Here is a 72,089-nt window from a genome sequence, read left to right on the forward strand (position 1 = left end):
GAGCAGAGCGTCTTAATGTCAGTTTAGAATCTGACACAGACCTCGAAGTCGTGGCAGGAAACGAAATGTTTGGCAATGTACAAAAGCGTATTAGAAAACAGTGTTTGAATTAGGACCAGAGGGAGCGTCTCATACGATAATTCGCTTAGAGTATGGTGATAAAAGTTTAAAGTGGTCTCTGTGGTGTTTGTATATTTAATATAATCGTCTCCACATAGGCAGCTGCGGTTTGAAGTGTCGGGCTTGGTGAACTGTTAGGAATGTCTGGATAGCTGCACGCTACGCTATTCTGGGGAAGTATTGTGAAATGTCTTTCTTCGCGCTGGAGGCCCACAGTAGCTATAAGTCATTGCGCCCGCATCGACATCTAGGTGATTTGTAAATAGGATGAGCTTTTATAGTTCGTAATTTTTCTATGTTGGGGTGGATATAGAATAACGAAGATAGCATGTTCGGGGTCTGTATTACTTGTATCTGGTTTGGGTACGCACCACATTGCGCGCATTTACACCGAATGCTGAAAACACGGTCCTGTTGCAGTAACTCAGCTGGATCTGTTTCTACACGGGTTGCAGAAGGTGTTGGATATGTCTTTCTCCGACTTAAATTGGAAGTAGCACTTGTGGAAAGCTGTAGAAATGTGTGCGACTGAAAGATTTGTAGGGTGTGATTAAAAGGAGGTTGTAATTTTACTGTAGTAGACAGATTCGTGGAAGGTGACTCTGTTAGATATATCAGAGTGTGTGAAATACAATTGACTTATGGGTGTGAGCCTATGCAAGTATGTGTTTGAATGGACGTAATTTCTAATATATAGCCTAAGGACAGAATCTGAGAATTTAGTTTATATTTTTCTTCTTAGGACCTCAATCAGCACCTCATCTACTACTACTGTCTGTCATCGTCTATAACTCAGTGGATATATCGCGGAACGTCTGATATGGTCTCGAGACAGAATGTGATGGAAAAACTAATCAATTATGTAGTTGTGTGCGGTGTGATGGAGTCACAAATAGCGCTTGCATACCACGTTCCTTAGCTGAATGACTTTCAAAGTTCATTGAGCTTATCGCGAGGTTGCATAGTTGGCTCTTAATACACACATTTCTACGATCACCGTCACGGTATTTGTCCGGAAAACACCACCTCATTCGTATCTCGATTCGTAAAGCGGTTATAGGTTTTAACATGGATACTTGGGTGCAGCTGTAGAACGAAGAGCACTTGTGAGAGTAACATGCAGTAGAAGTTGGGGTCGGTATTTTTTCTTTAACATGTGCTCGATTACGTCTATGACACGGTGGTATGACTCGCAGGAAGAACTTAAGATACATGAACATATTGTTGATTTTCGGTCAGTATTATTTGGTGCCGTATGCATCCAGTTATTGAGGAGGTAATATTATAGTTAGTACTAGTGCTGGGTGTGTGATATGTTCGCATTTGAGCATCAGGTTTATAAAGTAAAGGAAATGTCTATGTGCTGTTGCAGGGTGGGTATGGATTTGAATTGGAGTACTGTGATAGCGAAGAGAAGAGTATGTCTAGTGGTAAGGAAGGTATAGGTATTTCCAGAGCCACAGTGGTCAACAGAGTGTATTTCCGATACTTCGCTCATTGCTGAATACCGTTCAGTTGAGTCCGCAGTCGTAAGATTTAATTGTAAGTATAATGATATAAGATATATGTGGGGGGGTTTCTACAATGTGTCCGTGTATGAAAAGTCTGTGGTGGTATTGATTCGCCTTCCCATGATAATGGTAGCAGTCTTCCGAATGCAGAGGCCTGTTGGAGTGCAAGAATGTATCACAGTTAACATTACCATCTTCTAGACGACCGAATAGCGAACTAATACTTAATATGTGCTGGGCGGCTTTCATGATCAAGTGTTACTTTGAGAAGATGGTGCGTTTGCAGTGGAGCATTATTCCCTCCCATATAAATTGTTCGGTCGACTGCTTCTGCACATTTGGTGCCTTTATTTAGTTGAGTGCAGATCGGTTGTGGTGTGTGGGACACACGTTTGCCTGTTCTCTAGACGTGGGAAAGACCCTAGTTCGTTTGTAAAGAATATTGATCATCTGGAATCTGTTACAGCACCAGCTTCGGTAGTCGAGAGTGAAAATATCACTTTAGTCTATTTGTTTCTGGTTAGTCAATCGTTTACAGCACGCTGCACCTCGCTAAAGTTTGGTGTTTATGGAGAAATAATTTACAATCTATATCTTGTGCATTATGTTGGGAGGCTACTGCTGTGTGCTTGATATTGAGAAGTGCGTCGAAAATTGTATAATATTATGGCGAAAATATGGTTGTTCTTGTAATCGATGAGTCTGGAGATGTCTGTAGAAATGCGAGCAAGAAATCGGAAACAATAACACGTTTGTGCCAACGGGAAACGTGTCTGCCTTTGCACATCAGTTCTGAGAGAGTGACTTCGGTTCACTGATGTAAAGGGGATGATTTGGTATGGTGGGGGGTATGAATTGCATGTTTACTAGATCGAGACAGTGCTCGGAGATATATTCCTGGTTTTCCTGGTTGGAGATGGGTTTGACGCTCCAATATTCTTGCGAGTAACGTATGTATTTGATTACCCGTAGACAATTTTGTGATGTTTAGTTGTCGGTGGAAAATTGCGATCAGTGTAAAATAGTTTGTTGGCGTTGAGTGTAACGTCTGTAGAACAGGATGATAGTGCTTCCCTAGGACTGGGGAAACATCGTGACATAAAGGCAGTGTGAGTGTGGGCAGACAATAATTTTTTCGGGTGCTATACAGATATAAAAGATAACTGCGCTGTTTGTGTAAAATGTGCATATATTGTTTTTTAAAGTTAGTGTGGCTTACACTGTGTAAACTGTGTATATATTGCATTGTAAAGTTACTATTGTTTATGTTATGGGATGATTAGAGAGGATGACTGTGTGTCCTGTCGTGAGGAACGTGTAGACTGATTTTTTACATGGAAAATTATATGCGCTATAGATACTGAGGTGCAGTCATCAGAATGTAGCAGCAATCGTAATATTTAATTGTAGTTAGACTGGTAAATATATGCCCGGCTTCCAACATTCTTGTGAGTTTCGTATGTATTTGATAACGTGTAGGCAAGTTTGGGGGTTTAACTGTCAATGCAGTTTAGCGATCTGTCCAAAATAACCACAGAAAGCCTCGGAAAGAAAAAGTGGATCGTGCTTCGATACCAGCTGCATCACTAATTCGTCAGGTGAATTCGGTAAGAGCCAATCAGAATTCTCTATTGATTGTGGTGGGATATAGGAGGGAACGTTTGTGTTTGTTGAGAGCTGGCAGGTTACCACGTTAGGAGCGTTGGGAAGAGCGCATTCGATGTTATTTTCGTAAACAGGTTCTGTTATAGGAAGAATTTCCGTGCACACAAGCTGAGACATGTAGAAAGCGAGTGTTAACTATTTCTGGGACAGTATAGAATTTCAGAGATTTTGACTTGGGTGTTATTTTCTTACAGAGCCTTGTGACGTATGAATAACGTTGAGAACGTTTTAGATGGCGAGTCGTCATGCAGACGTTTCGCAGCGAGGCGAGAGCCATGCTGGGTATTTAAGTACAGGTAAACTTTTGTGTGTGTGTGTGTGTGTGTGTGTGTGTGTGGTGTGTGGTGTGTGGTGTGTGGTGTGTGTGTGTGTGTGTGTGTGTGTGTGTCAACACGCCCTGTGTTGTTATGCCTTCAATGGCAGAGAGAAGTGGCACCTGGAGATGCCTGCCATATGAGACAGGCGTAAGTGCTGCTAGGAATGCAACTTTCACCAGTGCTCCACGATGCCGGCTCAGGGACTGTGACGGAGCGTGCGGGACCCGAGCTGTGGCCGCCTCACTTTGCGAGGGTTGTGGCGTGTGCGTACCACCTTCGCTCGCGTCATCATCGGCGTCTTGGTGAACCCGTATTTGGACAGGAATTTCACGGGCGTGAAGTATGAATGCGGCTGTCGCCACCTCATGTTTGTGTGTGTGTGTTGGGGCTTATGGGCGCTCAACCTCATGTTTGTGGAAGCCGAGTAGGGACCTGTGGCGGTTTGACAGCTGATGGGCGTGTGACTTCGCGGGGGACAGAGTGTGGTGTAGGGTGCTTGCACACGTCTGTTGCGTTATTTTGCGAGCGGCCCTGTAGTATGTGCTATGTGTCATTTGGACAGTTTACGAGTACTGAGCGTGTTTGCAGATATGTGTACTGCATCATTTAGGAGCGGTTTGCTATTGTGTACTGAAATTAGGAGTTGTTTGCGCGTCTTTGGGCTGTGCAACATGACCCCAGGCACATCTGGGTGGGTGTTTTGTGATAGTGTGATAAATATAATCCATGCCTAAGTGAAATGTTCGAAAATAAAGAGAGTGCAGTCAATCCTTACTCCCCCCAGCAGCCAGAGCAGGCTGAGTCGTTTTGCCGCCATTTTCCCTAACCATCTTGGTTTACGTCAGGAAACGGACGACAGCGTCCTCTGCTGGTGGTACTGAGTCCTAGACCTCATGGAGAACATACTGTTTGGCGCCAGCATTGATAACTGTACTTGCGTAATCAGCTGATGTCACAGTGGCGTCCTCTGCCGGCGACGAAATGTACTAAACCAGTTGGGGTCTGGAGCTCGTGGTGAACCCACAAGATGGCACCATCTTAGATTACGGTACTTGCATCTTCACCTGACGTCACTACAGCGTCCTCTAGTGGCATTGATATGAACTAAGTCAGTTGGGCTATGGACTCAGTGGCGAATACACTTGGTGGGGGTGCTGCCTCTAATTGTTTAAATAAAGACTGATGTAAGATTTCGACGATTAACAAGCATGTTTGCAGGGTCTTTTACATTTATTAAAATGTAGAGAATTTAAGAGTTGTTTGGCTCTCTCTTCGTAAATGTATTGCATTATTTACGAGTGGTTCGCATGTCTGTAGGCTGTGCAGTGCGTTATTTTTGACGGTTTACAATTAGCAAGCGTGTGTGCAGATCCTTATACACGAGTTATGTAGGAGTAGTTTGCAGGTCTGTGTGCTGTGGGGCATGTCAGAGCGTGTGTTCTATGATAAATATACTGCATCCCTACATAAATTGTTCCAAAATAAATAAAGTACACTCCATCTCACCATCATCCTAGTGCAGGCTGAGTCCTTTTATCACCTGCCCCTAGGAAGAGGTGGCGGCCTGGTGACTTCGGTTAGTGGTGGTGGTGAGCTTCGTTTGCAACAATTTTCTGAAGTTGGTATTGAAAGCCCAAGTGACCTTTCTTTACTGCCAGAATTCAAACTTGACACCTGTTCCTAGGAGGAGGTGGCGGTCGGGTGGCTGTGGTTAGTACAAGTGTCCTTCCTTTCCCTCAATTTTCTTAGGTTGGTAGCGAAAGCGCAAGTGACCTATCTTCCCGCCATTAGCAGTCACTAATATGTGTCTGGATACTTTTGATCAGATATTGTATATATTCTCTCTGAATCCTTCAGGTTGCTCTAGGTCTCTTCCATGTCTGTCACCCATATTTGTGAACAAATAAATGTCTAGATTACGTATTTGTTTACTGTAATGATCTTTCATTACATTCAAAAATACAGCTTCTATGAAGGGTAGCTGTAAATTGTATCGTGTCTAAAAATAAAGCTGGGACTATGAATCTTGGTGAAGGTGTTAACCCTTCTCTAGACATTAACCATTTTATGCAAAACACGTTTCTCAATGGCGGATGACTTCATGCAGACCACTGCTATAGAAGTCTACGTTTGGCTATTCAGGATAATCACCTCGCCCTCGCTTTGCAAAATCTTCCATTCGATGGTTTCTTCATCAGAGAAAAGAGCAAGAAGTCTGTGGGTGAAACGCTAGGAGAATATGGGCTAAGGTAACAGGAGGTAACTGAGTAAAAATTTGATAGTCCAAGGAAGCAGCACGTGTGACTATGTTCTGTGCAGAACGAGCTGAGGCGTTGGGGCGTTATCGTGAAGCACAAACACCCAAATGGACAGCTTCTGATGACCCTTTGCCTTTAGAGCTCCCTGTGACCTCTTCAGGAAATTCCCTTTGTATGTTCTAGTGACGGTTTATCCCTTACATGTACCTGTCCAGTCACATTAATGTGATCACCTGTGAAAAGCCTGTACAGCCACATTTAGCACCACGGACGTGCAGGAAGAGAGTCAGTGGGGTTTTGGAAGGCACCGACGTGGATGTGAAGAAATTCTGACAGGAGTACCATGACCAGCTGCACTGTGTTCCTCTGTTGAGGATCCACGGGTCGAACAGCCTGATGGATGCCGTCCCACAGACTAGGTTTAAACACGGGGAGTCTGGTAGCTACGGGAGTACGCTAAACTCAGTGTGGTGTTCTACGACCCACGCACGTACACTACGAGATGTGTGACACATTGCATTGTCCTGTTGGTAGATGCCATCGTGCTGAGGAAAAAAACCTGTATGTAGGGATAGCATGGATGCATACTAGTGCTGATTCACTGTTCCTTCCAGAACGATCAGATCACCCAGGGAATGCCACGAAAATGATCTCTCATCTCGACTGGACCATTTCGACGATTGTTGCAGTACCGTATACGCCAACGGGTATCTGTCCGATGGAGCATAAAACGTAATTCATCTGAAAAGGCTACCTGCCACCGCTCAGTGGACTTCCAGTTTCGGTACTGTTGTTCAAATTACAGCCTTCGTCACCGATGAATAGAAGTTAGCATGAGTGCATGAACCAGGGCTTGCTGCAGAGGCCTATACACAGTTAATGGTCACTGAAACGACAGTGTTGTTAGCCCATTGGTTCATCTGGGCTGTCAGTTGTTCAACATTTGCACACCTGTTCGTCTGTACAGCTCTCCATAGCCATTTTTCACCCCAGCATTCTATGGCCCGTGGTGCTCCACACTTTTGGATAGCGCCATTTTGCCATTCGCGGTACACCTTAACCCCCGAAATATCAAGGGGGGAATGAGGAGCTACTTTACGCCCAGCTTTTGAAAATATTGTAATTTCAGTTAATGGTCACTGAAACGACAGTGTTGTTAGCCCATTGGTTCATCTGGGCTGTCAGTTGTTCAACATTTTCAAATTCTGAGAAAAATTATTGATTGTTTTTAATGAATTCTGCCAGATCCCATACATGTCTTAAATTTTTCTGTCAAACTTCACACAAAACTTTAAGTCTCAGTAGTAGATGTCACTTTATCCATTATACAGGGTGTTACAAAAAGGTACGGCCAAACTTTTAGGAAACATTCCTCACACACAAAGAAAGAAAATATGTTATTGGACATGTGTCCGGAAACGCTTACTTTCCATGTTAGAGCTCATTTTATTACTTCTCTTCAAATCACATTAATAATGGAAGGGAAACACACAGCAACAGAACGTACCAGCGTGACTTCAAACACTTTGTTACAGGAAATGTTCAAAATGTCCTCGATTAGCGAGGGTAGATGCATCCACCCTGCGTCGCGTGGAATCCCTGATGCGCTGATGCAGCCCTGGAGAATAGCGTATTGTAACACAGCCGTCCACAATACGAGCACGAAGAGTCTCTACATTTGGTACCGGGGTTGCGTAGACAAGAGCTTTCAAATGCCCCCATAAATGAAAGTCACGAGGGTTGATGCCAGGAGAGCGTGGAGGCCATGGAATTGGTCCGCTTCTACCAATCCATCGGTCACCGAATCTGTTGTTGAGAAGCGTACGAACACTTCGACTGAAATGTGCAGGAGCTCCATCGTGCATGAACCACATGTTGTGTCGTACTTGTAAAGGCACATGTTCTAGCAGCACAGGTAGAGTATCCTGTATGAAATCATGATAACGTGCTCCATTGAACGTAGGTTTAAGAACATGTGCTTGATGCTAGTACTGAAGAGCAATGAGACGCATGTCAACACAAGCACCGAACTCACCATTACCTTCCTTCAATTGGGCCAACTGGCGGTGAATCGAGGAAGTACAGTACATACCGACGAAACTAAAATGAGCTCTAACGCGGAAATTAAGCGTTTCCGGACACATGTCCACATAACATCTTTTCTTTATTTGTGTGTGAGGAATGTTTCCTGAAAGTTTGGCCGTATCTTTTTGTAACACCCTGTATAAGGTTAACCATAGAGGCAAGAGAACAGTTTTCAGACAGACTTAGCCGTTTCTGAAATGCTTGTCCCGAAAGCCAATCATCACGCCCTTTTGGACATCAGACAAATCGCTCCGCTTCCGCATTACGACAGCGACTGCACTGCTTTCCGTGTTGCCCCCCATTGTGCTTCGTATACCCTCAACTGGAACTGCAGCCACCTGCCGTCTGTGAGTGGTTATTGCACGTTGACGTCGAACATGGTGGTGGTCACATTAATGTGACTGGACAATGTATACTCTGTAAGCACCGCACCATCACTGCAGCAGTGTGGCACGATGACGGTTGGGTCTCCGACTTTTTTTGGCAGTCGTGGATCCACAGCTTGATTTACTCTATTGTTTCGGGGCCTTTAGGAGCCACAGAGATTCACCAAGCACTCGTCCACCTTTATTAGGCAGCTAAAATGTCGTCTGGGCTCTTCGGATCAAGTTGCATTTCCGGAGCTGCCTCGGTGGAGTGAGCTTCACAGAGAGATTGTCTGTCACTTCGTTGTTCGTCATTCAGATTTGTTTGACCATACTGCAATCGTTTGCACCACTTCTGCAACTTATCATGATTTGGTGCTATCAACGTGTACAACACTATTTACCGCACGATACTCTTACTTTATCAATGTTCTGTGCCATTTTGTTTTGGTCCCTACAGCGTAGTGCAACCTCACTGTGGCGCAAATATTTTAATGTTTACCCCTCGAGTGAAGTCAGCCTGCAAACAAAACAAAAATTAATTACCTAACTTCACTTCCTTCAAAGTGATAATTAACATGTTTTGGCTACCTCTTGTGCTCTCTGATCTGCTCACAAAATTATACAAAAGATCACTGTGATCTTCTGACGACACAAGAACGCTATTCTGTAATCTCGCTTCAGTTTTTTGAAATATTCTCATCACAGATTCGCTTAGTACACACGGGTGCATAGATAATGCACTGCAAACAACATAAATTGTTTAGAAAAGCAGGAGAGATCCATAAAATCTCTTCATAGAGGGTCATGCTCCTCGACAACCCGTTTCTAACGACGTAATCCTCGACAGGACGTAAAATCCTAATATTTCTTTCTTTCGAATTTGTAGTGTAACACTAATGAATCACTTCCTCTTGGGTTATGCAGTACAGCGCATGCACTGGCACTGGCCAGCGTATCTCTTGCGCCAGAAAGACGTAGAGTGTATCTGGGTCACTCTGAGGAAACTACATGTAGGCGGTTGGGGGCCATCAAGCGATTTTCTAGACCTACATTTAGCTCTTACTTAGAAATGGAGTCGATTGTCAATAGAAATGACAAGGGGCATACTTCGTTACTACGAAATGTAGTGGTTGTTAGGGGTGACTATACCCTCGGTTTAATATTTTGCTTCTTGAGAAACAGAGTTTTCGAATTTTGTTACCTTTTTCTCAAATGTTTTCGTCATTATTGTAAGCCAAATACTTCGTAATTACACCTTGTATTATTGTGTAATCGTGCTGACATCCTTATCAAGCAGTATTCACACACTGATTGACTATGTTTAACTTTTGGACACTGATAGCGTTGATTGATACACCACATTCTCGTACCAGAAGAAATACATAAGATGATGATTTAAACATAGAAACTTCTTAATAAACGAAAGAATAAAAGTAGAGAGAGGTCAACATATCAAGATAAACGTGCTCATACAGCATGCACATTCAGCACATACGATAGTAAATACTACGGTTTTCGATAACATCAATTACAAGAAGAGGTATGGTTCTTGTAAAATTTGTGCAACGTATGTGTAGGATACAATTCAGGACAATATTTTCAAATGAATGCATCCAGAGAACTTGCTGTGCTCACTTGGATCGTAAACTTTTGTAAGTATAAACCATTATGTGTTTTGTAAGTGTGCAAGTACTCTGTCCTTCAAATCAAATATGAGTTGCTTCCATCAGACCAATTTCTAATTACACAGTTTACGGGAAATTGATCAACTCTATCTCGTGGCATATAAGAAAATACGATGTCTTACTACTGCTTAGTGCCGTTACTACTGACGCATAGGCCTCACCATTAGCTAACTGACAGTACTGATTGTCGAAATCACTCCAGCGCAACAGAGCACACTCCTTTACCGCAGTGACAACTTGCATCTCACAAAAACATATGAGTATGCATGTATGTGGTTTTCTCACGATCTCCACTGCCTCCTACAAGGGTCATTTTCACCTCCTGAATTTTTAAATTACCCTCACTACAAGTTCATGCATCTCGATCAATGAGGATGTAAAAAATGAATTTAGAGAAACAGTTAACTGAAGGGCGCAATTTGCATACAGTCTACTGGTAGTGAACCATTTGAGATTGTTTAGCATTCGAATTCCTGATCTTGCTAGTTACTCATTCCAACAGAGGATAATTTTATCTCTCTGATACGCTTAGATTTACTGTTACATCAGGATAACTTATTACATAAGAGTACGGTATCAAACGTGTGTGATCCAGGAAATCTGCACGACGTAAACGCCTTCTTCATCGTGCCTACCAATTTCAATGCATCGATCACTTCTAACAAATGATTCCCTCGCGAAACACCCAGAACATTGTACAATTATTGGGAAAGTGGCAAAAACTTTGCAGTAGTGCGTGGTGGCTCCATCCTTTGGGTTCAAAAATGGTTCAAATGGCTCTGAGCACTATGGGACGTAACTACTCAGGTCATCAGTTCCCTAGAACTTAGAAATACTTAAAACTAACTAACCTAAGGACATCACACACATCCATGCCCGAGGCAGGATTCGAACCTGTGACCGTAGCGGTCGCACGGTTCCAGACTGTAGTGCCTAGAACCGCTTGGCCACTCCGGCCGGCCATCCTTTGGGGTTGGGAGCGAGGGGGGATGGTGGAGGGGTGAGTGAAGGGGGTTACGAGACATTCTCCCGGGACTCAAAACATGCAAATAATGTCGACATCCTTTCTGAATAAGATGTAGCTTTTCCTGCTGAAACTTCGGTACTCAGTTTGTATTTTTCCACCAATGGTAGTCTGCGTGAATAAGGAGGGACGTCAAGGGGCGAAGTTTCCAGAATCAAAACTACAGAAGCTATTAACAGGTAGCATTCATACCACATAAGAAATTAAAATAAGGGGATCCCACATCAACGTCTCGTAACAGTGTTCACAACATTGTTGCGATTGAGATAAATTTTTCAATTTTCAGAATATCTACAGGTATCGCATTGATAGCAAATAACGTTTTAAATTTTATTTTTGTGGGCGTTCACAGCCCAAGAAAGTTTTGAGAAGGAAAACACGCTTCAAGTAGGCTGTATTCTTTTTGTTATCTGTTCTACTGGCCAATTTCAACAGTGTGTCATTTTCAAGCACTTGTAATACGTTCAAAAATGATGACACTGGCTTACACATCTATTGTTTACAAGCTCTCGCACATTCTGTGCGTACGTGATGCAAAAACAATACATTACTGTACATGATTAAGTCCATTAGCTGGCACAAACAGAAAGCTACCATATCATAGCTGTTATGGTATGACAAAAGATGTATTAGAATCCTATCTATAGATGGCCGATGACATTAAGTAAGCTACTCGTGCCGCATTCACTGGTGTATGAAGTTAGTTATTCTCAAACCTCTGATATTAAAGGTATCGGCGTAAAACTCACACACCATATGTCATGTCATATAAAACAGCATAAATTACGGTACAAAGTCCAAACTACGAAAGATTATATCAGGCATTCTAATGGGGTGTGCCAGTCAAACCATAGTTGGCTTACAACAATCAGTACAGTTATTTCACAACACATTACAGTACAAATGTGAGAGCCTACAGGATTTATGTGAAGAAGAAGGGACCTACTTTGGATTGGCTGCATGGGCCATATGAGCCATATGTTTGTGACCATTACAACGCCATCTATCACAAAGCGAAAAAAGTGGTTTAAATAAAACATTCATATTTCTTTACGTACTACACGAATATGTAATAAAAATGGAGGTTCCTATTTAAAAAAACACAGTTGATATCCGTTTGACCTATGGCAGCGCCATCTAGAGGGCCAACCATAGCCCTGTCTGGTTTCCCCCTTCAAGCTATACAAGTTTCGTTCTTTGTAGTTTTTACGTTTGACGCTTATTTCGTGAAATATTTGGCCCGGTCACTATCAATGGACCACCATGTATACTATGTAATCAAAAGTATCCAGACACCCCCAAAACATACGTTTTCCATATTAAGTTGCATTGTACTGCCATCTACTACCAGGTACTCCATATTAGCGACATCAGTAGTCATTAGGCGTCGTTAGAGAGCAGAATGGGACGCTCCACAGAATTCACAAAATTCCAACGTGATCAGGTGATTGGGTGTCACTTGAATCATACGTTTGTATGCGAGATTTCCGCACTCCTAAACATCCCTAGGTCCACTGTTTCCGATGTGAAAGTGAAGTGGAAACGTGAAAGGACACGTACTGCACAAAAGCGTACATGCAGACCTCGTCTGTTGGCTGACAGAATCCGCCAGCAGTTGAAGAGGGTCATAACGTGTAATAGGCAGTCATGTATCCACATCATCACACAGAAATTCCAAACTGCATCAGGATGCAATGAAAGTGCCATGACAGTTAGGCGGGAGGTGAGAAAACTTGGATTTCATAGTCGAGCGGCTGGTCATAATCCACACATCACGCCGATGAATAGCAAACGTCGCCACGCTTGGTGTAAGGATCGTAAACACTGGACGATTGAACAGTGGAAAAACGTTGTATGGGGTGACGAATCACGGTATGCAATATGGCGATTCGATGGCAGGGTGTGGGTATGGCGAATGCCCGGTGAACGTCATCTGCCAGTGTGTGAAGTGCCAACAGTAAACTTAAACGGCGGTGCTGTTATGGTGTGGTAGTGTTTTTCATGGAGGGGGCTTGCGCCCCTTATTGTTTTCGTGGCACTATCACAGCACAGGCATACACTGATCTTTTAAGCACCTTCTTGCTTCCCACTGTTGGAAAGCAATTCGGGGATGGCGATGGCATCTTTCAGCACGTTCGAGCACCTGCTCATAATGCACGGCCTGTGGCGGAGTGGTTACACGACAATAACATCCCTGTAATGGACTGACCTGCACAGAGTCCTGACCTGAATCCTATAGAACACCTTTAGGATGTTTTGGAACGCCGACTTCGTGCCAGGCCTCACCGACCGACATCGATACCTCTCCACAGTGCAGCACTCTGTGAAGAATGGGCTGCCATTCCCAAAGAAACCTTCCAGCATCTGATTAAACCTATGCCTGCGTGAGCGGAAGCTGTCATGATGGCTAAAGGTGGGCCAACACCATAATGAACTCCAGCGTTACCGATTGAGGGAACCATGAACTTGTAAGTCACTTTCAGCCAGGTGTCTGGATATTTTTGATCACATATTGTGATATAATAAGGTATATCCATCCATTTAGTAACATCTTTATTTCAAATATAGTGGGTTTCTTCACTTGTAACTGAAAACCTACCTTCCTCAGGTATTTATTACAATTTTAGATCTTTAAGCACTGTGAACTGTATAATACTTCTAGATCTTTAGGCCTGGAATTTTATTAATTTACCTCCACTATTTTATATAGTATTATAATATCCACTACTTCTTAATTATTCATTTAGCTCATAATCTTTAAAGAACTATAATTTCCCTACATAACACTGTTACTTCTGTGAGCTCATAGTGTAGTTTTACTGTTTCAACCACGTTATTTTATCTGGCTTTGTAACAAACTTTTCCCTCAAAAATTTACCGGTTACTTAGATGTTGTAGAAATGTAAATTAGTTATGTAATATTTTAACTTCTGAAGAACTTTATTTTTATGTTTATTAGTATTATAATCTTAATCAGCTGTGTCAATCCTCACTGAAATTAGTACACCGCCGATCATTAGTAGTATAGGTTTGACGGAACTGTGTAGTACTTGCATAAATTTTAGAATTATTCGTCTTTTCTGGAACATCCCTCCCCTCCCCCTTCCCCCAATTGGTTTCAGTCTATTTTAGTCTACTTGTGTTATTACTATCAATAATTTACAACTTACCATCCCTTCCTACATAAAAAAGCAAGCTTTGCACTTCATGCACAGTTTACCTCACAGCACCATATAAAAGACGTATGGAATTAGGATGTTTTATATATGTACAATGTATTCGAAATTCCAATTAGTGAATTATATATAAATATTTATCTTGGTTTAAATTAATCTGTTCCTCCTGTTAATTTACTAATGGAGATTTTAGTATTCAGTCTGACTAATATGCCCCATGAAGATGCTTGGCATATTTTTAGTGGTGTTAAGATGACAATGAATGCTACGTTTGTACATGCTATGTGTCACATGGTGTATGAGCTAAGAATCAGCTAGTATTATAAGGCCTACAAGTATGAGTTCTAAGTTAGACTATTTTCCTCAAAACTGTAGCTACTACTTCCATTTCACATTAAGCTGATCAGTAATTTAGATGGCCTGTACAAGCAATCCAGAGTAGGTCGCTCCTCCTTCACATAGCACTTGTAGGTTCCCAAATCTCTACTGTAATATGCTGTGAAATAACTGTACTGACATGTTGGAATCCAACTTTGATTTTGTAGTATTTTTATAACACCGTATAAAACACAAAGACAAAAACGCACCTAGTAAATGTATAATCTATTACTGAGTCTAACCTGCTACATGTAAAGGGTCTGACAAAATCTTTTGTAGTTTGGACTTTCTACTGTAATTTCTAATATTACATATGGCATGGATGTGATGTGTTTTAATCCATTACTTTTCATAAGACCGCACATGTGAGAATAATGAACCTAACACGGCAGTGAATATGGCACCGTTAGTTTACTTAATGTTATCGAACAGCCACAAATAAGACTGTAAACATCTTTTGTCATACCGTAACAGCTGTGCCTGTACTATGATACGGCAGCTTTCTGTTTTTGTCGGATAATGAACATAATCACGTACAATATGGTATTGTTTTTGTGGAAAATACTCACAGGAATACGATGTATACCTGTGTACATGCACTATCGATGTATTACAACGTAAAGTGAAGCTGGAAGCTTCAGATATGTAGGTAACCTGGGTTGTACGAGCCTGTAAACAATTGAGGTATAAACCTATGTCACCATTTTTGAACGCATTTCAAGTGTTTGAAAATGACCCACGGTTGAAATTGGTCAACAGCACAGATAATAAAAAGAACACCGTCTACGAGGACCATATCTTCACTCTGAAAGAAAATAGCATTTTGCTGTTCCTTGAGTGATGGGGATAGAGAAGTTATCGAAATTCAAACTACTTTTCTCTAAACAAAGCATGAAGTTTTATGCCCTTTCAAAGATGCAGTTTAATTACTAAAGGTGAAATGAGATCTAAGACATCAGTCACAATTCTTGCTTCATGTGTTTAGAGCAACAAGATATGGATTTCATTTGCCAAAAAGTGCTTAATCTTGAAGAGTTTTCTAACGATATTCCAGTTGCATAGAAGGTTAGAAATGTTTCTGCATTTTCTAGACATGAATATATCAGCCGTATATGAACAGAAGTGAAGGGAACACTTAATACCTGCAGTTGGCATTCAGATTTCAGTTATTGCAACCACTACAATCTCTCTGTCTTTTAATAATCACAGCACTATCCATAAACAAACCTTTCCAAGCTCTAATCCAAACGTTTTAGGATTAGACTTTCCGCTGTCTACTGCAACTTTTTCAGCAATATGTTTCATTTACGGAATGTGGTATCATGCATAAAAGTATCTGGACGACCTGAATTTCGGTAAACCTGATTTTTATGCAAGCCACATAACACAACTGTCTTCCAGGTCATCTGCTCTCTACTCGGTACTGTCGTTTGACTATACAAAATGACTGCTACAATAACCCACAAGAGAAAATAGCTGTATACGGCTATCGATCCCGATGCTTGTAGTGAAATTGCGTGCTTATCGAATATCGTCTCAGTTATGTGACTGGAATCGTGATTTGATCTCAGTAACTAACGAAAAGTCATCGAGTAAAACCGAAGTGACTTCCGGCGTTCGCCAAGGCAGTGTTATAGGCTCTTTGCTGTTCCTTACCCATAAAAACGATTTAGGAAACAATTTGAGCAGCCGTATTAGGTTGTTTACAGATGACACTGTCGTTTATCGACTAGTATAGTCACCAGAAGATCAAAACAAATTGCAAAACGACTTAGAGAAGATATCTATATGGTGCGAAAATTGGCAATTGACTCTAAATAACGAAAAGTGTGAGGTCATTCACATGAGTGCTAAAAGGAATCCGTTAAACGTCGATTGCACGATAAATCAGTCAAATCTAAAGGCTGTAATTTCAACTAGATACCAAGGAATTACAATTACGAACAGCTTAAATTGGAAGGAAATCGTAGAAAATGTTGTGGGGAAGGCTACCCTAACACTACGTTTTACTGGAAGGACACTTAGAAAATGTAACAGATCTACCCTAAAGAGACTGCGTACACTACGCTTGTCCGTCCTCTTTTAGAATACTGCTGCGCCGTGTGGGATGCTTACCAAATAGGAATGACGGAGTACATCGAGAAAGTTCAAAGAAGAGCAGCACGTAGGATTTGGGGTGGTCATGATTAAAACAAAAGCGTTTTTCTTTACAGTGTAATCTTCTCACGAAATTTCAATCTCCAGCTTTCTCCTCTTAATGTGAAAATCTTTTGTTGTCGCCGACCTGCATAGGGAGAAACGATCATCATAAAAAATAAGAGAAATCAGAGCTCGCACGGAAAGATATAGGTGTTCGTTTTTTCCGCGCGCTGTACGAGAGTGGACTAATAGATAATTATTGTGAAGGTGGTTCGTTGAACCCTCTGCCCACTTAAAGGCGATTTGCAGGGAATCCATGTACACTCCTGGAAATTGAAATAAGAACAACGTGAATTCATTGTCCCAGGAAGGGGAAACTTTATTGACACATTCCTGGGGTCAGATACATCACATGATCACACTGACAGAACCACAGGCACATAGACACAGGCAACAGAGCATGCACAATGTCGGCACTAGTACAGTGTATATCCACCTTTCGCAGCAATGCAGGCTGCTATTCTCCCATGGAGACGATCGTAGAGATGCTGGATGTAGTCCTGTGGAACGGTTTGCCATGCCATTTCCACCTGGCGCCTCAGTTGGACCAGCGTTCGTGCTGGACGTGCAGACCGCGTGAGACGACGCTTCATCCAGTCCCAAACATGCTCAATGGGGGACAGATCCGGAGATCTTGCTGGCCAGGGTAGTTGACTTACACCTTCTAGAGCACGTTGGGTGGCACGGGATACATGCGGACGTGCATTGTCCTGTTGGAACAGCAAGTTCCCTTGCCGGTCTAGGAATGGTAGAACGATGGGTTCGATGACGGTTTGGATGTACCGTGCACTATTCAGTGTCCCCTCGACGATCACCAGTGGTGTACGGCCAGTGTAGGAGATCGCTCCCCACACCATGATGCCTGGTGTTGGCCCTGTGTGCCTCGGTCGTATGCAGTCCTGATTGTGGCGCTCACCTGCACGGCGCCAAACACGCATACGACCATCATTGGCACCAAGGCAGAAGCGACTCTCATCGCTGAAGACGACACGTCTCCATTCGTCCCTCCATTCACGCCTGTCGCGACACCACTGTAGGCGGGCTGCGCAATGTTGGGGCGTGAGCGGAAGACGACCTAACGGTGTGCGGGACCGTAGCCCAGCTTCATGGAGACGGTTGCGAATGGTCCTCGCCGATACCCCAGGAGCAACAGTGTCCCTAATTTGCTGGGAAGTGGCGGTGCGGTCCCCTACGGCACTGCGTAGGATCCTACGGTCTTGGCGTGCATCCGTGCGTCGCTGCGGTCCGGTCCCAGGTCGACGGGCACGTGCACCTTCTGCCGACCACTGGCGACAACATCGATGTACTGTGGAGACCTCACGCCCCACGTGTTGAGCAATTCGGCGGTACGTCCACCCGGCCTCCCGCATGCCCACTATACGCCCTCGCTCAAAGTCCGTCAACTGCACATACGGTTCACGTGCACGCTGTCGCGGCATGCTACCAGTGTTAAAGACTGTGATGGAGCTCCGTATGCCACGGCAAACTGGCTGACACTGACGGCGGCGGTGCACAAATGCTGCGCAGCTAGCGCCATTCGACGGCCAACACCGCGGTTCCTGGTGTGTCCGCTGTGCCGTGCGTGTGATCATTGCTTGTACAGCCCTCTAGCAGTGTCCGGAGCAAGTATGGTGGGTCTGACACACCGGTGTCAATGTGTTCTTTTTTCCATTTCCAGGAGTGTATATGTAGAATACCACGACGGTGGAAATACGACAAAACACATTATTAGAGAAGACGCAGCCATTACGCTTGGAAACTCACATTCATGATAACAAATGACATTTCAAAAGACAAGTTTCAACTGGAAACTACATGACAAATTTTTTACACTATACTGGGATCCGAGACTCCAATCCAGCAATTATTTTTCCTGTTAACTAACCACAAAAACCCTTAATATGGTTGCAGTCACAAGTAGCGAAGTGCGTGCATGTTTAAACTGGAAACGATATGGCATAAATTTTATGTTTGGCGGAGGTCTGAACCTAGCATCCTATCGGTTTCTTACCTAAGCACAATCAAATGTTAGAAATTGAAATTTTTCACCAGTAGCTAGATGGCTGATACATTTTACGAGACAAAAGGTCTTATCTTAGCGGGATTCGAACCCAGCATCGGATGTTGCTAACTTCTAGTCACAAACAGACGTAAAAAGTCTATGTACACAAATTTGAACTGGTAATAAAAAGTTCTGTGCTGACTGGGAGTCGACCCCTCCATATATAATGCTTGTTGACTACACAAGAAGAGACGTTGACTATAAAATTATTTTTCACCGGTAACTAAGAGTGAAATAATACAATGAAATGTTCTGTGTCTGACTTGAAGTCGAAAACGGTACCAATAATTTCTCACAACCCACGGAGAATTGTTACTTATCATCATAATATTATTGTCCGTAGTTTGTAGTGCGCAAGCCGTAGGTAGAAATGACACGATGTAAACTTTTGTGCCAGACCAGAATTCCAAACCAGACATGCACGCCGCGCGGGGTAGCCGTGCGGTCTCAGGCGTCTTGCACGTTTCGCGCGGCTCTCCCCGTCGGAGGTTCGAGTCCTCCCTCGGGCGTGCGTGTGTGTGTGTGTGTGTGTGTGTGTGTGTGTGTGTGTGTGTGTGTGTGTGTGTGTGAGTGAGTGTGAGTGTGTGTGTTTTGTCCTTAGCGTAAGTTAGTTTAAGTTAGATTAAGTAGTGCGTAAGCCTAGGGACCGCTGACGCCAGCAGTTTGGTCCCATAGTCCTTACCACACATTTCCAATTTCCAGACATGCACTCTTCGTGACGACCTCGAGGAGTTCGTAATCTTGGGGAAACAATGAAACAATGGAACTGAATTGTCTGAGAGGGACAGACTCAGCGAAAGGGGAGCTGCGAGTTCCAATCTCAGTCCACCACAAAGATTTTAAACATCTCAAGAACAAATACAGTAAGAAATAAATGTCCTCTGACGTTCCATGATTATTTAACTATTAATAAAAAAATTCGCTTAAGTGGTGACAGAGTGTCAACCTCGTGTCAGTCCCGCCTCTGCCATGGCCAACCAACATCAACTCTCCTCCAGTAGGAAGCAATTGGACGTTATGTTTAATGTAGATTTGGAACCACGGTGCAACCCTCCACTGCTCAACTGGCGTTACCAGAGGTGGGGACGGTCTGTTTCTGGTTGGTACCTGATTTATAAATCGAACCCAGGCCTTACGCATACTTAGCTAGAATCATTACAGCAGCCTACGCAGAGCGTGGTTCATGATTTTGTATTAAAGAAAATTGCTTCACACAGAAAGAGAATTCTGATTCCTTAGACGTTGCTTACAACCCGTTCGAAACATTCATTTCCTTTCTCGTTCGTATCTATATTCACCAAATGCCTTGGCTACCATATGCGAGCTTTTGATTTGATTTTGTAATCGCTGAAATAAAATCACTTACAGCCAGCGGCACGAACTACGAACACGATAGTATGCAGAAATTTCTACCAGAAGTGTTGTTTTCCACTTGTGCTTTTGTGCTGATGTATGTATTTATGTTCGGCTCATAAATATGGCGCAGTATAAACGCAATGCCCAGATATCGAACGTACACTCGTATTTATGATTTTATACAGCATTTCGTCCCATAAGTACGTAGACAAGGGCGTAGTGACATTTCCTCAGCATTTTATGTGAAGAATGTTGACGTATATAAAACATGAACTCAGAAGTTTTAATGAAAAAACTTAGAACTAATTAAACCTAAATAACCTAAGGACACCACACACATCCATGCCCGAGCAAGGATTCGAACCTGTGACCGTAGCGGTCGCTCGGCTCCAGACTAGCGCCCAGAACCGCACGGCCAATTCGGCCGGCGAAATGTCGTTTGGTTTGTTGTTAATATATTAATCAATTATCATTTTCTATTTGACTTTCTAAATTGTTCTTGCCGTGACACGGCATGATGCATATTTGCAAGGTATGAGGATTGCTATGTAAGCATTAGTAAGCGGAGCATGAAATGGGAAAAAATCTAATATTTGTGATATTTTGTTATCTTTGGATTTAATTGACGGTTACAGGCAAAGGAGGCGGTTGGAATGATTTGGGTCGTGTGTGGAAGAAGTGCAGAAAGGAAATCACGTTAAAGGATTCTTTCCTGATTTCAAGTAGAACTGCTTCGACGTGAATTGTTCGCACATTCAAGAAAAGCAACAGGCTTCGATGAATGACAGTTTTAACAGAATGGTATACCTTTTTACTGGCAAATGTGATGAACTGCAACCGTTCAACCTCCATGAGACACTTGCATTCAGTTGTCAACGTTTAGTGAAATGAAAAAGGAAGCTTAAGGTTAAGCATCTCATCGACGATGAGACGCTGTGTATTACCTTCAAATAGTAAATAATGGTTGGCGCGCGTTATGTATGTAATGGCACAATGAAGATGTTTTATGTTAAGGTTTGCATTATAAGGAAGGGGGCGGGGGTCCATCGCATTTGGCATCTGTTGGTAACAGCTGAGAAACCGTGCCGTCGCACCATACGAAGAACTTCCAAGGGGTCGTGCGGTAGCGTTCTCGCTTCCAGCGCCCAAGTTCCCGGGTTCGATTCCCGGCGGGGTCAGGGATTTTCTCTGCCTCATGATGACTGAGTGTTGTGTGATGTCCTTAGGTTAGTTAGGTTTAAGTAGTTCTAAGTTCTAGGGGACTGATGACCATAGATGTTAAGTCCCATAGTGCTCTGATCCATTTTAACCATTTTGAACTTCCAAGGAAATTGCAACTAGTGTTGCCACTGTAGGGCAACGACCGTGCTGATTTCACAAAAAAGTCGATTCTAGAGCTCGGCTTCAAGGCAGTCCCTAGCGCACTTAGTCTTCTAATCTTGTGCCCTCAAACATTTATCTTTCTTGCTCTTCATCGAACAACCAGCAAGACAGTTTCTTTCTGGACAAAAATGCTCTTTAAGCTTGGATTGATGACATCTTTATCTTCGAACCAGTAGCGTTCCAGAAGCGTGGAACCCATAACTTACCTGGCCATGGTCACACGTTTTAGTTATTGGGGGTAGGGAATATATTGCTGATGATTAATTTCGCTCGTTATGATAATATGCTCTGTTTCAATATAACGAAGTACAACTTACCAAGATACCATTACAACAGAAGATTAATTAAAGAAAACGAATTGTATCTGTAATACCAGCCTGCCAAAAGCATCACGCATTAGCAAGGTATTATGCACTTTTGTCTCTGATATGGTTTGTGTCTACGTGAAATCCTGTGTCCTAACCAAGAAGCATTTCAGGATTACCGCGAAAGCATATAATTCTTGCAGTGAGAGCAGGCACAGGAAAAACCCCATTTAACGAATTATTCAGCGTCACACATAATAAATGTAAAAAGTGTGTCGGTATAAGCAGAGAAATGTAGCTTTAAACAAGGGTGCTAACTCACAATTTTTTAAATCTTTCCCTTTAGATCTAGTGGGTATTAAATCGAAATTAAGGAGAAACTGAATATGGTGAAGCTAATATATCCCTAACGGTTTTCGTTCAGGAAGCTTACAACTCATTTAGAGCAAACTCAAAAGGCAGAGAATATTTTTAGGCGTCTAGCGACATCATAACGTAGAGCTAAAGCAGCACAAAATGGCACACATTACCACTTAAGCTAGCGAGGCAGTACTGCCACGAGCATTATCACCGTGGATTACTGTTGGTTAACAGAGATAATCAGTTATGCTAAATATGAGATTCTGTGTGGAATAACTTTCCCGAAATCAAATAATAAATTTGACGCCCCAGTGTTACACCTTAATTGGGAATCATTCAGATTATTTATCGGAAATGGCAATAAAATATCAAGTGAATCTGTCAGGACAGTTGTGAACCACACCAGGGCGTAAATCGACGGTCACGTAGTTGCCAAATGTATTCTACAATGTCGCCAGTTCTTCGTTAGATCTGCGACAGGTAAAAAACCTTTACTCAACAGATGTGCTAAGGTAGCACTTCGGAAGCTCGCCTTCCGAAGACTCGGCGACGCTGACTGCTACCATGTTGACTGGCAGTCGAATGTTATCTGAAGTGTAGCCCAATGAATTTTATTCATATTTCTGTAACTATGATTTTGGTCTAACGCATAGGTACAAATAATATTCACCGACTGTAGCTCGAACATCATAAGTAAAGAGCAGGTTAAATTATCTGGATGGTACAACTTTTCGGTAGCTGATGTAATTCTTTTTTTTTGCGTCATAATGAGAAACTCATTCACCAGACGCGATTCATTTCTTTTAATCTTCCAGTATCACCCACTGTTATACTCTAAACATAACGGGGCGATGACACTCCTTATTCTTTTGGTCGTTACGAGCTTAAAAACAATTTTTCTAAAGAATACATTCATTGCGTTTATAGAAAACCACGAATAACAAAAGGTTTCAAAACAAGTAAGTGACATGGGCTCAAAAACTCGCAAAGAAATGGACCCGGCGATGTACGTAGAGCAAACTCGATTCGTGCGTCTGATGACACGAAAGGAGAAGCAGCTGTCATCAGCACATGTAAAACGGAACATAAAACGTTGACAGTATTGAATGTGTTGACTGAAATATGTCTTCATTAAGCGAAATTGCCATCAGTCTTTAATAATCAAAATAATAAATAGTATCATATATTTGTAGTGATAACAATACAATCGCTGATTCTGCTTCGTCAAGGAAAGCGAAACGCGTCTGATGAATGTGTTTGTCGACATTCAATACACATCAGACGCCAGGGAAAGCAAAATCTTAGTACGAGGACAATTAAGCTGAGCGTGAGATGCAGTTTATATGCAGCACTTTGCAACTGGCGATGTTTGTTTCACAATTAGTTCAAATGGCTCTTAGCACTATGGGACTTAACTTCTGAGCTCATCAGTCCCCTAGAAATTAGAACTACTTAAACCTAACTAACCTAAGGACATCACACACATCTCCATGACCGAGGCAGGATTCGAACCTGTGACCGTAGCGGTCGCTCGGTTCCAGACTGTAGCGCCTAGAACCGCTCGGCTACTACGACCGGCTCACAATTAATTACTTGATTTTTAATACTAGTGAAGCTTCTACAGTAACGGAAAAATCATATGCGAAGTGATATAGCGTAATTGTTAAAACGGACTACGACGGTAAATAGTGCTCTACTTATGGCTGAATATGACTGATTTGGTGACCACAATTTGAAAAATTTCATTTCCTCTGCTAATGACATGCAGAGTGAGTTCAACATGCTCTGAAAGTACCTGCCTTCTGAAGGTGTCAAAAACAGTGTTGTATCGGGTAAGAATCAGAACTGCAGAGATGGTTCTGCATATGCTCTTCCATGCACTACGTGATTATCTCTTCTTAGCAACTTGTTGCTCCCTACCGTAATCCGTTGGTTGCTAAAATTACTGTGTTAATTCCCAGGGCTAGTTCGAGAACATTTTCCCAAGCAAGTGACTTATCATTCTGCGCCCCCCTCTCCCTCTATGCTCCCATTTCCCTCGCACATTCTCATCCGTGTCAATTTTCGCTACTAACTGTGATGTATACAGTAATCAAGGGTCAGTTCTAAAGCCCTGTATAATGCTAATGCACAACCGTTACGGTGGCCTGAAATATTGAAATTCGTGTCAGTTGTGAGCGATAATGAAACACGGAATAGAGATTTTGAGCCAGAATTGAAGTCTCAGACGTCACAATGGAAAAGTTCCGATTCTCCAAACCCAAAAAAAATTTCGCCGTCAACAATAAAAGGTGAAATTGATGCTGTTCTTTGAGCATGACATGACTCGAGTTGGAGAAACAAACTCAGTGCCCTAGGGGACGTCTGTAACAGGTGCGTACTTCAAGCAGTTTCAGCAAAATATTTTGCTCGGATAATTCGTCATTTAAGGCCTGAAGTTCTTGCAGCTGGTGCATGATAATGCAAGACAGCATACTGCCCTACTAGTGAGAGAAACGCTTGACAAATGTGGATGGGAAATACTTCTCTGTCCACCATACAATCCTGATATCAGCCCACAGGCTTTAATTTGTTTCCCAATTTGAAGGAACAACTGCGTAGAAAACATTTTCATACAACTGATGAAGTTTCCAATGAGTTGACCCAAATAATCAGGCAGCTCAACAATGAAAGTGCCCTGTCCGGAATACGGAAGCTGCCAAAAAGTTGGGAAGCTGTCATAAGCAAGAATGGAGATTATATTGAGGGCCTGTAAAGGTATTTTGTTAAATAAATTATTTTCACAATTTCTGTCTTACAGTGTGCAGAAATTTTGAAATGATCGTGGTACAAGTCTTGCAGCTGGGTGCCAAGGGTGCCGCAGGTGGTCGTTACTGATGTGATACGTCCTGTACCAAAACCTTGCAGTTGTGGCGCCTCTGGACCGTCTCGGCTTGTGTCGCTTGGCCTAAGACCGGCCCTGTTAATTCCGTAGATAATTTGCATACGAAATCTTATCGTCCAGTACACAAGCGAAATGATGGTCACAGCACTTGTTCTGTGTGTTATAGTTTGACAAAAAAATCAGTTCAACGGCACCAGCTTTCACCGTTTAGACTTTTACTGAAAGTTAGAGCGTCCTGCATGACAGACTCATTCCCGTCTACACCTCACTTTTTCACTCTTCACAAAAGCACAAAACAACTGCCAAAAGCCAACATATTGTCTGATCCTCAAATTTTTTCATACTAGGCAAATGCCTAATGTATTCTAACTATTGGAATAGATCTTTCTAAAACATTTACAAAGGAACTTTCACCTTTGACAATTTGTGTGACTATTATGTTTTCTGTTTTACGTTCCGGTGAGCCCGCAGCATAGTATACGTCATTATACGACATAATGAAGTTGAAAGCTCCAAAATTACGTCGAATAAGGTAATATACTTTTTATATTTTACACGACAGACCTGTTTCGGCTTAATGACATTATCAAGGGATCTGAGAAAATAACGTTGGTAAGTCTATGTTCTATGTTTACATTTGCATTGGTACTTAAATCTAGTTGAGAGTGACGACCGTAATGGACCTATAGTAAATTGCTTCCGTCAAGTCGTGGTAAGTATAACGTTTTCTGTGGTAACGAAACGTAAAATATACGTTTTGGACGGTTATTTTGACAGTTCAGCATTCTATGAATTCTTTACTACGATGTTACATGTTTACAAAATATGTACAGCTTACCAGAGATGATGTTACATTTCGTTGTCCTTATTTTCCTTTGAATTTTATCTATGATGGTTGTATGTTTTGTTTTCCCTATGACCATCCATTTGATAGTCTATTATACCAATAAAGTTTTCGAAGTAGTATTTATTTTTAAAGAAAGACAGAATACATTGCCATGAAAGCCATAAATGTAAGACAAGAAGCCAGTGATGCAATCGCAGTAAAATCGGCCAAAGGAAATTGTACCGTTACAATCACCCGCAATAACTACATAAATAAAGTTTTGACATGTCTCGAAACTAACAACATTTCAGATCAACCACATAAACCAGCAAAAAAAATATGTAGCATAAGTAAAGAAAAAAATTCAGAATTGCAGCGCAATTCTAATGGAATAAGAAAAGAAATCACGTATTTTTATGGACCCCAACCACACCAACATTATCTCTTCACCCAAACATACATAAAATATCGAATATGATCTACCCGATTGTGAACTTCACAGTAGTCCTACATATGTAATAAGTAAAATGTTGATCAAACTGCTAACAGAGTTGTATACACACAACAAGAAATGTAACACAAAGAATTCACGTACTTCAACAAAACAAAAAAAAAGCATACAAATTCTACCTAATAGCAGATTTTTCTCTTTTGGCGATACAAACCTATCTACCAACATACCAGTAAGGGAAACAATACAAATTATAAAATAAAATCTTTTACAGCATAGGAAAATTTCTATCGCAGGGATTTAAGAAATCACATATCTCTTTTAAACTACTTTATCCCAAAATTATTTTGAATTAAATGCAAAAATTTATACCATATCAGATATAGTAGCTATGGAAAATGTGTAACCGGCACAACTGCAGATTTATTTCTCGGTACATTACAAGAAAAAATTTTCATTTCACAGTGCCCGAGACTTAATCAACTCATCTACTATTATAAATATGTGCATGACACTTTACTACTGATTGACAGAAACAATACAGACATCAATAATATCCATCATTCACGTAACAATCTCCCTCTCAGTATCAAATTTACTATGGAAAAGGAAGTAGGTAATTCAGTAAACTACCTTGATCTCAAAATTAGCAAATGCAAATACCGCCACACATATGATGTGTACAGAAAACCAATCATCACAGATAATATAATAAATGCCAACTCTTGAAATTCCTTAAACACAAAAGCATGTCTTCTTCCACTCAATTATTAACAGAATAATCAGTTTACCTCTGAAACAGCCAGCAATACAAAAAGAACTGAAATCAGGAAGTTACATACCCAACAAAATGATACAGAAACAAAATTGTATAAAAAACACACAAAACCGAAACCCATCATGATACATAATGACATACATCTTACTAGAGAAACCTTCACAAAACAGAGCACAATCTACATTCCTACAATTTAGCTAGGAAGAACACAAAATAAGGTAAATGCATTATTTAAATCCACACATATGCAACTGACCTTCCCTACAAATAACAATCTTATAACGAAATTACGTTCATGCGCAAAAAAATCTCTGAATACGCCATTTCTGGATTTACAAAATCACCCGTAACGATTGAGATAATTTTTGTATTTACCAAACCAGACGAAATTTTAACATCAAATTTAAAGAGCGCACTAGAAACAATGATAATAATCCATCAAGCTTCTAATTACATCTGAAAATTCAACACCATAAAGCCGAGAAAACTGAATCTGCGGTAGAAATATTACACAGAATACCCACACGACTTATTATGAAAATGCTCCAAGGACTGGAAATATATAGCTATTCGTACAAGAAGATATCCACACGAAATGCTAAATGAACACACAGACTTCAACCGCAAATATTATCTCGAAAACTTTATCGACACAATAGAATACGAAAAGTGGTAGTCATATGGAAAACAAAAGATACACAGAATATAGATAAAATTCAAAGGAAAATAAGAACAACGAAATGTAAAATCATCTCTGGTAAGATGTATGTACTTTGTAAGCAAATAGCCCAGTAGTAAAGGACTGTCAAAAATAATAAACTGTCAAAATATCTGCAAAAAAGTATTTACGTTTTCTAACGACAAAAAATTTGAAACTTATCACGACTTGACAGAAAAAATTTCCTGTAGATGCAGTAACGTCGTCACTTTCAATTAGACTAAGTTCCAATGCAAATCCGAAATAAAACAGCCACGATTTACGTATAGATATTCTTGCCCATGCTATTTTCGCACATCACTTCATAATAGCAATAAGCCGAAACAGGCCCTGTCGTATAAAATATTAAAAATATGTTACCTTATTGAAGCAATTTTTGGAGCATTCATTTTCATTATGTCTTATAATTTCATTTTCATTTGAAAATGGAAAAGAATAGAAGCGATTCGTTTGAGGTGATGTTTTTCAGAGAGTGATGAAAATTAAGTGCCTGACAAGATAAGGAATGAGGAGCTTCGCTACAGAAACGACGACGAAAGGAATTCATGCAAAATATTAATTAAAACTGGGTGACAAAAAACATATTAAGACAGCAGGACACAACATCCATGGTACTAGAGACAGCCCTGGAGAAAAGAAGCTGTATTGGAAGACAGATATTAACATACAGTAAAACTTTTTCAAAATGGAATAACATGGACTAATGTAATTTTCTAAACTGGATAAGTTTCCAGATTACACAAAATACACTAGGCTACATAGAATTCATAAAACACCATTCACTAAAGTAATAAATTTATAATTATGTAATTATTTACTTACCTTTACTGACCATACAGCAGATGTTCGCTTAGTGTATATTGTAGAACAGAATTCTACACTATTACACTAACTGACAAATAATGCAGCATGAATAAAGAGGCATCTTATTCATATCTTGAAACCCTGCTGCGTTGAAGCACCTGGTGACAGTTTCGAGCTCTGTTTCCTTTACTACCAAGTGCATCAAGTTTACTTCTTCCAGGACAGAAACCGGCCGTGCAAGAGCAAATGCACTTTCGACACTAATAATAAGAGACTGAATCAATTATTGCCTATAACGAGACTAGAATGTGTAAATAACCCCCTGATCGTTGTGTGAGGCTAGTTGAACCTGGAGGGAACCAAGCCAATTTCACGTTTGATAACTCGGCTTTCGGGTGACTGGTTGCCTTGTATAGGAGAAGGGGAACTCGGCGATTTCCTTTTTTTCATTTTGACAGTCAAAGAGCCCAGCAACTCTTCCATGAGACCACTCACCATCCACGCCTTTTTATTGCTAGGCCATGAGACTGCTAGCGCACTGATGGCTGTTTTTGAAACAACGGGGTTTCGCTGCATTTCGAATCACTAATGGCTTCTCGATTTCACCTAACATGTTTCCACTCAGCAGTATAGTGAGCCTTTCCTTGTACATTTTTCTACCTACCCACTTTTCACCCAGAATTGCTAGAGAAATTAAAGGTAGTGCGCGATAAAATAGTCCGTTTCATGGGCAATGAACACGTTTTTCAGGTCATAATTCGCAATTAGGTTATGCAGTGTTGTCTTCGTTTCTGTTGCTAACTTTCCTGCAGATCCTTAGCTTCCTCACACGCTTTATTCCACACGATGTTGTGCCTAGTTTTGGAACTGTCCAGGCATTACAAGGATGTCGTACTCAGTATTTCCAAGCTCTATAGCACCTTTTAGAGCCTTGCTTTGTAACAAGCATGCGGACAAAGGTAAGCTTTTTGCCCTCGTACTTACGAACCATCCCCACACCATCTAATTAGCATCTTCATTTCCGGTCTTCTTCGCCTACCTCTACATTTGCACGTTCTCTTTCATCCATTCATCCATTATCGTGTCCTTGTTTCTTAAAGTTTCATAAATTTGTGCTTTCCGCTTCATACAAAAAAATTACCTTATGTAAGTGTCTTGAATGCGTCGGGACTGAAATATTTGTACGGCTTGATTAGATTTCCGAATTATGCACGTTCCGCTTTGATCAAGTTTTACTGTACATGCATCAATGACTGAAAACATTTAGTGCAAATGGAGAGGTTGGCACAGCAGAGTAGGTTGTGATGAGCTGCATCAAATCATTCAAGACCAAAGCGGAAAATACACTTCATTAGAAAACTGTGTATATTTGAAATAACAGTGCTTCTATTATTAAGATACACGATGTATTTTTCCTTCGGATATGAATAAATTTCCAAAAAAAGATTGCAACGTACTTCATAATAACACAGCCACTACTGTTTGGTATTTATTCACCAATACCAGGCCCTCGACTCTCAATAAGTATGTCCTTTCTGGACGGGAATATGTGTAACGTATGAGTGCACGTGGACGATGACGTATGGAACTTTCTGTCGTGCTGCAATTTGTGCTCGGATAGCCGAAGCGATTAAGACGACTGTTCTAATAAAGCGAGAAAGCCGGGTTCGAGTTTCGGTTCGGTACAAATTTTCACTGTAGTCATTCCAATATACAACCGAAGGTGTTACATATTCGCAACTGTGAATAAATTTCCTGTAATTATGTATATGTTGTTACAGACGTATCCTGTCAAAAGATTTCTATTTTTGGTCAAATTCTTAAATAAATTTGTTTCTTTCTTTCCCTAATCCATTAAGATCATCGTCACTAACCAACCTACCGTTGTCATCTTCACCCTTCTTCAGCAGTACAACAAATCAAAACTTATTTTATTCTGGTCTGGTCTAATTCTAGCCGACATTTCAGTTCCGTTCAAGGTTCCACTCCAGACAAATACATTCGGAAAATCCTTTAGAACATTTACATATATGTTGGATGTAAAATAATTTCTCGTTTTCAGAAATGTTTTTCTTGTTATTGTACCCTGCTTCTTCTATCCTCTCTACTTGGCTATTTAGTGTCTCATTTCCTAATCTAATTTCCTTAGCATCATCAGGTTTAATCTGACTAAGTTTGATTATCCTAGTTCTAGTTTTGTTATTGTTTATCATGTCACCTTTTTCATGGCTCTGTCCATTCCGTACAACTGCTCTTCTAAGTCTTTTGCTGTTACCAGCACAATTACAATGTCATCTGCTAAACTGAAAGTTTTTATTTCTTTTCTATGACGTTGAACATTTTACAAGTTTCTCTTCGCTGTCCTTGACTGATTGCTCAGGGCATAGATTGAGTAACATCTGGAACAGACTAAAACATACTTTCTCAACAACTGCTACCTCTAGTGTCCTTCAACCACAGTCTTGTTTTTATACAAGTTGTAAATAACCTTTATCTCGCTGTATTTTATCACTGCTACCTTCAGAATTCCGATGTGTCTTCCAGTCAACACTTCCAAATGCTTTCTCAAAATCGACGAATGCTAGAAATCTAAGTTTGTCGTTCTTCAGCCTACTCTCTAAGATAGGGGGCAAATTGCCTCACGTGTTTCTATGTTTCTCCGGAATCGAAAGCGATCTTCGCTGAGCCCAGCTTCCAATACTTATGTTCTTCGATACTGATTTAAATAATTCATGTCAGTATTCAAATGGCTCGGAGCACTGTGGGACTTAACATCGAATGTCATCAGTCCCCTAGAACATAGAACCACTTAAACCTAACTAACCTAAGGACATCACACACATCCATGCTCGAGGCAGGATTCGAACCGGCGACCGTAGCGGTCGTGCGGTTCCAGACTGAAGCGCCTAGAACCGCTCGTCCACACTGGCTGGTCGTGTCAGTATTTTGTGACCATGACTTATTAGATCGACAATTCAGTAACAGTTTCATTTGTCAGCAACTGCCACCTTTGGCATTGGAGTAATTATATTCTTCTTGAAGTTTGAGGGTGTTTTTCCTGTAGCATATATTTTACACACCCGATGGAGTAGTTTTGTCATGATATTTTCTCCCGACGATGTCAATAATTTTGAAGGACTGTCATCTACTCCAAATGCCTTGTTTCAACTTGTGTGATTCAGTGATCTGTCAATCAGTTTAATATCCAACGTGTTATAGGAGTTGTCTTTTTTTTTGTCACCAAATCTGCTCCCAGTACTATGCATGGCAGCAACAATTCTTAACAAAAGGGATTTAGTTCCAACAGGAATTTACATTCAGATAAACGAACAACTGATGACAGTGTAAGTAACTTATTTAACAACAATAATGGGGTGCCTGTGTAGTGGATGGAGTGTCGACGCAATTAACATATTGTCGAGCAACGTCCCCCTAGTCACAGATTTAGTATCGGTTATAGTGACGCAACAAACAGCTACTATTGAACTGTGTCCAGTATATGAGCTATTCAGTTTGCAGTACACGTAAGATATATAATAATTACAACAGTTACTGAAGAATAGGCCACCAAATAATACCTCCAGTCTTAACTTCTGGTTACTATGTATATGTGTATGGTGCCTGTTCTGTCAGACATGTCCAACAAACCAGGCATCGGCCGGAGTGGCCGAGCGGTTCTAGGCGCTTCAGCTTGGAGCCGCGCGACCGCTACGGTCGCAGGTTCGAATTCTGCCTCGGGCATGGATGTGTGTGATGTCCTCAGGTTAGTTAGGTTTAAGTAGTTCTAAGTTCTAGAGGACTGATGACCTTAGATGTTAAGTCCAATAGTGCTCAGTGCCATCTGAAAACAGGCATCACCCATGTATACAGCAATATATGTGAGCATAGACGGCTCGCAGTAATTTCAGTGCAGATGCACAGTATGTCCTTATTCTTTTGGGGCTCATCCAAAACCTGCGAGCAAAAGGATTAATGGACACCAGACGCTACTAGCATGAGACAAGTTAAGAATTTGGGTCGGATTGTAAGCGTGCCCACATGGCCGAGGTGGTTAAGGCGACCGATTGCATAAAGGGGGAAATCCATGTTCGAGTAATGGACCACCACCAATTTTCCCTTGTCACTGTTGAATTTATTTCATTTCCCAATTGCAGCCGATGACGCCGGTTCTCTTAAAATCTTAATTTATGGTGCTTAGGCTGCTGTCAGTAAATCTGAAAACTATTCGTAACTACGGTTTAACTTCAACCCCTAGTTACAGAAGTGCTAATAGAATTGTTTGACGCATTCATTTGATTAACTCGGTGGCTGCCTGCTCCATTTCATTCAAAAGCAAGTAGGAGACGCTCAAGATACAACTCGGCTGTGGGAAGATCTTTCCTGCCACTAGTTAGAGGCGTGACAATATTCCAGATTATATTTGTCAACACTGGGACCTTCGCCTTTCTTCCTGGAGTGATAGAGTATTATCCTCCTATATTCATTTGATAGTTCCCTGTGGTTTTGATGAAATATTCTGAATCATTCACGCTTAAGGGATAACATACACATAGAAAACTTGTTTTTGAGTCCATGAAGCTTGTTCTTAGCTGAAACTACAACCTCACTATCTTTTATATTACGAACTAACCGCCTTGGCCCTCACTGAGCAAAGAGAGAGCTCCAATTGACTGTTGTCCTCTAGCTCAGCAGTAAAGTGTTCACCCTTCAAAGGAAAGACTGTGTGGTAGCTGTCGACTGAAATTAGGACAAATGCAAAATTTTTACTGCTTCTGTGACAAAGTTTCACTCAGGAAGAGCGATAAACAGTAAAGAAATCTTTATAAAGTCATTCCCTAATAAGTTTCATTGCTATCTTGATTCAGTACCCTGTAAATCCAAACGTGAAAAACAGATTTTCACTATTGTTATTGGTACTTTTCCTGCTTCTGCAAAGTTAATTTCTAGTTTTTTTATGAATAAACAAAGTCAGTTAACTGGGGTACTGAATAATACATTAACTGCCCACACTCCTACATTTACACACTTTCGTGGTAGTCTCAAACCGCTACTTCAGTCTATGGACTGCACAACGTCACAGACAGTTTTTATGCCAAAATTACGTAATATCTTGCTGATTTATCACGAGATGGGGACGTTTGTGTACTGGGTGCTTAGTTTTATTATAGAAGACTTTCGTTGCAAGGTGACAATGGTAAGCTGCAATTCATTTTTATTAGTAGAGTGTATACTTTATAGCTTTTTCCCTTAGTTTATTGAACACAACAGATAAATACAAGAAATAAGTTAATCATCAGAAATATAGTCCCCCACATGATCTTATTTTATCTATCCTTCACTCTACTCATTTACTTGTTTCGTTTAGTTCATTTCTTTTATGAGTCCTGTTTTTTGGTCACTTTCAAAGATTTCCTTGCACTGTTTGCATTTCTGATCTGAAACTATTTTATCCACAGCTTATAAAATGCTTTTTATGGATATTCGTGGTTTTTAACAAGCGTTATCCAGTCTTTTCATTTCTGTTATATGTTTGAGGTGGTGCCAATGAAAGCTTTTTGAAGGAACATTGTTGTGCGAGAATGATATTAAAAAGAATGTTATTTATTCAGTGTTAACACTGCCAGGTGATGCTAAAAAGGTTAATCACTTCTGGTTAATGAGCTCCATGTTTTCAGTATACATAAGAAACAAAAAACAAAAATAACTATGACAGCTACTGAAGAGCAGGGCCATCCAAATAATTCCCCTCGCTCTGTATTAATGATGTTCGAGCTACAGACCGTGACTCTAGATGTTACTCGTAACTACGCTTTAGATCAAAATTATAGGTACAGAAATGCGAACAAAATTTACAGAGCTGTACTTCAGATGATATTCGTAATATTCGGCTGCTAGTCAACGCGGTATCAGCGAGCATCGCCAAACAACTTAGCAGATCTAGTGAGTGAATGTATTCTTCCTGTCGCTAGTTTAATGGAGAATTGGCAACATCGTATAACACGTTTGGCAACCCTCTGTCTGTCAGTTTACTTCCTAGTGTGGTTCAGAATTGTCCTGATAAATTCATTTGCTACTTTGTTGCCATTTCCGAATAAATCTGAATAATTGTCACGTAAGGAGTAACATTGGGATGTCAAATTTATCATTTGATTCCAGGAAGGTCATTCCACACAGAATTATATATTTTGATGAACACCACCAAAGTGAGAGCGTGCTCCTAGCAGTACTAAGTCTCTAGCTATGTGCCTGTTTTGGTTGGAGTGCCGAACTGGTCGGACGTATTTACTCTTCCACTCCGCTGCAGCGTTTCGAGTGGTAGCAGTTCGTGGGTTCTTTTTTTTTCATAGTGTGTTTTGATTTTTTTAGTAGATATTCGTCGTTGAATCGTATTTCGCGTTATTTTTTTTTCTTCCGAAATGTGTGGTAAGGTTCTATGGGACGAAATTGCAGAGGTCATTGGTCCCTAGGTTTACACACTAATTAAACCAACTTAAACTAACTTACGCTAAGGACAACACACACACCCATGCCCGAGAAAGGACTCGAACCTCTGACGAAGAGTGCCGTGCGAATCGTGACAAGACGCCCGACACAGCGCGGTTACCTCGCACGGCTCGCGTTAATTTAAGTGTGTTTTTGGTAGCGGGAGCGACCGCTTGGTTGTCAACATGTCGTCCAAGTTGATCCCACGCAAAGGTCTTGTTGGTTTCGCTTTTGACAAGTCCATCCGTATGGTGCAGCGAAGTTCCCTCGAATTTCATGATTGGTTAGTGGAAAAAATTGATATTATTTCTGATCAGGTTCACACCACTTCGTTTGACACTGAGCTTCATGTCTTCTTCGCAAAACTCACGAACCCCCCAAGAAGACAGGTTGTTACTCAAACACAGCAATCTGGTTTCTTTCCTGCATTAGAGATGGGTTAGTTAGCGTTCACCTCCTGGCTAATGCTGATGACGTTTTCTTAATATAATGCCTGAAGATCCGATGGGAAGTGCTTTATTTTATCGTGAAGGTATTCCTGTCACTGATCTTAATATTTTCGATTCTGGCCGCGGGATTTGGTTTTTTTTTCTTTTTTTTACCTTACTCTAGGTGTGCCTTATGCAGCATTTAGCACAAGTCAAATGGAGCACAAATGAGTAAGTTGAGAATATTTAGAATGCAAGTATTCCTAGTGGTTACAGATGAGTATTAAGAAATTTCATTTAACATAACGATTATCCATAGGTGAAGCACAAGAATTTTTAATGCTGTTAGAATTATTACTTTCATATAATTACTTTTACAAGTATTCGATCTGCATGATGGCTTGGCCATTGGTAACTGTCTGTCAGGAACGATGACCAACATATTTATTAATCATCTTGAGAACTGTGAATTTGCGGAATATATTGAACAGAATGATCTCATCCTTTATTATCATCTTTATGTTAACGACACAATTCTATTATATAACGATGATAATACTGGTCTTGAGAAGATTTTAGACATTTTTAGTAAGTCAAGAACAATATTGTTTTCTTAGATACTTCTGTAATGAGTGATTGCAGTTCAGATAAATTTGCAATATTTAGAAAAGTACAACGTCAATTGCGATTATGCCTCTCAAGTCCTGTTCATTGTAGCAAGTGTCAGACTTCGTTTCTTTTTTTTAGTCTAATTTGTAGGCTCCACACCAAAGAAATTGAACTAGAAATGAATATACTCAGAGAGACTGCTGTTAATAACGGTCTCCAACCTGCAGTTATTGTTCAAATATATACTAAGAATGTCATCAAGAATTTGAATTTGTTGAAAGAGATTACTCTGGTTCGGCACAGTACTCTTCGTGAAGTATTCTAGAATATGGATTTTAAAGGCACTGTAACCACAAAGACTGCACAGACGTTTCGAAAAGTTAACATTTGATTCAGTAATAATTACACTTTATCTAAGCTGCTCTTACACTCTACAGAACGCTCAGATTAATTGCTAAAATCAGGTATTTATAAAATTAAATCTGATGTCTGCTGCGCATTGTACACACATCAAAAAAAGTTTTCCATCACCTCGGTTCCGAGTTGCGGAACTTGTACAGAAAACTGGAATAGAGATCAACATAAACACCATTTCCGCCCTTTATATTGCTCATTAAAACCACACATTTCATGTTGTACCACCATACAGAGAGACCTTCAGAGGTGGTGATCCAGATTGCTGTACTCACCGGTACCTCTAATACCCAGTAGCACGTCCTCTTGCATTGATGCATGCCTCTATTCGTCGTGGCATACTATCCACAAGTTCATCAAGGCACTGTTGGTCCAGATTGTCCCACTACTCAACGGCTATTCGGCGTAGATCCCTCAGAGTGGTTGGTGCGTCACGTCGTCCATAAACAGCCCTTTTCAACCTATCCCCGGCATGTTCGATATGATTCATGTCTGGAGGACATGCTAGCCACTCCAGTCGAGCGATGTCGTTATTCTGAAGGAAGTCATTCACAAGATGTGCACGATGGGGGCGCGAATTGTCGTCCATGAAGACGAATGCCTCGCCTATATGTTGCTGATATTGTATGCTGCTGATATTGTTGCACTATCGGTCGGAGGATGGTCAAATGGATGACTCGTGAAGTCATTAAAGCAAAGATGTTTTTCGTCGCGGCGAGATCTATTTACGAAATTTCAGTCACCAACTTTCTCTTCCGAATGCGAAAATAATTTGTTGAACCCAACCTACATAGGTAGGAATGATCATCAAAATAAAATAAGAGAAATCAGAGCTCGAACAGAAAGGTTTAGGTGTTCGTTTTTCCCGCGCGCTGTTCGGGAGTGGAATGGTAGGGAGATAGTATGATTGTCGTTCGATGAACCCTCTGCCAAGCACTTAAATGTGAATTGCAGAGTAATCATGTAGATGTAGATGGCATTCACGTATCGTACAGCTGTTACGGCGCCTTCCATGACCGCCAGCGGCGTAAGTCGGCCTCACACAATGCCACCCCAAAACAGCAGGAAACCTCCACCTTGCTGCCACTCGCTGGACTGTGTGTCTAAAGCGTTCAGCCTGACGGGTTGCCTCCAAACACGTCTCCGACGATTGTCTGCTTGAAGGCATATGCGACACTCATCGGTGAATAGGACGTGACGCCAAACCTGAGCGGTCCATTCGGCATGTTGTTGGGCCTATCTGTACAGCACTGCATGGTGTCTTGGTTGCAAAGATGGACCTCTCCATGGACGTAGGGAGTGAAGTTGCGCATCATGCAGCCTATTGCGCTCAGTTTGAGTCGTAACACGACGTCCTGTGGCTGTACGAAAAGCATTATTCAACATGGTGACCTTGCTGTCAAATGGTTCAAATGGCTCTGAGCACTATGGGACTTAACGTCTATGGTCATCAGTATCCTAGAACTTATAACTACTTAAACCTAACTAACTTAAGGACATCACACAACACCCAGTCATCACGAGGCAGAGAAATGACCTTGCTGTCAGCATTCGTCCGAGCCATAATCCGTAGGTAGCGGTCATCCACTGCAGTAACAGCCCTTGGGCGGCCTGTGCGAGGCATGTCATCGACAGTTCTGTCTCTCTGTATCTCCTCAATGTCCGAACAACATCGCTTTGGTTCAATCCGTGCATGCATGGTTGAACTACAGACAACACGAGCCGTGTTCCTCCTTCCTGGTTGAATGACTGGAACTGATCGGCTGTCAGACCCCCTCCGTCTAATAGGCGCTGCTCATGCATGTTTGTTTACATCTTTGGGCGAGTTTAGTGACATTTCTGGACAGTCAAAGGGACTGTGTCTGTGATACAATATCCACAGTCAACGTCCATCTTCAGGAGTTTTGGGAACCGTAGTGATGCAAAACTTTTTTTGATGTGTGTATATTGGTCAGACTGGAAGATCCTTTAAAGCGAGATTCCGTGAGCATACTACTTCACATACCATCAAACATTCCAAGTTTAAAGAAAATTTGTAAACAACCAGACTGAGTTACTAATATTGACAAAAATATAGAAAATTATATTTTAGCCACAAAAGTGGAACAATGGACCTGTTAGCCGACGTTGAGATTTATGTTTATTGAGAAAAGGATCCGAAAACTTTATTAAATGAACAAACTGAATAAAAAAAGGTGCTATTAAATACGAGTATTTGGTAACTTTTTGCTCGCTTAATATATTGTCTCATTCCATGTATATGACATCTGGTATGTGTTTATTTGTAAAATGTAAGCCTTCAGTTTTTTAGTAATACCACATTACAGTAGCCTTGTCCCCCTCCCAACCCTTTCTCTCTCCCTCCCCCCACCCCCACCGTCCCCTTCACCCTTCCACTCCTACGAGATATGACTTCTGGTCACAGCTAGTAGTGACTGAGGGAATTCTAATGGCACAACAGTATATCAAGGACATCATGTTACCTTGTGAATTATCTTTCATGCGAAAATATCAGTGTGCCATATTTTAACATGATGACAATGCTGTACCACAAACCACACGTGTCCCTATGAACTGTCTGCTTGATTCTGAGGCCAGCAACATCCACAGTACTGTCCCCTATAGAACATACGTGGGACCAGCTCGGACGTCAGATCTGAGCCAGTGCCAGTATATCAAGCATCAGTTACAAAAGTTGTGGGCCGGGTTGCCTCAGGAGAGAATACAACGGCTGTATGGCACGGTTCCAAACAGAATTAGAGCATCGATACAGACAACGAAGTTTGAAATGTCATATTGATAAATGATCTCATACCCCTAAGTTCACCCGCCTCAGTGGCCGAGGTGATTGTAGTTCCTACCTCCGCCTGTCTAGCAGGGCCATGTGTGTTGAACTTTGGTGTACTCAGTCTTTTGTGTGTATCGGCTGGTGTCACATCGCTCTTGCCTAGTGGAGTTGGTTGTTGTTTGTTCGTGCCGGCGGCGTTCTCTGCCCTAGCCATGATGTCCTTAGAGTCTCCCAAGAATATTTCTCGTTGGAGTAGTCCGTTGCAGTTTTGATAAGAGTATGCGTCATGTGAACCGGGCTCTGTAGAAATTAATGATTGGTTGGTTAATGCGATTGGAGTTACATGTGACCATGTAGGTACTGGTTATTTTTGAAAGTCTTTTCGGGTTTGCTGCCGGATCCTAAAATCAACTTGACTCGATATTTCGGCGATCCAACTGTTCGCCATCTTCAGGGAATGCTGCTTCTGCTGATGAGTCCCGCTGAGAACTGACGCAAGATTGCAATTCGAAGTCCTATATAGGCCACCGTTCAGTACACGGCGCATGCGCCGCCCATCACGGTTTATGACTTCCAAAACAGGGAGATGGCGCCGCCCTTAGTGAAACACTGCTGGCAACGATATATCGCAATCAAGGCCGCACCGAAGAACGTTCTGTTTTGATGCGAGATAATACAGGATTCCACGTTTTGCTAAGAGGAAACCCATTGTCCCTGTTGATTAAATTATCAGCCAACCTAATTTCAATCGCCTCTTTATACACACTATTCCAAAAACCGGAAATGTTGGCAATTACAACAGTTTCCTCAAATTTCATTTTGTGTCTCTCATTCAGACAGTGTTCTGCTACGGCCGATTTTTCCGGCTGTTGTAGCCTCGTGTGACGGCGATGTTCCACACGCCTGTCATTCACTGTGCGAATAGAACGACCAACGTAAGCTTTCCCACATTGACACCTCCCTGTTTTGGAAGTCAGAAACCGTGATGGGCGGCGCATGCGCCGTGTACTGAACGGTGGCCTATATAGGACGTCGAATTGCAATCTTGCGTCAGTTCTCAGCGGGACTCATCAGCAGAAGCAGCATTCCCTGAAGATGGCGAACAGTTGGATCGCCGAAATATCGAGTCAAGTTGATTTTAGGATCCGGCAGCAAACCCGAAAAGACTTTCAAGACTTATTACGCAGGGAAAGCCTACGTAGTTACTGGTTATTTTGATTGGATTTTATTTGTGTGCATATTTTGTGAAGTTTCACAATCCCTTACAGGTAGACCGGCTTCTCTGTCGGGTTGGTTCCCAAGTGATGTTTAAACATCATGATGGTTCCGTTAGTCCATTTCTTCTTGTAAATGCGGCAATCGGGTATAATCCGGGTAGAGTTTACAATCTTCCACCCCAAGCGGACGATTCTTTTCTTTAGGCGGCGTTGCTTCCTTATGGAGCCGTTCGTCATATCCGGCGGGAGCCCTGGTCTGCACAACATCGCTTTCAAAGTTACATTGGTATCCGAACCGTACAAATGTGTGTTCAAAAGAATATTCTCCCACACATGAGTGTATGTGGTTACCAGATTCATGTTATGCATGCAGGGCAAGACGGAATCTGCTCTCTTTGTAATGAAAGTGGTAATCTGAAATGCAATTGTCCGCGCCGTGTTACAGCCTCGTAGTCGTCCTATGAAAAAGGTCGTCCGTTGACATAAGCTGAATTAGTGTCTAGGACGTTGGCGAGACGTTGGTCCCCACTCCGTGTGGCGTTCCGCCGTAACCGGCACGTTAAAATGCGGCCCCTATTTCCGTTAAGAGGGAAGGACAGGGTAACGGTCGAAAAAACCTGGAAATTTTTGTTATTACGGAATTCGAGTGTATGTATATTGAAGTATTATTCCCCAAAATATTATGTGCGAGCAGCTCCCTGTATATAGTGATTTGAGTTAACCTGATATGCTGGAGCGTTGGTTGGTCGGTTTTACTCAAAATGTGAACGAAAGTTTCAATAGTCACATTTGACGATAACGCTCCAAAAATACCATCCAGCAGAAGCGAAACTGTCAACTTTGCATCCAATTTGGCAGCATGTCTGTCCAATGTAGGCGTACTGCACTGATGCACGTGACAAATGCCCTTCAAATCAAAATAACGATGAAATGCGACGACTATGTTAAGACAGAGACGCCACAGCCGCTGCGCTCAGCGGCGAAAGGGCGCTTTGTGGACGAAAATCAGGTCAAAGTGGCAGAAAGTGGTCATCCACTACCCCCGGCGCTAGTTTTTGTGGACCAGGCATCGACGTATCCCGTAAGTTTCAAGCGTCGACCCTTTTTTTGTATGATACATACTTGTCAAATTTAAACGCGTTTTTCTCAAAACCATGTTTTCCAGCATGTTTGTCGTAGCTCACTTTACAATTTTCAGCCCATTTTAATGACTTATGGTCTCCTTTGAAGGAAACTGAATTTTTCTAAGTTCATCGTAGCAGATTTTTTATGTTGATATTTAGTATTTTTCGGCCAAAAAAGAGGGGTCCAAAAATGGTAAATTTTTCAAATATCTATAATTCCGCCAATTTATTTTTATTTTTTGCAAATCCCTACGGTGAACTAAAATTACATCTGTAAGGATTAGGGTGATATGTTAATTTCATGTTTCAGGTTACCACAACCGGCGTTACAACGACAACCGTCCATCTACCGCCTTTCAGAGCTGCCTCGGGAAAATCCCAACAACACAGTGAAGATATTAACATTTTTCAATAAAAAAAAATACCAATGAGACCTACAATGTATGCTTTACTCATTGCGGTGAACCTCGTTTGTCTACTACATTCCAGTACGGAGAGAAAAAAAATCCTGAATTTGAACAATATTTTCGTCCGTCAACCTGGCTTTCCCCCTTCAGGCGCCGGCACAGGTAGCACAATTATAACACCGGCGGTCTCAGGATGATGATGATTTCGGAGTCATCCTTCCCACAGCTCTCCTCTCTGAGAAGATGGTGGTGGGTGGTGCTTCTTCCAGTGTAGATGCTTTGAATACTTACGATAATTACTGTTCTTGTTTCGCCAGTGTTGACGAGGTTAGTTCTGTTGATGTTGAAATGAAAGTTGCATCTTCGACCTCTCCTCCATTCATAGGAACGTCTCTTTCTGTGGGCTCCGATAATATGGCAGAAACATCGTCTTCAGTCCTGCCTTTACAATGCTCTAGGAATATGCGATCCCTTTCGATATCTTATACGACGGAGCAACAGGCTACTGCGGATTCTCTTGCAGGTAGTTAAGATGATGCAACCAGCTTCAGACGCTGCATTGCCTGATATTCATCACTCCTGGTTGTGTTTCTCCCTCCCCGCAGAGGACTTTGGTGAGCCCCATACCCTTCCACGTCACGAGGTTACGTTGTCACGGAGTGGTGTGACACAACGTTTCCAACCCGAGCGTGCAGCGTCGCGACAGAAAAATCATGGAATCTGCATCTTCCGGTGGAGAGGATTCAAATTCTGTTCCTTCGTCTCCACCATATACTACTTCTTTCATGCCTTACATGTGTTAAATAATGCAGAAATATACTTTCTTACCCTAAATGTTAACTGGATAAGCTTTCCGTTACAGCTTGTTGCTTTATTTATGATTGCCAAGCTGATGTGTGTTTGCAAGAAGTGTTATCTGATGTGTTTTGTCTCTATGTTCTTTAATGTTGAGCCAGAAAGTTCTACTGGCAAAGCGGTGCTTGTTTGTGGACGACGCTGTAGTAGTCGCCCTATGGTGTCCCATATGTGCTCGGTTGGAGACAGATCTGGTGATCGAGTAGGCCAAGGAGACATTTCGAAGCTCTATAGAGCACGTTGTGTTACAACAGCGGTGTGTATGCGAGCCTTATCCTGTTGGAAAACACCTCCTGGAATGCTGTTCACAAATGGCAGCACAGCAGGTCGAATCACCAGATTAACGTACAAATTTGCAGTCATGGGCTTTAGGATGAACCTATACGTTCGAAAAGCTGATCATTATGGTCGACTTTCGGTAAGAATGGGCCATTAAATATCTATGAACACAGATACCACGAGGAAGGCCGAAGAAGCAAACAGAAATTGTGTGCCAGACTGGGACTCGAACCTGGAATTAGGCTGTTGCATTGACCAATGTGCCACTTGGACACGATGTTTATCAAAACTGCACAGACTGTTCCAGCACGCCTTTCAGCCGACCCACCCTCCCACTGATCGCCACTTATCCACAGTCCCTGCCCATTTTCTCCACACTCGCTACACAGGGATTCCCACGCACTTGTGCATCTGCACTGAAGTAGGTGGACTTTTGCCCACAGAGGCGAATCAGTTACATGAATGTGTGGCGTCTGTTCTTTCGGACACGCGTTCATATAAAAGACGTTTATGTCACCACACTCACGAAATTAGATTAGGAAATGAGACACTTAAAGTAGTAAAGGAGTTTTGCTATTTGGGGAGCAAAATAACTGATGATGGTCGAAGTAGAGAGGATATAAAATGTAGACTGGCAATGGCAAGGAAAGCGTTTCTGAAGAAGAGAAATTTGTTAACATCGAGTATTGATTTAAGTGTCAGGAAGTCGTTTCTGAAAGTATTTACATGGAGTGTAGCTATGTATGGAAATGAAACATGGAAGATAAATAGTTTAGACAAGAAGAGAATAGAAGCTTTCAAAGTGTGGTGCTACAGAAGAATGCTGAAGATTAGACGGGTAGATCACATTACTAATGAGGAGGTACTGAACAGAATTGGGGAGGAGTTTGTGGCACAACTTGACAGGAAAAAGGGATCGGTTGGTAGGACATGTTCTGAGGCATCAAATGATCACCAATTTAGTACTGGAGGGCAGCGTGGAGGATAAAAATCGTAGAGGGAGACCAAGAGATGAATACACCAAGCAGATTCAGAAGGATGTAGGCTGCAGTAGGTACTGGGAGATGAAGAGGCTTGCATAGGATAGAGTGGAGAGCTGCATCAAACCAGTCTCAGGACTGAAGACCACAACAACAACAACTCCCGAAAGCAAAACTGACACGCTTCGCCTATCCGAGCGCAGTGGCCGAGCGGTTCTAGGCGCTTCAATCCGGAACCACATTGTTACTACGGTCGCAGGTTCGAATCCTGCCTCGGGCATGGATGTGTGTGATGTCCTTAGTTAGGTTTAAATAGTTCTAAGTCTAGGTGACTGATGTCCTCAGATGTTAAGTCCCATAGTGCTCAGGGCCATTTGAACCATTTGGCTATCCGAGCACGTCCCATTCCGCCCGAAATGTCGATATGACGCACCATACACAGTAGTGTCCCCTGTCCATTATTCATCTCTGCTCGCAGCTTTATTGTATTCACGTGAGAGGTTGGGCATTATCGCGCATCTGCAGTGAAAGTTCGAAATGTCACCAGGTGCATATATTATGTAGGTACAATGGCTGTTCTTTCGAAACTACATTATACCTATTAAAACTTTCTCCTCCATTGCTTGAAACGAGACTTATAATCATAGTTTAAAATAATTTTCAGGAAAACTGTTTAGTAATAATACTGAAGTCTTATATATTGTAGTTGTTTGACCGCTAATAAAAAAGAATGGGAAGGAAACTGAATGTTCCTTCTACAATATTGCAGGAAGACTTGGCAGGAATGTAGCCACTGCACATGATTTCTGGCACAGGTGTTCATAAGAATATCCCCTTGCAAGATGACCGAGCTCCAGGCGACCACGTGGCACTATCGAGAGGGAAGAACATAGTGTTCAGCGTATGGCTCTGGCACATTGTACTGCATCACCGGCAGCAATTTGAGCAGTAGTTGGAATCACCGTAACACAACGAACTGTCACAAATGGTTTACTTCAAGGACAGCTCCGAGCCACACGCATTCCACTAACTTCAAACCACCGCCATTTGCGACTTCAGTGGCCTCAATCGAGAGCTCTTTGGGAGGCAGGTTGGAAGTCTGTTGTGTTTTCTGATGAAAGCTGTTTCTGCCTCGGTGTCAGTTATGGCCGTGTGTTGGTTAGAAGGAGGTCATTTGAGAGCCTGCAACCAACTTGTTCATCAGAAGCTATGTTCGGGAGTCCTATTTCGTATGACAGCAGGAGCACTCTCGTGGTTATCTCACGCACCCTGCCTGCAAATCTGCACGTCAGTCTGATCATTCGATATCTTGTGCTGCCATTCATGAACATCACTCCAGAGGGTGTTTTTCAACATGATAACGCTAGCCCACATACCGCTGTTGTTATCCAACACGCTCTACAGAGTGTCGACATGTTGCCTTGGCCTGCTCAATTTCCAGATCTAGCGCCAGCCGTACATATATGAGGTCTTCGAATGACATGTCCAGTATCATCCAAAAACAGCATTAACCGTCCCTGTACTGATCGATCAAGTGCAACAGGCATCGAACTCCATACCACAAACTGACATCCGGAAACATCAGAACACAATTCACGCGGTTCGCATGCTTGCATTCAACCTTCTGGTGGTTACAGTAGCTGTTAATACACCAGCACTTCACATTCACAATGGCTTATCTCGCGCTTACATTAACCTGTGATCTTGTAATATTAATCACTTAATTACTTTGTCCAAACAAATGTATTCCTCAAATTTCTTTACTCTACACCAATTATTTTAGGGTGTTGCAGTTTTTTCGTCAGTGTATTAAAACTTCCTTATCCGAGCGTGATCACATGCATAAGGGGCAGTGAAATGAAAACGAGACAAGTGGAAGGAAAATAAGTACACTGTTTATTCTTTCAAAAGTAATCGTCACACTGTTAATACATTTATCCCACGGTGAGACAGGACGGTCCGTACCTTTATAGAGAAATGTTTGCAGTTACCTATGGAACCATTATTGTACCCAGGTGTGCACTTTTCTGTCTGAAGCAAACCAACGGAAACGAATGACTATCCCGATGTTGCAAATGTTGTTTCGAATACGCTCCAGAAGTTTCACTGGGATGTCCTTACACATCCTCCATAATTATTTCTCATTTTCAGGGTTCACATTCATGTTGAATTTTTACGGACATCATATTCGCCGTTGACTGTAGAAGTTATTTATTTCACAAACGCAGTTTCGGTCTTTGGCCAGTTATTAAGTGGTACTGCAATAGATTATGCCTCAGAACATGCCAGACTTAAAAACTCCTACGACACGTATATATGTTAACGTCACATAAATTGTTTCTAAAGTCAACAGTGAATATGATGGCCTTAAAAAACTCCATACTTCCCAAATTTCTCCCCATGTGGTTTCCATATTTTTGGATCCCTAAAGAAAGACTTTTGGGGCCGAAAATTTGTTTTGCACACCTGGGTACAATCAGGGTTCCGTATGCAACAACAAACATTGTCTGTCTTGTCTCACAGTGGGATAAATGTGTTAACAGTTAAGGCGATTACGTTTGACATAATAAAAAGTTTACTCACATTGTATCCATTTTCTAGTTTCCATTTGACTGTCCCTTAAAATGGTTCAAATGGTTCTAAGCACTATGGGACTTAACATCGGCCGGTCGCGGTGGCCGAGCGGCTCTAGGCGCTTCATTCGGGAACCGCGTGACTGCTATGGTCGCAGGTTCGATTCCTGCCTCGGGCATGGATGTGTGTGATGTCCTTAGGTTAGTTAGGTTTAGAAGTTCTAAGTTCTAGGGGACTGATGACCTCAGATGTTAAGTCTCATAGTCCTCAGAGCCATTTGAACCATATGAACTCAACATCTGAGGTCGTCAGTCCCCTAGAACTTAGAACTACTTAAACCTAACTAAACTAAGGACATCACACACATCCATGCCCGAGGCAGAATTCGATCCTGCGACCGTAGCAGCAGCGCGGTTCCGGACTGAAGTGCCCAGAACCGCTAGGCTACAGCGGCCGGCGACTGTCCCTTACAGGTACCGTATTTTCAGCATTACCTTTTTAAAACTATAGCAAATGCGTACAGTGAAGCACATTTTTTGTTACATTTTCTTGTGGGTACGGTATGGAGGTATTTCTGTATACTCTTCGGCATTAAACATGGTTAGACGCCGGCCACCACAGAGTCTAAACCCGCTCCGATCGTGACATGGGTCAAATAACATGGCCACGCTGGTAATACTCTATCTGCACAAACAGCAACACTGTACGATGCAAGATTTCCTGGAGGAAGTCCTGCCATCTGTTCGAGTGGTTGCACTGTGTCTACGGCCGTGGTCAAGCTGTAAACCGCGTGTCGTCTGAATGCAACTTCTGGCGGTCGAAACATCTTGCTGTCTAAAGTTTATAGCGCCTTTCATCAGAATGCTGAAATCGAGAGCGTTGTGGAAGCACAGCTACAATCTACTCCACTTTCTGACTCACCAGTAATAACGCTTCCCTTCAATAACATTTTTGTGACAGGTTTCTTTTCAGACTGTCTGCTCTTTATCGTCGTGTGCGTCAGATCTGTCTGTGACCCACTAGCTCGCACCCCTCCGTGGTTGGCGCGGCGAGGCTGCTGTGTTTCACCCTGTGTCGCGTCAGGTACCACTTATCGCTTTCGAGAGTATCAAATGTTTTGGTGTTGTGAAATGATATTCCACGTAAAATGCCTACGTTTTGCATTTCATGCTCGACAGCAACGGAGGCAGACGACTAGTTTCAATGTGATGAGTATTCTATTGCACTAACAAGAAAGACATGAGTATCTCTCAAAATTAATTTTATGGTTAGTGATCCTATCGGAATACCTCATTTCATTGTTTAATATTGTTAGGAAAGCTTTATATCTCGTTTCTTTTCTTTTAAAATCCATTCTTCATTCAGTTTTCATCAAGAATTCCTATGATTTTGTCGAGCCACAGTGAGTAACTATGGGGTACGGTGTTTTATTTCTTACACTAAGTGTATGTTATAAACTGTGTGAATACTTTATATGGCATTCTCAATAGCAACACAGGTGCACTGTACGTTTGTACATTTCGAGGTCCACATATTGGTTCATGGAGAACATAATGCTGATCGAAAGTCCATCAGATTAAAAAAAAATTAAAAATGTCCCATTTTTGAAGCTAGCCAGAGTGGAAGGCAGCTGATTACGTTGCTAACTTCTGTTACACAGTTTTAGCATAGATGATCTACATTAACTTCATAACTATTCTCCGGACGTATGGCTCCTAAACCACGAACAAAACTGAAATTCGTATCATTTACGGTCTGGATAAGCAGCTTGGTATTGACAAAGCAGACACCTGTGACCATTAACACAGCTTACTGATCCGAGCTTTTGAGAAGCCTTAATGTGGAAAGGTTCTCTTCACATATTGTTAAAGAATATTTTTCTACCAATTTGCAGCTCCATAAAATACAACAGCAAGGAAGAATCTAGATTTCACTGGTGCACACTGAGATTAGAACCGAGAACTCACTTGGCCTTTACATCGCAAGACATGTGCGGAACCTCTGAATGAACGAGGATCTACTATCAGAACCTCGTTCTCATTGCAAGAGCCGGCCTCTGTGGCCGAACGGTTCTAGGCGCTTCAGTTCGGAACCGCACTGCTGCTACGGTCGCAGGTTCGAATCCTGCCTCGCGCATGGATGTGTGTGATATCCTTAGGTTAGTTAGGTTTAAGTAGTTTTAAGTTCTAGGGGACTGATGACCTCAGAAGTTAAGTCCCATAGTGCTCGGAGCCATTTGAACCATTTTTGAAAAGGGAATGACAAGTGAATTCAGCGGATCAATTCAGGACCACAAGCGGAAGTAAATGCTCTATCACAGTGTTGCCAAATATCTGTAACGACGTTGCCAAATACTAGCTGCGTTAGGGGCAGCTGTTTAGCGGAATGCTTGTTGTGCTCGTCTTATACTGGGTCTCAGACGGGAGGCGTGAACGCGTTTGATTTTTATGCAACGTTATCTCCTGATGCATTCTAACGTCGTCTTTCAGGCTATCTTTATTTAAGGCACACAAGTGGATTTAATCTAGAACTCCTCATTTTTGAAGATATCCGGGGTGGAACGCGGCTGTTAATGACTGTGTTCTATAATTTTAGAGCATGGTTAGAAAAAGTCGTGATACTGCTTTCCGCTCACGCAGAGTACGGCATGTCAGGTACTGAGGAACATAATTTTTCATCACGGTTAGTTACCCAAAAATATAAACAATTAAAACACTTGCCTTAATAGCTACATCGAAAGCTTATTTGAATGGAATAAGAAGTAACTGGAATTCAACCATGCCACACAGTTCACACTTTACACCTCGAATTGGACTGCGTCTACGTGGAGTTTTGTGCCACATACAAATAGAAATTCACGATTACTACGAAATGCTAGGGTACGTTGGTAGCGATGAAAGCAAGAAGCAACGCATTTATCTTGTTATTCGATACTCTGCGTTATTCAATTCATTTGAGGATTTAGAGAGAAAGAAATTGAAAATAATATTCACTAATACAGTAATTAAACTTTACATCCACAGCCTGCTCCAGCCAATCCTCAGTGGAGCTGCTCTACCTGGTCTAAGGGAAGGCTTCAAACTAACAGCAGATCACACCATTGAAAAATACAAATGAGTTGCATACTTATCCTCTTCGGCTAGGAGCAAAGCAACCTATTCGGTAGTGTCAAGTAACAATAAGATACTATGCACTGTCGACCTTAAACCGACTGTATTTTCGTCCGGTCTTGTACAATACACAACTAGAAAATCGGGAATACTACCAAAATGTGGAGATACCATGGATAATAAAGTAATGTATCAGTGCCACGGAGTCATAAATGAAAGTGTGGATTCAGAACAAAAGAAATGAATACATAACTATTGACGCAGGAACAAAACAGAACAAATAGGCAAATGTGCATTAGTGCACTTTCATACATTTTTCACCTCTCAGATCAACCATAGGTAATGCATTCCTACAAGCTTCATCATTGCTTCTGTGATTCTCCCCTCCCTCCCCCTCCCCATTCCACGGGTCTTGTTTGATACCGATATGTTGTACAAAATACAGATCTGTGTCAGTTACAGTTCCTTCGAATCTGCTCGTAGACTTTCTCTTGGTTTGTTGATGATGTAACTTAGTATTCGCGAAGCAGACGACTATGGCTACTCCTTGCAGTGTTTCCAGGAGTTTTATGACACGGAGGATTAAGATCAATCACTTACTTACTTACGTCAGTTAGAAACTCAGTTGAAATAGTAGCGAAAGGATGTGATAAGATACAGCTGATACAGCTTTTTCAGCAAAACTGAAAAAGATTTAGAATGCAGTTTCTCTTTTAGAATGGGAGCACTTTACGACTATTCGGACAAGGCATTGCTGCAGTAAACACTCTCTCACTGCCAAAATCGCAGCTGTGATAGGTAGCTCGCAACAAGACAAATGAGAGTAGTGATAGCGTACACTTGAAACGATCTTCTTGGAATCAAAGAAGCGTACTTTACTAACTCAATGTGGTGTATTAAGTGGGAATTATTCAAAATATTTCATCGAGATGATGAGAAAAAGTCACGTGAATTTAGCAGGGTAAATAAGGCCCACAACTGCAAATCACTTATGACAACATAGTTGCCAAATAATGCCTACGACGTTGCAAAGTCTTGACTGCGCTAGTGGAAGGAAGAATGGGCTTTCATAGGTTCTCTTTGAATCCTCAACCGTGCTTTTCCAGGCGCTACAGTCTGGAACCGAGCGACCGCTACGGACGCAGGTTCGAATCCTGCCTCGGGCATGGATGTGTGTGATGTCCTTAGGTTAGTTAGGTTTAATTAGTTCTTTGTTCTAGGCGACTGATGGCCTCAGAAGTTAAGTAGCATAGTGCTCAGAGCCATTTGAACCATTTTGAATCCTCAAATGAGTTAATTACTGCATAGAATAGAATAATCAATTAAGTGCCTTTCTTCTTGCTTCCATTCCCACCAACGAACTTCTGCATATCTGTGGTAGCCATGAATTTCTATTTGGCTGTGGCACAAGATTTCATGCAGATACAGTCAATTTCGAGGTGCAAAGTGTTTGATTGGTTGGTTGGTTGGTTTTGGGGAAGGAGACCAGACAGCGTGGTCATCGGTCTCATCGGAATAGGGAAGGATGGGGAAGGAAGTCGGCCGTGCCCTTTCAGAGGAACCATCCCGGCATTTGCCTGGAGTGATTTAGGGAAATCACGGAAAACCTAAATCAGGATGGCCGGACGCGGGATTGAACCGTCGTCCTTCCGAAAGTGTTTGATATCTTACTGTTTCGTGACATGTGGAAGATGGCCAATTTGCAATTACCTTTACTCCACTGAAATAAGTTTTCATTGCAACTATCAAAGAAGGTATTTTATTCGTTCGTATTTTGGGGAAGTTTTAATCTTGATGGAAAATTATATGCCTCAATATTCTACATGCCGTATGCTGCGTGAGCGGAAATTAATATCATCAGGTTTGCTAGCCCTGTACTTGAATTATACAACACTGGCGATAACAGCCCCCTTCCACCAGGGAACCCTTCAAATGATAAGGAATTCTAGATCAAATCTACTTGAATGTCTTAAATATAGATAGCCCGAAAGGCGACATTAGAACTTATCAGCAGATAACGCTGCATAAAAACTAAATGCGTTCGCGCCTCCCCTCTGAGATCTAGTAAAAGACGAACACGACAATCATTTCGCTAAATAGCTGTCCTTAGCACAGCTAAGAATTGACAAAGTCGTCACACATATTTGGTAACCTTGTAATAGCGCATCTACTTCCGCTTGTGGTCCTGAATTGTTCCACTGAGTTCACTTGGCGTTACTTTTCCACTTTGGTGACATACGCTACATAATTCACTTGTAAGATGAGACACTGAAATAGTAAATTTAAGTTTTGGAATATAGGAATGCCACACCGAATGTAATTAACAACAGCTCTTATCTTTAACTTTGCGTTACGAGGCTTAACGACTAATGTTGCAATGACAAATACCTGGTACCAGAAGGGTTTCGATAGTTTTTGCCGGGCAAGAACACAACATGTGTGGTCATGGGTTGGGGCACTCCAAAGTATAGCTCACTGGTTACGTAAACAAGTTTTACTTGACGTGTATATCACACTCCTTGTGAAGCGACTGAACCTGCAGCCATCATCACCTTTGTACATTGTTCATGAAGCGGAGGTTCCGCTTTGCACCTGTAAAACATGTTCATGAATTCTTCTATCAGGAAAAATACTTGAGGTTCGCCTTTGACAAGAATAAAGGATATGTGCGACCTACAGCTTTGGAAATTCATGATTCTCTGCATTACAATTACTGGTGATAATGCTGAGTTCATTCAAATGGATAAGGAGAATTCCTGTGTTTGTGTACATCATATAGTTCTCTTATGTTTGATACAACATTACTGAAACCCCAGAAGAAATTTGAATTCTGTCATCGTGATGATTCTGTCGGTACCGCGCCGGCCGCTGTGGACTAGCGGTTCTAGGTGCTTCAGTCCGGAACCGCGCTGCTGCAACGGTCGCGGGTTCGAATCCTGCCTCGACCATTGATATGTGTGATGTCTTTAGGTTTAAATAGGTCTACGTCTAGGGAACTGATGACCTCAGATGTTAAGCTCCATAGTGCTTAGATCCATTAGAACCATTTTTTGTCGGTACCGCTGATTTAAGTAACGCTAACAGCAAACAGAAAACTGTCAGGGTGCTAAATCTTCCCCCACACCTAGACAACAAGGACTTGATACAGGTACTTTCTAATTATGAACAGGTAAAAAGTATCGAATTCTAAAAGTGCTCTAATAGATACAAGATTCAGTGCTACAACAGTATTAGAGCTGTACGAGTGATTGTTACGTCCGACATCCCGTCCCCCATTCTTTGTAGGCGGTTGCAAGGCACGTATATGTTTGGAAAACGCCAAACGTCACATTTGCAATGAACCAGGATATTTTCGAGAAAACTGCCCACGGAGAGAGTTTATTCTGCATAATAATCTGCAACAGTGGGCAGAACTGGAGGCACAAGAACTGATTCCTTGAAGTGCTGCAGCGGGCAACACCGAGAATACTCGTTCGGGATCCACTGACCAGTCCAGTAGTTTAGATGAAGAGGAATTCCCCCACTGAATAATAGAGAAACGCAAAAGATGAAACAGGTGAGAAATAAGACAATTATCAAAGTAATGAAACCGGTGAAGACCAGTCTGTCACTAATTTACAGGGAAAGCGCTACAGAGCCAACTATATTTCAATTCAACAACTAGAAAAACGCATATGAAAAAATCAAAGTTCTACTTGTTCTCATAAAAAAGCTACTAGAAAATGGCAGTACAAGGTGCGAAGAAGACCCTGAAGAAAAATAGGCATAGATTCGAAGGGAACAGAATTTTGATAACGTTCCAGCAACACAGCGTGGATCCGAGATGCAGACGGAAACACACCCGGGCAAAGATGTTCCCCAATCCCGGAAACCAGACGTGGCGGGCCCTTTGAGCTGTTCACAGCAGTAAAGTGAACAGCAACCAGTGCAGGAAACAACAGAGGAACAGCTGAGAGAAACCAAAACAGCCGTAACTGGGACAAGTAAACACTGAAGTAAAGTAGACAATTTATTTATTTATTTATTTATTTATTTATTGTTCCGTGGGACCACATTTAGGAGAAGTCTCCATGGTCATGGAACGAGTCAATACATGAAATTATAACACGATTATAGAAACAGATAAAAAAAATATAAGAAACATATTCAGGCGACAAGTCGTTAGTTTAAATAAAGAAAATCAAGAATGTAACACTGGAATTTGCTTAATTTTTTTAGCTCTTCCACCAGCTCCTCGACAGAATAGAAGGAGTGAGCCATGAAGAAACTCTTCAGTTTAGACTTAAAAGTGTTTGGGCTACTGCTAAGATTTTTGAGTTCTTGTGGTAGCTTATTGAAAATGGATGCAACAGAATACTGCACTCCTTTCTGCACAAGAGTCAAGGAAGTGCATTCCACATGCAGATTTCATTTCTGCCTAGTATTAACTGAGTGAAAGCTACTAACTCTTGAGAATAAGCTAATATTGCTAACAACAAACGACATTAAAGAAAATATATACTGTGAGGGCAATGTCAAAATTCCCAGGCTATTGAATAGGGGTCGACAAGAGGTTTTCGAACTTACACCACACATAGCTCGAACAGCCCGTTTTTGAGCCAAAAATACCATTTTTGAATCAGAAGAATTACCCCAAAAAATAATACCATATGACATAAGCGTATGAAAATATGCGAAGTAGACTACTTTTCGTGTTGAAATGTCACTTATTTCAGATACTGTTCTAATGGTAAATAAAGCGGCATTCAGTTTCTGAACAAGATCCTGAACACGGGCTTTCCACAACAGCTTACTATCTATCCGTACGCCTAGGAACTTGAACTGTTCCGTCTCGCTTATAACATGCCCATTCTGTCCGATTAAAATGTCAGTTCTTGTTGAATTGTGGGTTAGAAACTGTAAAAACTGAGTCTTACTGTGATTTAGCATCAAATTATTTTCCACAAGCCACGAACTTATATCATGAACTACATTATTTGATAATGTTTCAATATTACACACAAGATCCTTCACTACCAAGGTGGTGTCATCAGCAAACAGAAATATTTTTGAATCACTTATAATACTAGAAGGCATATCATTTACATAAATAAGAAACAGCAGTGGCCCCAGCACCGACCCTTGGGGAACGCCCCATTTAACAGGGCCCCATTGGGACTGAACATCATTACCACTCTCAATATTGCGGAGGATTACCTTCTGCTTTCTGTTCTTAAAGTAGGAGGCGAACCAATTGTAAGCTACTCCCCTTACTCCATAATGTTCCAACTTCTGCAGTAATATTTTGTGGTCAACACAGTCAAAAGCCTTCGTTAAATCAAAGAAAACACCTAACGTTCGCAACCTTTTATTTAATCCGTCCAAAACCTCACAGAGAAAAGAGACTATAGCATTTTCAGTTGTTAAGCCATTTCTAAAACCAAACTGTACATTTGACAGCAAATTATGTGAATTTAAATGCTGCAGTAACCTTGTATATACAACCCTCTCGATAACTTTAGCAAACACCGATGGCATAGAAATAGGTCTATAACTATCAACATTATCCCTGTCTCCCTTTTTATAAAGTGGCTTCACTACCGAGTACTTTACTCGGTCAGGAAACCGACCACTCCTAAAGGAAAAGTTACAGATATGGCTAAGTACTGAGCTAACATACGTGGAACAATACTTCAGTATTCTGCTAGATACCCCGTCATATCCATGAGAGTTCTTGGTCTTTAGTGATTTAATTATTAACTCAATCTCCCTCTTGTCAGTATCATGGAGGAGCATTTCAGTTCAAAAATGGCTCTGAGCACTATGGGACTTAACTTCTATGGTCATCAGTCCCCTAGAACTTAGAACTACTTAAACCTAACTAACCTAAGGACAGCACACAACACCCAGCCATCACGAGGCAGAGAAAATCCCTGACCCCGCCGGGAATCGAACCCGGGAACCCGGGCGTGGGAAGCGAGAACGCTACCGCACGACCACGGGATGCGGGCAGGAGCATTTCAGGTAACAGTCTCGGAACACTTTTTTCTAAGAGCGCTATATGATTCCCTGCTGGGACTACTTTTCTATTTAGTTCACCTGCTATATTCAGAAAGTGATTATTAAGTACTGTACATATATGCGACTTATCAGTAACACGGACATCCCCACTACGCACTGATTCTATATTCTCGACCTCTCTCTGCAGACCAGCCACTTCCTTTACGACTGACCATATGGTTTTAATTTTATCCTGAGACCTAGCTATTCTATCTGCATACCACATATTTTTTGCCTTCCTAATAACGTTTTTAAGCACCTTACAATACTGTTTGTAATGGGCCGCTGCATTTAGGTTTGACTGTTTCTAATGTTTTGATATAATTGCCACTTTGTTCTACAAGATATTCTTATCCCTTTAGTCAGCCACCCAGGCTGCCTGTTTGTGCTAGTACCCTGTTTTGAACATTCTAACGGAAAGCAACTTTCAAAGAGCACGAGAAAAGTCTTGAGGAAGGCATTATATTTATCGTCTACTGTATCAGCACTATAAACATCTTGCCGCTCTTGTTCCTTGATAAGGTGTACAAAAGTCTGTACAGCAACTGGATCAGCTTTCCTAAAAAGTTGGTAACTATATTTAACATGTGTTGCGGCACAAAAATCTTTTAGACTTAAAATTTGTGCATCATGATCTGAAAGGCCATTCACCTTTTTGCTAACAGAATGCCCTTCTAATAATGACGAATGAACAAAAATATTGTCTATGGTTGTTTTACTGTTCCCTTGCACTCTCGTTGGAAAGAATACGGTTTGCATAAGATTATATGAATTAAGGAGGTCTACCAGCATCCTTTTCCTTGCACAATCACTTATACAATTAATATTGAAGTCACCACATATAACTAACTTTTTGTATTTCCTATAAAGTGAACCAAGAACCTCCTCTAGCTTTAGCAAAAATGTTGTGAAATCGGAGTCTGGGGATCTATAAATAACTACAGTAAGAAGTTTAGCTCCACTAAATTTAACCACACCTGCACAACATTCAAACACCTTTTCAGTGCAGTACTTTGAAACATCAATTGACTCAAATGGGATACCGTTTTTCACATACATGGCTACTCCCCCACACCGCAAAGAGCTCCTCGAAAAGGTGCCAGCCAACCTGTATCCTGGTAAAGGAAGTCTCTGAATTATCTCCTTATTTAAGAAGTGTTCAGATATACCAATAATTTCAGAGTCAACATCTATAAGCAGTTCACTAACTTTATCTCTAATATCTTGTATATTTTGATGAAATATACTAATTCCCTCATTAATCGGATACCCAAGCTTTGTAGAAAGTGGTTTCTTTGTTAGAGAGACTTCCCTTAAGCAGGAATACCTATCAGCTGACTTCAATCTAAAAAAGGTACAGCTCTAACACCCACAACTACCGGAATTTTCCCATGAGTGATCCCACCACCCCCACCTATGCTGTCACCTATAGGTTTTCCAACCTCCCCTTCCCATACCTGTTGAGGTGCAGGCCATGTCTAGTGAAACCCATCCTACTGATAGACTCCACCGACACCACTGAGATGTGACTCATGCCTTCTGTCATCAGCGCACCCCCAAGTCTCATGTTATTACGCCTGACGGCTGTATTAAGATGAGGCCGATCGTGACGCTGAAACAGTTCCACGAAATGCACATTCGTGTTGCCAGTCTGAGTGGCTATCTTTTCCAGGTCACCATCTATGTCATACTCCCCATCCCTATCAATACTATTACCAGCCCCACTCACAATCACTACCTGATCCTCTTTAGTAAAATCCCTACATAACCCCCCTATGTTAAAAGTCACATGAGCCAATCCTGCATTAGGCTTCACAATGCTGGTGACCTGGTACTCACTCCCCAAAACTTCCTGCAACTGCTGGCCTACACCTGTACCATGAGAACTACCTAACAGCAGAACCTTCTTCTTTCTCTTAGACTTTGCAACTGTCCTAGCCACCGTAACTGTTGAGGTCTGCTGCATACTTCCTACATCTACAGCTACTAGAGATTCCTCTCCACTAGACTCTGACAGTTGGTCATATCTATTACAAACACCAATAGTAAAACTATCTGAAAATCTCCTTCTCCTAGCAGATCTCTTGCCAACAGCCAGCTCCCATTCCCCAACCCCCTTCACCCTCCTCATCCTATCTAGCTCCTCCTGTGCGTTTTTCAACTGCACCTGAAGGGCACAGATCTTACGCTCCTGCTCCTCTATCAACTTACTCTTGCTACATAACCTGCAGTTCCAGGAGAGGATCTCACCAGAATGCCCACTGGCTTCCCCACTACATTCCCCCCAGTGAAAATACTTCGAACAAGTCTCACACCGCAATCCACTACTCACGAACCTACGGCAAAGCCCACACTTCTCACTCATGGTAAAATTTTACAATTATTGAAACAAGAAAACAACTTTATCTAAGTTCCGCTACTACAATAAGAAGATGTTAAAAACTGACTACAATTATCACAAACTTGCTCTACAAGGGAAGTAACTACTATTATTGACAGTATTAATCAACAACAAATGAGAATATAACAAAATACTAACACAGAAAGAAAATCAAACGTCTAATGACAGTAACGAAACTGAAAGCAGTTCGCAAAAATTTCTTCTGAAGTTATTTCACCGGAAAACACCAAGAACACCGGTTGAAGACTACTAAAGTTCCTAAATAAACTACTATACACAAACAATTAATTAGTACTTAGCTTTCGATGCGCCGCTACAGCTGCAACTGGTCAGCGCGGAATGTAAACACGGGTAAGAGGTTAAGTTGCTCGATACGAAACACTCACAAATATCAGGCCACAACACAAGAAATGCAGAGGTGAATGAAGAAACCACTAATAAGTCACTTATATAGTAAATATTATCACAAAAACAGTTAAAATATATATCTGAAGCCTAAAAATAGATGAAAACTTAGAGAGCGATCTCACACGCAGTCACGCGCTTATGACGTCACACCAAAGATCCAATAGCTTTCGCTATCACCACACGATCTGCAAATCACGAAGTAATGACTGCAGCTGGAAGTATAGTACTAGCAACGAGAAGGCAATATAATTTCATGGTGCTGAAAAGGTGACTCATCAAAGCCAAAGAAAACCTAAATATGACAAAGGTGCGGAAAGAATATACCAAGACGACGAGAAGGGAGAAATGAAAAATTAACCAACTGGACAACAGTCCGGACAAGACAATTAAATATGTGAGTATAAGGGACATGAAAACTGGAAAATAGCCTGCAATGTACAAAAAGAGGATGCTTACTCTCCTCACACTGAATATCCGCGGAATAACAACTGAAAAGATGAAGAAGATTCTGGGTAATTTCTTATAAATTAATGACGCGGACGTTGCTTTCCTTCAGGAAGTAGCTTGTGAAGAGAAGAACGTGCAACAGCAATACATTGTGTACAATAATTTTGGCTATGGTGGTAGGGGTTGTTGCAGTTTAACGAAAATGGGCCCGAAATTAGAGAACTTAGAAAAGCAGCAGATGGACACATTATCAAAGCCAAACTATCCTGTAATTTGAGAGACACGCAAAGGGTGATTTGATAATGGGGGGAGATTTTGACCGTGTTGCAAGATCGACAGACGCAACAGGATTGACCCAATTGTGGCCTCTTACACAACATGATCGTAGGACTAAAACTGACAGACGCAATACGACTACTAGTCATCACACGATCCCTCTGTAATCGTTCGTACGTAACTCCTCTATCAGCCTCGTCAGTGGATAGATTTTATACCACGGCAGGAACAGATGTACTGGACTATTACATAATCCCCGCCAGCTTCTCGGACCACCAAGCAGTTATCGTTAAAGTAAAAGGTTTGCTGCGGCACAACATAACAGGTGAAAGGTCTCTGTTGGATTCCTTTCATGTTTAATTTCTTAAATCTGTTGTCATTTACGGCTTAAATTCTTCTTCTAAATTTACTGTGGCGTTTCTGACTGTCTGGGAGGAGACTGAGTAGTGGAACGTGTTACTTTTACACATAAACAAGAACGATCTGTCACACTACTACACTTTAAAACACAGTTTATATGTAATTCATGTCACACAGTCTCTTACGGAACCTACATCCGCTTTCTTTTATATACTGTATATGGTAAGATACTGTCATCCCCCTTCCCTTCTGTGTGAGAGGATGAATGAGCAAATGTGTTTCTAGTTGCATGCTTGAGGGTAGCAGACAAGCCTGTCTGCTAGAGAACAGTAGGACCAACGTCGGAACAGGTAGCTACTCTTTCTAAAAGCAGAGAGGTTTCCATTCTTAGCATGGTCCTGGCCGTCCCTTGTCATGTTGGTATAGGAAGCTGCCCCTCTGGTCACTTCCGTTTGTATTTGGGAAGCAGGCTCGGTAGGAGCGCAGGTCAGTGGGTCCGTGGCGAGCGTCTGAAGTGGTAAGATCTCCGGCTAAGCGCGTGTCTGCTAAGTCCGTAGGACAATGGATTTCTTAAGTTCAGCCTAACTGAAAATTTAATCACCTTTATTTCAGGTTTAGCTCTAAAATATCTAATGTTATCTTAAATTGCAGCGCAGTGTAATTCTCGTGTGAAGTTCAGATTATTTTCCGGTAGTTGCTTTGTCACTACTTTGTGAGTAAAGTGGAACCACGTGTTGATCAGTAACACTAACTAAGATCAATCTTAAATGCGAATGCTTGTGTGATTATAACGTCTCGTCTTGACTATATTTTTCAATATAGCAACTTTTCTTTATGTTCAACCCACGTGGGGTGTACTTTGCGAGACCAGTACCACGTGCTCATATAACTGTTTGATGCGTCAGGTTAACAGTAAGACGTTAGTAACCAGTTCGAGGTTTTTCTTTTGTAAATTGCTTTTCGATCTAATTTATTTTAGATATCAAAATTATTGTGGAGTTACACTCTTTGTGTAAACCAAGTTGACCACGTGAAGCATGTGGTGTAATCATCAAAGTAGCCCTCAGCTATTCTTTTCGCGAAGATTTCACAAAGAGTTAATATGAATTTAGTATACCAGTGTGTGGTAATTACATGACGGACAGGATTGTGCTACGAACGTATCTTCTTTGGGTGAAAATTTGAATGTTGGTAGTGGTTAACTTTCTCTTGCATACATTTCAACGTTCTTTGTGTGTTGTTTTATGAATGCAGTGTTGTATGCAGTCTCCCGATCTTGCCTCCATATTTGATGTGTTCCGTAAGATTGCAATCTCACATTTTCACAATCCTAAATAAGGCACCAGTTTATTTATGAATCAAATTTAATATGCTGAAATTTCAATGATCAATCTTAAAATAAATTTCCAAATATAAACTGATTTATTTCTTTTTATTTAAATTCTCTTTTATATATACATATATATATATAAAACCGGTTGTCGTATGACTATTAAAAGATTATAATTAATGTTAGTCTGGTTGGGAATTCGGTAAGCTAGACTGGATGCCTGGTGAAACAGTTGCTTAGTAATGCAAGATTAACTTCCCCAGACAGCTCACGGCTTTTAACCCGATTTTATTGTCTAGCAGTACCGCTTTCATAGTAAAATCAAAGCAACAACCTTACACAGGGAAGGGATACTGGAAGTTACACCGCAACGTGTTCAACGTTGAACGGGCAAAAACATAGTTCTGCGAATTTTATCGAGCATCGATTCATCGGAAGCAGTTCACTAGTAGCGTTCTTGAATGGTGGGATAAATTTGTGAATCCTGGAATTCACAAACTATTCAGAAACGAACGGTATAGAATCAATGAACTATAAGGAAAAACATCGATTACCATTATACGATTGTTCGAGAGCTCAAAGGAAAAGCGCATAACGGAGAAGAGCGATCTCGAGAATTGAAGAAATACAGAACAAGATTTTCGAACCACAGAAAAAAGAACTGGAAGGCAGAATAGCCATTTGCAGTGTTAACGGATACAGTCTAGACGAAAAACGGAGTATCTACCAACTCATTAGAGACCGGAAAAAGCGCAGACAGAGATTTACTGGAAATCCAACGTCTTCCGACGGAACGATACCGCTAATATGTAACATATTTCCAGAGACTGTTCGTAGAATAGTCATCGGATCCTACCAAGACAGCAAGTTTGCTACAAAACTGCATGACTTACCTCACCATCGAAAACGTCACATGTTGATAAGCCCATATCCAAAGAAGAAATTTAAGGCACTATAAAGCACTTACCACGAAATAGGAGGGCTTTGATGGATACTGTATGAATTTTATAGTCTACTGGTCGGAATTCACGGAGATCAAAAGAGAACCAAAGAGTGAGTAAACCTTTTTAGCAAATGAAGCAGGAATTGTAGTCCCTATATCCAAAACTTATAATCCAAGAAGAATAACTGATTACAGGGAAATAAATTTATTATTTGCAGGCTCAAAAATAATGGTCAGCATACCTAGTAATAGCCGCAAGGCTAAAAGCAGCTCTTCCAGAGATAATCGGGACTGCTCAAACGTCTAGTGTTCCCAACAGGAAGATCATAGATGGACTTTGCTCTCTGAGAAGTACGACCTTCCTCTTGTAGATGTACCAAAACTGAACAATAAGATTATTGAACATGGACTTAGAAAATAACTTTGACAAAGTTAATCGCCAGAATATAAATAATAAATTGAAAGTCCACAATAGATCTAATTCTACTAGACCGGAATCCAGTGGTCTGAAGATTACTGATAAACGGCCGCATCACAGGATAATTCTCAGTTCAGCGTTCTGCCCGGCAGGGATGCCCGTTATCCATGATATTATTTATAATTTCCTTGAAACCAGTGATCCGCTCAATCACGAACTAGACCTCTGGACTACATGTGGGTGCACCAGCGCTCGCTGCTAAAGCTTACGCCGATGATATAATAGTTACGATCACCCAGCATCATGACAATGGGAAGATATTAGAAGTAACGGATACTTATAAGGGAGTAGCAGGAGCAATAATAAACAACAACAAAACCCTACTCCTATGGTTGAATGAAAATTCACAACTCACTCCACATCCCTTCAGAGAATGCGACGAAAAGAATGTGCTCGGCGTTAAACTGGAAAAGGATATGAACGAACGGGTCAACGATAACTCAACGTGGACAGAGTAATAGGCACCTTAATACCGAACAGCAGTAGGAACATAAATCTCATTCAGAGGATACAACGTATCAGTATTCTGACACTTGTAAAAATTTTGTATATAGCTCATATAATACACATAGAGTGAAAGTGTTATGTTCCACCAAAGACGTATATAGGATGGTTCATTTGGAAAGTGATGCTACTCCGTGTAGTCAGTATCGAATGAAAGTGGATTCGGTTTAACAGATCGTGAGAAAAAATGCACAGAGCTTATAGCTGAAAATATTTGAAACAACCAGAAAGTCAATCCGATGTACTGTAGGCCGTATGGGCAGTTACCACAAGAAGTACAGCTCAACGGACACCTATGTATATAACTCGCACTCGTAAAGTCGCAATGGGAATTCTAGAAAAACTGCCAAGTGGAAAGAACTTCATTACGAGAAAGATTATGGTAGAACTGCAGATGGACACAGTGCACTCACCAGTCAGCCAATTAAAACACAGAGTTCCTAGTTGGATGCTAGTGTGGTCTAACTTTTCGGATGTGACTAAGTTCAACGTTGCTCTCGGCCGCTTACATGTTCTTAAACGACGTTTGTGGCAGAATCACGACCACACCACATGAGACTCACGGGGCTGACACAGCGCTGCACAGAACAGTTGGCTATTCAAGAATCCTAGGTCTGTGGAAGTGGATTAAACTTAAATGTGCAACGCCATTTGCGACAACAATGGCTGACATTAGGACAGAGAAAATAATATTCGCGGATTTCAAAACGTTTCTTTCTTCTAAGACGAGAGCGATCACGGGACTTATATACGAGTATTCCTACACAAACTGCGTCGTCAACGATGAACGTGAATTTTCAACGGAATTCAAAGTTTACTTGAATCAAGAAAGGAACAAAACTGTCAGCAGCAACTGAAAAAAGAATAAAAATTGACATGCCCATACACTTTTTGTAAAGACAACGATACTATAAGAAGAAAAACACTAAAAATTACTTTTCACTGGAAGTTTCGTTTTTATGTAGAAGTATAGCTTAGTTCCAACATTTCAAATGAAATAAGAACGTATTTTTAATTCCCCTAAAAGCCACAATTTAAATAATAACATATTTTAAGTAGAAAATCTTGTTTTACCTATAAATAAAAGTTGTTAGTTAATTTTTAAGAAGGAGAATAAAAAAAACAGTAAAAAAATGAAAATAATAAAGTTAGCTCAGTGGTTCCACAAACGTGTTGTGGCGGAAGGGCTGAGTGAGTTTTCACTTCCAGTCATACTTTGTACCAGTTCGATCTAGGTTCTTATTTAGAGCTTTGTTTAATGGAGCTGCATACTGCTAAAAGAAATTCCTTAACAAAATCTGTTGATACCCTTTCAGTCTTAAGGCTGCTCAGGGGCTTGACTGAGGAAACTGTGTTAATGGTCATAGATGTCTGTTTCGCGAATACCAAACTGCTTCACTGTACAAACTTTTCTGCAGAACTTCAACTCAACCGTAAACTATACCAACTTGAGTTCTGTTCGTCACGTGGAACCCATATGTCCGGGGGGTAGTTATGAAGTGAATATAGATCCTCTGTGTTAAACTTGAGTAATAGCAACTAGGCACCCCTGTATATGTCTGCTGACACCGGCGGTAGCAGCTCCCTTCCACTCTGGGTAGCTTCAAAAACTGGCAATCTTTTTGGTTTAAATCTAATTGAAAACCTTAAATATCACTCTCGATCAGTATTAAGTTCTCCATGAACCCATACGTAGACCTTAAAATGCGCAGTGTACCTGCGTTGCTATAGAGCATGCACTGAAAGGTATTCACACAGTGAAACATATTACAGCACCGATACTCCCTGTGGCATGAAGAAACATTCGTGTTCATGACGAAAAATAGTGCATGAAGAATTGCTTCTAAATGAGAAAGAAACCAAATATAAAGCATTAATGGTAGCACTAAACACTGTAGTGAGGTATTCTGATTGGATCACAAACTGTAAAATTAACTTTGACCGGCACTCACGTCTTGCATTTCGTGTAATACAATATTCATCACATTAAAAAGAGTCGTCCGCCTCCGTCGCTGTTGAGCTTGAAATGTAATCGTATACTTCTTTCCGGAGCATATCGAATGGAAAAACAAACCATGGCCAACAACCGAACACGGAGCAGCAGCTTAGACCCCTAATGACTTGACCGCTTTTTTTTGCCAAACTGTCTACTTATCTAAGTTTAATCTTCAAGAAAATAAAAGAAAAAAATTCAAAGCTACTCCTACTTGGCAGTGCCACTTTTAACCTACCATAAAAAAAAAGAATTATCCCTCTTCAGGCGTTGCCATTAATTATTTATAAATTTCTCGAATGGCGATAGTATCCAGGGATTTATAATTATTTTTACATAACTATAATTATTAAATGCGTACAAATGAAATCCTATAAAGCACAATGTTACAGAAAGTGTTACTAAGAATGAAACAAAAATAGTGTTTGTAGATTTCTTGTGCAACTTCAGCTAATATAATCTTTCTTTTGGTGCAACTGGATGTTTCTTGTCCTTTGCAATCGGCTTTTTCTATCTCAGACAATGCAATGTAACAGTATCTACAACAGACTCATTCAGCTTTCCTAACGCCTCAATGAATGCAGCTTTCCGTGAATCAGCCAATCTCTTTTCTTTCTCACTGCTTACAGTTCAGGACTTTCTGTGTTCAATGTGATGTTGCACGGAACGTCAGACTGAAACGGTCCGCGCCCCAGTTGGGCGCGGGAGGGGGGGGGGGGGGTGGAGGTGAGGGTTAAGATTAAGAAAAACACTGCGTAAGCAATTTCGAAGAGAGTACGGTACCTCAATGTGCGTTGGAGGGCGTTGTGAGCGTTTTACAGGTATCACAAGTAATAAAGCTCCATTTTCTCTCGTTCATCGGAGATATAGTGCCAATGGGCTTGCCGCAGTGGTAATACCGGTTCCGGTCAGATCACCAAAGTTAAGCGCAGTCGAGCTGGGATAGCACTTGCAAGAGTGACAATTCCGTCTGCCCAGCGCTGTTGGCAAGCGGGGTGCACTCAGCCCTGGTGAGGCAAACTGAGGAGCTACTTGATTGAGAAGTAGCGGCTCCGGTCTCGTAAACTGACATACGGCCAGGATGGCGGTGTGCGACCACATGCCCCTCCATATCCGCATCGAGTGACGTCCGTGGTTGAGGATGACACGGCGGCCGGTCGGTACCGTTTGGCCTTCATGCCCTGTTCGGGCGGACTTTAGTTTAGTTAATCGGAGATATTGTCTATTGTCTATCTCTTGAACCATGGAATCGCATGTATTTTGCGTGGAAAAAGTAATAGTTATCTGAACAGATGAGGGTCCGAGTTTCAGGCACGTCATTGTGACGCGGAGGTAACAAGCTAAGATATTTTGTGTCAGGCGACAAACGCTGGACGACGACAAGCACGTGAGGTGATGTTCATTGATGTGTAGGAGGTGACAGTCAGGGCAAAGGGGGGTGTCCGTCAATCAGATAACATAGAGGCGGTGTCTTGTCACATATTTGTTGTTTCTGACGTGATCACGTAGGTGTATTCAAGAATGAATGTCGCACATGGGGCGCGGGGGGGGGGGGGGGGGGGGGAGCTGTGTCGCGACGTACGCCACCTAAAACCGGCAGGACGTGAGATACTGGTATGACCTGCAATAGACGACTCATGAGGGAGGCGTGTTAATTGGTCCAACGTTTTCACATATTGCTCTTACAGAGGGCAGCTGCCCATGCTCCGACGATAACCACTACCAGCACTCCATGACGGAGGATAAGGGAAAGAATGTCATAACGCACTTTAAATACGTTTTCGGCAGATATGTGATAACCGAAGGCCATCTAAAGTCTGCAGCCTATACCGCTGGCTGACGCCACGTAGAGGTTCAGGTACTCCACACGTCGCAGCTAGATGAAGTCTCAGAGCAGTTTCTGGCGCACCATCACGCGTACTATCTGTAGTCACCGCCCATAGTTTGCCGTGGTTGTTCCGCGCCATCTCTCGCAAATGTCACTTCGAATTACCTCAGTTCACTTACTGGCGGGAAGGAGCCGACGGTGCTCAACCCAAGACAACATACAATGCCGCCGACTTGTTAATGCTCGATCCAGTTTAGTACGCTGCGGACTTCACTAGTGGAACGAACGAGCAGTAGCAAGTCGTCGGCATACGCGCTACAGCAGGAGGTTTTGTTCCGCAGCGTGATGCCAGATAGTCGCAGTTGGGACGCCCGAGAAGTGGCTAGTGCGCGATTGCCTAAAGGTAAGTAGAAATGGTGCACCTCTAATGGGTACGGGGCCCACCGACTATCCGTTATTCTGGACCTGAGAGCTGGCTGCTGCCAAAAGGAGCCGCAAGGTGTCGATGAGGCTTTGGGGAAATCCCATATGGTCCAGCACCTGTGGGAGGAAGTTATGGTCGACTCGTCCGAAGGCCCAATTGAAATCGTTGGAGATGATCGCCAATCTCAGTCAGCCAAGCGAGGCGATCGCTATTAAGTCCCTGCAGTCGCCAGTAGCCATTTTTATGTTGGCATTTCCCCGTGCGACGTTTGCTCCTGGGTGAGGTTCATCTGCCATGTCGTCTTCATGTTGCCTGCCAAAATCCAGGTGAAGATCTTTTAGGTGGCGTTTAACAAAGTAAGTGAACGATAGTTGCTGACCGATTGCCCTCCCACTGGCTTGTGTACCGGGATGAGAAGTCCTTCAACAATGGTAAGTGGTACAGAGCAGTCTGGGGACACGAGGTCGGGGAACATTCTAACTCAACAATGCATCATAAAGTCACGGGAAGTCCGGTAAAACTCGATTGGTAATCCACCACGCCCTGGAGACTTATTGACCGCATCCTTGTCCAAGGAATCCCCCACCTCTTCAGGCGGGACTTCCTCCAACAGTACAGTCTCTGTTGCCGTGTCGATAGTACCCGTCACCTGCTGAAACGCTTCCGCAGTAGCTTCGTCACTTTCAAGTATTTTCTGGTAAAGATGACGAAAATGATCCTTCATGGCCTTCACTATGGTTGCTTGGGTTGCACAGGAGTGAGCGTCTCGCGTCGTAATACGTGTGATTAACCGTTGGCGATGTCGGCGCAAGTCCGCTACAGTGTGGTGGATGGTGGGTGCATCTGTGGCCGTTCAGTCGTGTCGTCGCGAGCGACCTACAACGCTTTTCAATCGGCTCTTCATCAACATTAGTATATCAATACCACGGGCGTAGGCATCGTAGCAGTAATCGAACGTAAGACTCCTCCAGGAGCTGCCGCAGTCTACAGTGTTACCAGATTGCAGAGGTAGCCGGACTTGGACGAATTATCAGCGTGGCCATGTTAAGTGTTCCACGTCGCGACCCGTGCGGATTTGTACTCTGCTGCGGCCGGTCCGAGACCAGGTTTTATATCAAAGTATGCACGAATAACGTCCCTTCTAAATACTATTTGAATTATTCAGCTCCTCCGACCCATATTAGGAGCTAAAAAGTCGTGCCGACGTTGCCATGACAATGAAGATGTTTTCCGGAGGACCTCTAAGAGTAACCATCTGCTAGCATCCGCCATGTGGTGCAAGCGTAGGGCACATCACATATTAATATAGTGAGAGTTTTCTGTGGAGATCTACATGCATATCATATGCAGATATTCATACAATATTACGAGGACGTGCTAAAAAAATTAAGCCTTCCAATTTTTTATATGAAAACTCTTAAGGGTTTTTAAATAAAACAAACTATATCAACATTCTACATCTTTATTACCCATGTCTGTATTTTATTTCTCAACATAGTGTCCCTGGAGACATACACATTTCTCCCAACGAGAGACAAGTTTGTTGATGCCATCACTGTAGAATGTTTGACTGGGCTGACGGAGCGTCACCCTCACCTCAGCTAGCACCGCTACATCACGATCAAAGTGAAGTCCTCTAAGGTGTTCTATCTGTTTTCCAAACGAATGAAAATCGGATGGGACCAAGTCGGGACGATATGGAGGATGATCTTTGACAGCGAACCCAAAGCGTCTGATTGTTGCAGGTGTGGCCTGGCATTGTCATGCTGAGGAAGAGGGTACTTCATATGTAGAGGAACCATTCGAATTCGTGCATTTAGTTCTGCGGTTAGGAACTCGATTACAGCACGCCTTTCCTCGCTCACTGACATAGCTACGTTACACATTGCAATGTTATACGACACAACTCTGAGCCCTCTAGTGGCAGAGAGTTTCATTTTGCGTCTGCTAAGCAGAATAGCCGACCAAGTAAAATGCATGACGTGTAATACCTCAACCGTTATTGAAAACAGAATGAAAGAAACTGAGTTATTACTTTCAGCACGACCTCGTACATGAGGTACACCAATCACGACTACAGTTTGCACAACTGCATTTACAGCGTTACAAGCTTCAGCCACAATTTCCGACTCTGAAATGATTTATCGATCGTTCAGACGTAACACTAGTGTGAACTTGCATATAACTCTTATTTGGCCTGACAATAATTCACAAGCGTAAATGATGAGAAGTAAGTAAAATAGGTGCAGTGTAAATACGTGGACCAAGGTAATTTATGATCAGATGATTGAGCCATGTCTAATGACAACCAGCCTAACATAACCAGTCCATTTCATTTTTCTCACAGATCTTCTTCCAACCCTATAGTATGTTGTGATACCACTGGTTCGTCAGATAATATGACTCTAATGCGACGGGGCTGTAGCAAAGTTTGATGTAAATGACACACAATCATATCCATTGATCCTTATTCGGAGAACTTTCCCATCGCCATCACGATCTCCAGATTTTACATCTCTTGAGTATTTTCTGTGATATTCTTTGAAGACTATGGTGTATACCACTCCAGTAATAGGAGAGAAGGTCCACAACCCACAAACCCACGCTGCGACTAAAATGTAGATAGTGCATCTACACCTGTTTCATCATGCCCGTCAGTCTATTCATGGCCAAGAGATTTACATCCTGCAAAAATGTTTGAGGTAAAAATTTTGAAACTGTTTAGTAATGAACTACATGGTGTGATGCTCTTATTGAGTTCCTTAACGAAATTTGGAACACCGATCCATTACCAAATCCGAAACATTGTCATACTCTGACGTCCCAAAGCGCTCGAACCAGTTATATCTGGTAATGGATTCCGTATTGAAAAATGAGTTCATCAAGCAATGTCCGTGGTTCTGCTTTACGCTTACCGCTGATGTATTGCATAAGTAATTAGCATATTAAACATAATCGGAAGAAGCATAATTTCTGTGCTGAGAATGGTGGAGCCAAAGAATTTTCTGACAGCGGATCAGTTGTGAAATGTTTTTGCTCTCCCACACAAAGTAATAAGCGTAATCAGCGTCTTTTTGATAAGACTGGTATTCACAGTTACAGCTGTTACATTTTAGCTTATTTATTATCATTTATTTTGTAGTTATTTTAATGCTTTGTATTTCAAGTGTGTAACTGGTTTTGTGTATGTGTACGAGCTTGCCGTTATACGTAACACATACTTTAAATGGTTACGAAAGTTCTTGTGTTCTGGCAAAGCGATTAAGAACATGAAAAATTCCGAATTTTTCGTTCGCGTGAACAATAGAACTATATATGTCAACATCCAAAGATTGCATTCTTCTTTCAAAGGTTTATACACTCCTGGAAATTGAAATAAGAACACCGTGAATTCATTGTCCCAGGAAAGGGAAACTTTATTGACACATTCCTGGGGTCAGATACATCACATGATCACACTGACAGAACCACAGGCACATAGACACAGGCAACAGAGCATGCACAATGTCGGCACTAGTACAGTGTATATCCACCTTTCGCAGCAATGCAGGCTGCTATTCTCCCATGGAGACGATCGGAGAGATGCTGGATGTAGTCCTGTGGAACGGCTTGCCATGCCATTTCCACCTGGCGCCTCAGTTGGACCAGCGTTCGTGCTGGACGTGCAGACCGCGTGAGACGACGCTTCATCCAGTCCCAAACATGCTCAATGGGGGACAGATCCGGAGATCTTGCTGGCCAGGGTAGTTGACTTACACCTTCTAGAGCACGTTGGGTGGCACGGGATACATGCGGACGTGCATTGTCCTGTTGGAACAGCAAGTTCCCTTGCCGGTCTAGGAATGGTAGAACGATGGGTTCGATGACGGTTTGGATGTACCGTGCACTATTCAGTGTCCCCTCGACGATCACCAGTGCTGTACGGCCAGTGTAGGAGATCGCTCCCCACACCATGATGTCGGGTGTTGGCCCTGTGTGCCTCGGTCGTATGCAGTCCTGATTGTGGCGCTCACCTGCACAGCGCCAAACACGCATACGACCATCATTGGCACCAAGGCAGAAGCGACTCTCATCGCTGAAGACGACACGTCTCCATTCGTCCCTCCATTCACGCCTGTCGCGACACCACTGGAGGCGGGCTGCATGATGTTGGGGCGTGAGCGGAAGACGGCCTAACGGTGTGCGGGACCGTAGCCCAGCTTCATGGAGACGGTTGCGAATGGTCCTCGCCGATACCCCAGGAGCAACAGTGTCCCTAATTTGCTGGGAAGTGGCGGTGCGGTCCCCTACGGCACTGCGTAGGATCCTACGGTCTTGGCGTGCATCCGTGCGTCGCTGCGGTCCGGTCCCAGGTCGACGGGCACGTGCACCTTCCGCCGACCACTGGCGACAACATCGATGTACTATGGAGACCTCACGCCCCACGTGTTGAGCAATTCGGCGGTACGTCCACCCGGCCTCCCGCATGCCCACTATACGCCCTCTCTCAAAGTCCGTCAATTGCACATACGGTTCACGTCCACGCTGTCGCGGCATGCTACCAGTGTTAAAGACTGCGATGGAGCTCCGTATGCCACAGCAAACTGGCTGACACTGACGGCGGCGGTGCACAAATGCTTCGCAGCTAGCGCCATTCGACGGCCAACACCGCAGTTCCTGGTGTGTCCGCTGTGCCGT

The sequence above is a fragment of the Schistocerca piceifrons genome, chromosome X, assembly GCF_021461385.2.
Source record: "Schistocerca piceifrons isolate TAMUIC-IGC-003096 chromosome X, iqSchPice1.1, whole genome shotgun sequence".
Taxonomy (NCBI): Eukaryota; Metazoa; Arthropoda; class Insecta; order Orthoptera; family Acrididae; genus Schistocerca; species Schistocerca piceifrons.